This window comes from Solenopsis invicta, chromosome 2, assembly GCF_016802725.1.
Source record: "Solenopsis invicta isolate M01_SB chromosome 2, UNIL_Sinv_3.0, whole genome shotgun sequence".
NCBI classification, from domain to species: Eukaryota; Metazoa; Arthropoda; class Insecta; order Hymenoptera; family Formicidae; genus Solenopsis; species Solenopsis invicta.
The window spans coordinates 24,046,219-24,118,117 of NC_052665.1; the positions used below are offsets into that span (position 1 = coordinate 24,046,219).

A 71,899-nucleotide genomic window follows, 5' to 3' on the forward strand; every position below is an offset into this window, starting at 1 on the left:
TAAAATCTTCTTGGAAGAATTTATGATCTTAAACAGACATAATTTGCTTAGATAAAGAAAATTTTTCTCTTCGTGTAAGTGCTGTATTGCCGTGATGATATAATTTTAATTTATTATTAAAAATCATAATTCTATTAACATTATTTTTTAAACGGATATTCGTATCCAAATAAATTTCTTTATGCAATTAAAAATTAGAACAGCGCGCGACGAATCGCCGTATTCCGTATACCAGCCGTGTAGGCACAAGGGACAGCATTTATGTCAGTTTCTCGAGCGCCGCGATTCCGTGTCTTCTCTCTCGATCCAGCGTCGAGCGAGGAAGATGCGGTATCGAAACGCCCCCCACTACTTTCTGCCGGCACCTTGACCTCCGCCGCGCTGCCACAAAACACGTACGTGCGCGCCTTGCGTAGCTCGCGTGTGGGTGTGCGGCAGCCGAGCGTCAGCGCGGAGAGACACCATTTGTGCCAGTGCATGTACATGCGGGTGTTTCCGTGAGGCGTCTGCTGCACTCAGATGACACAACAGAACACGGACAACATTTTCACATTTAAACTTTTGCTTTCTCTCTTTCACTTTAATTATGCTCTATTTAATTTGTCTAATATCGATCTCTGTCATCCGGCCATCAAATACCAGGATGACCGTAAGATCTTCAAGTACACGCTCATAGGCGCCACATATATGCGCAACATTATTGCAAAATGAATGTACACCCAGCGTCATTAATTCTTTACATCGGAAAACTTTCCAAACAGAGGAGTTACCATCTTTTTACATACTCCTAGTTCATGATTAAGGTAACGACTAGAACTTATTAGTCGTTACGTTAATCATGAACTGTAAATGTGTTGAAAGATAACGACTACTCAGGTTGGAAAATTTTTGGAGGAACAGAATCAATCATACTGGGTGTACGCTCACAACTAATAAAATTTAATGCAAATAAGATTTGAAAAGGGATGGAAGGAGAGAGAGTGAGAGGGTGCTTTTGAACAAGTTTGTGCACGTTTACTTGCGCACATTCCGATAGCAAACATCGTGGTAGCAGGCGACTATGTGCGCTATCGGGAAAAAGACGTTTTAATTCTCGATAGCGCACATCTCGATAGCGCACATCTCGATAGTGCATATCCCGGTAGCATGCAACTATGTGCGCTATCGAGAAAAAGATGTTTAAATTCCCGATATCGCACATCCTGATAGCGCACATCCTGATAGCACGCGATTATATGCGCTATCGGAAAAAAGATGATTTTATTCCCGTTAGCATACATCCCGGTAGCACTTAACTAATTGTGCTATAGAGACAAAGACGCCTGTGTTTCTGTTACACATATAATACTGTGTTTCTGGTACACATATAATACTATGTGACGTGTACCATGTACAATGTGATTCATCATAATTTATTGGTCGGGAGAGTCCCGATAGCGCACAGAACCGATAGCAGACAACCACTCTAGCGTCAGATGCCTAATATTTTTTTCCGTAGATTGGGTTAGATAAGTCAAGATGATTGATTTGTGGGCTATCACACCGTGCGCTATTGGAATCCGTACGGAGATATAGTTCAAAGTCCTCGAAGTAATTTACAGATGAGTCTTTCGCTCTTGTATGGCACATTTCTTTAAAATATATAAATTTTTAACTTGAAAAAAATGTTAATAGGTTAAAGTATAAAAATAATTGGTTGCAGTTAAAAATGAAGGTAATTATTCACTTTAGAGGATCCAATCCCGATGACCTCGGTCTTGACATATGTTGTCATGAGCATGGCCCTTTTTTTTTTTTTTACATGGGGAAATCCTCATAGGATACCCCTCCCTTCCGGGGGGAAGGGAGGCGGTTATGCCGGACTCCTACCGGCTAAAACCCCATGGTGGCCCATCTTTACATGCGACGTGAGGGGCGCCCCGGGCTTGCGAAGGCATACTCCAACGGGCGCCCCCCGAGCCGCTTTCCCTCTCCCATTTGTTGGGAGAGGGACACCCTAACTGGAGACCGTTGCGGGACCACCACGCAACGGTCTCCCCTACAGGGGGAGCTGCGTGCAATGGGATAGGGTGCCCCCGCACCCGATCCCTGCAGCTCCCAGCAGCCCTGGGCTAGAGGGCCGGGCGCGCTCGCCCGTTCCTCCCTCCAGCCCATGGCTGTATCGGGAGATTTCAGTGGGCTCGCGCAAAGGCACGAGCCCTTCTCCCTGGTTTTCTCTTACGGCAGGGAGCGGCGTTCGGGGCCGACTCTACGTCTCTCGTCGCTCTCCTTCTGTGAGATAACCGACTCACAGAAGGAGAGCGCGGCCGCCCAGGTCTCCTCCCCTTCGAGCATGGCACGCACCATGCTCTCCAGGGAGAAGTCGGCCTGGTTGATGTCCAGGGCCCGAAGTAAGGCCCGGCGGTCAGCATCCCATGCCGGACATTCCAGCATGGTGAGATCCGTCGAGTCCACCTGGGCCCCACAGTGGTGGCACACACTGGTGGGTTCGCGTCCTATACGGTGCAGGTACTCACCGAAGCAACCATGCCCGGTGAGCACCTGCCCCAGCCTATAAGTGAGGGATCCGAAGCGTCGTCGGCCCACCCACTCCTTCAGGACGGGCCCGATGGCGCCGACGACGCGAGAGCCTGGCCCATCTAGGGACAGGCCCTCGCCCCAATCCTCGACAGCTTGCCTCCTTTTTTGGATGCGCCACACTTCCTGCTCTTTGTGTGTCCAGGGAGCCCCGAGGGCCCGACGACGCGCACGCTTCTCTTCGTACGCATGTGCGTACACGCGCGCCTCGAGCACCCACGGGAGCGCCCCGGCCACTAGCATCGCCGCCACAATGGCGATGGTCCGGTAGCCCCGTGCGGCCCGGACGACCAGCCCTCGCTGAGCGCTCTGTAAGAGCTCTCTCAAGCGAGGACTGGCCGCCACATCCGCGTATCACACGGGGGCGCCATACAGCGCCATTGACCGGACCACGCCAAGGTACAGGCGGCGAGCTCCTCCTCCAGGTCCCCCGAGATTGGGCATCAGCCCGCCAAGACTGGCAGACGCTACCCGCACTCGGGGAACCAACCGCAGGAAGTGCGGCACAAAACTCCATCTGCTGTCGAGGATGAGACCCAGATATTTCATCTGGGTCCCAATTGGGACTCGGACTCTCTCTACGGTAAGCTGGGCCCCGCGCGGTGGTCCTCTCACCCGAGGTCCGGCAAACCAGACGACCTCGGTCTTTTGGGTAGCCACGCGTAAGCCCAGCATCCGTATTCGACCCACTAGGTGCGCCACCCCAACCTCAGCGAGGCGAATGGTGCTCCTCCAATCTTTCCCCCAGGCCAGGAGTAGCGTGTCATCGGCGTAACACACCACCCCCAGTCCTCGAAGGAGGGCGCCCCGAAGGACCCAGTTATAGCCGAGGTCCCACAGGAGCGGTCCAAGGACCGATCCCTGCGGGACACCTCGCTGGATCCCCCGTTTATGGGCCACCCCATACCGCCCCAGGTAGCATATACCCCTGTCCCGGAGGTAATCCCCGATCACCTCCTGCATATACGTCGGCACCCGGTGAAACCGGAGCGCCTGACGTATACACTCCCACGGAAGGGTGTTGAAGGCGTTGGCTATGTCCAATGACACAGCCAGCACCACCCTTCCGCGGGAGACAGCTTCATCCGAGAGTGCACGGACCCGCCGAATAGCATCGACGGTAGATCAGCCCTCCCGGAATCCGAACTGGCAATCGGCCAGATCGGGGCCCTCGCGGGACAGGTGCTCTCGGAGGCGAGCCGCTAGAATACGTTCCAGCATTTTGCTCGCCTCGTCGAGCAGACAGATGGGGCGGTAAGCCGAGGGCGACCCCTCGGGCTTACCCTCCTTCCGGAGGAGCACCATCTTCGCCTCCTTCCACGCGGTGGGGAACCGCCCAGCCTCCAGGCACTTCCCGAACAAGTGCCGGAGGCCGTCCACCAAAATTCCTGACACCAAGGCCAGGGCCTTTATGGGGATGCCGTCCGGGCCCGGGGCTGTTTTCTTCGCCCTGAGCCGTTTGGCAATCCCCAACACCTCTTCACTCGAGACCTCGTGCGCATTCCTCCACCAGTCAGGTACTGGCGGAGGGGGGACGCCGAGATGGGCCACCTCCCCTGGCCCCGGAGGGAACAGGGTGGTGACCACGGTCTCGAGGAATTGCTGGTCGAGACTCTCTGTTAGGGGTACGCCCGCCGCCCTGAATTTGTTTCTTACAAGTTTATATGGGCGCCCCCACGGATCACGATCGACTGTCTCGACCAGCTTTTCCCAGGCCCTGGCCTTGGACTCGCCTATGGCTCGTTGAAGGGCACGCTTGGCATCTTGCCGTTGGTCCCTCAACGAGGCCATAATGTCGTTGTCCCGGACGCGCTTACGCGCGTAGTGGGTGCACCGGTGGATCGCCCGATTGCACTCACGTCTGAGCTGAGCAATCTCGGGCGTCCACCAGTACACCCCTTTCTTGCGGGGGCATGCGGGGCATAGCTGCGTCACAGATGTCTGTGAGCACGCCCCGCAGCCGCGCCGCTCCTTCGTCCACATTGGCCATCGGCCTTTTTTTTTTTTTTTTTGTTGACCGAGGGGAAATGCGTTACCGCATACCCCAGGCCCCGGGGGAGGCCTGGCGGTTACGTGGGGCTCTCCCCCGCCGTCGACGTGACGACGGGGGCATACCCACTAAAATCCCTCCGGGTGTCCGGCTCTGGTCCTTGACTGGGGGACTCCGGGAACGCGTGCAGCATGCTTCCGGAACCCCCCGGACCGGTCGGCCGAGGCCGACTCAGCACGCCGGGGGCACCCTGGTACAGGTCCGCCGGCAGGGCCATGAGGCCAAGCCGACCTCAGGTCGGGGGAGAGGGACACCAACCCTCCCCCGCCTCTTCCCCTTGAGGTGTTTACGGGGGTAAAGCCCGGGAGTCCGGCCCCCCGGCCGGATGTCCCGGGCCCCTACGCGCCGGACTAGTCCGGCGCGGCGGCTTCTCCTTCTCAGTGTTGGGGGGGAGGAGGTAGGAAAAAGTTCCTTCCACTCCCCCACCAGCACCCCGGCGAGGCGCTAGAGGGGGAGCGATGGCGCGTAGTAGCGCGCGCGATCGCTCCCCCGGACCGTTAGGTCAGATCTGCCTCGCCGGGCTTACTAGCGCGGGGAGCCCTCCTCCCGCGGCTGCGCGTCCCGAAAGCTGGGCCAGCAGCCGTAGGGGAGGAGGGTCGCTCCCTTTCTTCATTCCCGTGGCGGTCGCCGTCGTCCCTCTCCTCCACGATAGTGGGGAGGGAAGGGGCGACCGCCACGGCTCTTCTGCCCCTCCGCCTCCGTACAGCAGGGCAACTAGAGCCCGGAGGACGTGGGGCAGTTCTTCTTCGTCTGGGCGGCCGGGGCGGGAGCCAAGTTGGGTCATGGTCCTCGTCCCTGCCGTCTCTGCCACTATTTGCGTTGCCGGGGGGCATTCGTCCCCCCGGCCGCCTCTCTCTCACCTTCTCGGCCTCCTCCTTCTGCAGCATTACTTGTTCGCAGAAGGAGGAGACCGCTTTCCAGGCACTCTCCCTGCCGACCATTTGGCTAATGATGGCCGGCAGGGAGAGGTTATTACCTATTTCCGCCCTCAGGACTCCGCGCAGCTCTTCCCACGCTGGGCAGTCTACCAGCGTGTGCTGCGCGGAATCCCGGGCGGCACCACAGTGATGGCACCGTGTCGTTGGTTCCTTCTTAATCCTGCACAGGTACTCACTGAAGCAACCATGCCCGGTGAGCACCTGTGTCGTCTTGTAGGACAGGCCGCCAAACGGGCGGCCCACCCATTCGTCCAGGTGCGGTAGGACGGCCTCCAGGATCCGAGATCCGGCCGCCGGCGGGTTTTCGATGAGATTTCTCTTCCACGCTCTCATCACCCGCCGACGGGCCCTCTCGCTCAGCAACGCGGCGACCCTGGGGGTTACCACTCCCACCTTGAGGCGGACGGCCTTCGCCCTGGCATAACTCCATGCCTGGGTGTCGGCCGTGTACTCCGCCGGGTGGAGCCCCGCCAGGGCCATAATTGCCGCGTTGGGAGCGGTGCTAAACGCGCGCGTTATCCTACACGCCAGCCGCCGCTGCACATTGTGCAGAACCTTCTTGATGCGGCGGCTGGCTAGCGCCTAGCGGAACCATACCGGGGCTCCATACAGAACCCCGGACATGACCGCGAGGGCGTACGCGCGTCTAGCACCCACTTTCGGACCCCGGAGGTTGGGCATTAACCCGTTTAGGGCGTCAACCCTCCTGCCCAACCGCTGGGCCAGCTTGTCAAAGTGACTAGTAAAGGCCCAGCGACCGTCCAGGTGCAACCCTAGGTACTTAAGGGTTGCACCCACCTGAACGCGGGTGTTGTCCACCAGGACGAAGGCCTGGGGCGGTACCCCGGAGGAGCCATCGTGAAAGAAGATGGCTTCTGACTTCTCCGGGGCCACCCTCAGGCCTTTGATGGCACCAACGACACAGGCCACAGCCCGTGGCAACCGCTCTTCCCCAAGAGGTCCCCCCAGCCACTATGAACGTGTCGTCGGCATAGCCGACAACATGACAGCCGGGGGGGAGAGCCGCGCGGAGCACTTTGTCGTATGTGGCGTTCCACAGCAGGGGGCCCAACACGGACCCCTGCGGAACGCCACATGACAGATCCCTCCGCTGCTGGAGTCCGGATTTATCGCGGAACTCCAGCACCCTGTCCCGGAAATAGTCCCGAACGATGGCGGCGAGGTAGGGCGGCAGGCGAAAGTGTTCGCACTATTAAAGGCGTTGGCGATATCCAGGGATATCGCCAACGCCACCATCCCGTCCCCCGTTATAGATTCCGAGAGGGATCGGACCTGACGTATAGCGTCGATGGTCGACCGTGCCTCTCAGAACCCATATTGCTCGGGGGACAGTTCGGGACCGTTCCGGGCCATATGCTGGATGATGCGATTGGCAATGATACGCTCAAAGATCTTGCCCGCATCATCCAGCATACAGAGGGGCCTGTACGCGGAGGGACTCTCCGCGGGTTTGCCCTCCTTTCTAAGGAGGACAAGCCGGGCCCTCTTCCACCTCCTGGGAAAAGTTCCTTCACGGAGGCACTTCGTGTATGTAGCACGAAGCGCCTCCCCGACGTACGGTGACGCCCGGGCCCAGACCTTGGCATAAATGCCGTCCGGCCCGGGCGCCTTCGCCTTCCTACCCTGAATGCGGGCGAAGGCCGCGACCATTTTGTGCCTGGACACCTCCAGTTCCTCGGACCATCCTGGGGGAGGGCCGGACTTGTCCGGGATGTCCCTCCCCCGGGTGGGGAACAATGTGTTCACCACCCTACCGAGGAACTGGGGGTCCAGCGTCTCCGAGACTGGAGGCGCCCATGGGCGGAGCCTTTTCAGAACTATTCGGTAAGGCCTGCCCCATGGGTCGCGATCCAGCTCGGAGAGCATATCCTCCCAGGTCACGGCCTTCGCCCGGGCTATGGCAGTCCTCAGGGCCTTTCTGGCATCCCTGAGGACCGCCGTGGTGTTTGTCAGCTCCTCCTCCATGCCTCGCCGCTTGGCGCGCGTGTGCGCCCGCCTGGCGGCCACGGTAGCTCGCCTGAGTTCTGCGAGCTTCGCGGACCACCAGTAGGCGGCGCGGCGCGCCATCGGTCTGCTGCGGGGCATGGAGGCGTCGCAAGCTCGCGACATCACCTCGCATAAGCGCTCCGCCTCCTCCTCGGCCTCGAGGTCAGCTCCTCCTACTTCTGGCCAAGTGGATGCCAGGAGGCTGATCTCGAGGGCTTCGGGGTCGAGTTTTTTCAAGACCCATCGACGTCCATCACGTTTGCGGCGGCGTAACTCATGCACCTCCGCGGGGGGGGGGGAGACCAGCTCCATGGAGATAAGTCTGTGGTCCGACAGTTCTCCTAAGGAGCCAGTCTCCACTTGCCATCATTTAACCCTATTAAAGGCGTTGGGGGAAGCCCACGTTATATCAACAATGGACTCCCCCCGGCCCCCACGTAGGTGCTGACCCGGCCCCTGTTTAGGAGGACCAGGCCGAGCCCCGCCGCAAATTCTAGGGCGAGGCGGCCTCTAAGGTCTGTGCGAGGGGAGCCCCAAGCCACAGCGTGGGCATTGAGGTCTCCCCCCACGACGACCGGCCTAGGAGAGCGAGCTATGATCTCGCTCCCCATGGCATCTAGGGCCACCTCGTACTCCCCCCTCTTCAATCTAGGGGGGAAGTAACATCCCATGACGTCGATAGGTCCGTACTCGATCATGACGAAGTCCTCTCCAGCCGATATAGGGATCATCGGCGGAGCGCTCGGCACGTTATGGCTGGCCATCGCCACCCTCCCCGTGGGATCCCCAATCCAATTGGGGTTGTTCTCGGGGATCCTGTAGGGGTCGGCGACGATGGCCAGCCCGCCACCCCCCTCCACCAGGCACTGCGCAAGGATGTCTTGCGCAGCCCTGGCGTTGTTGAGGTTGGCCTGGAGGAGCCTAAGGGGCATTGTTAGGGCACCCTTGAGGCTCCTCCACCTCTATCTCGTCTGTGCGGTCTACCGCCGCACCCTCGCAATTTCTTACGCTCCTCTCCCTTTGTGGGAGAGGAGCTTCCGTCTCGACCGCTGCGGGGGCCGGAGCCGGGGGCGGAGTCGGGGTCGGGGGTATTAATGGTCCCGCCTCGTTTTGGCCCCCGGCACTCAGGGGTGCCTTTTGAGGCTTGTTAGCCAGGCACTCCTTTGCGCCGATCCGGTGTTCGGCGGGCCTGCCCGCGTCTTTGCACACGGGGCAGCCCGCCTTGGCCGTACAGGCCTTGGCCAAGTGGCCAATGCCCCCGCAGCGGTAGCAGCAGCCGGATCTATCGACCCGGCTGCTGCACTTAGCCTGGACGTGGCCTTGGGCCAGGCACTTGTGGCACTGCAACCCCCGGGGGGGAAGCAGCACCACTCGGCAGCTCGACCAGCCCACTCTGACACGGGGGGCGGCCAGAGCTGCCTTGCCGGCCAAGTGGCCAATGCCCCCGCAGCGGTAGCAGCAGCCGGATCTATCGACCCGGCTGCTGCACTTGGCCTGGACGTGGCCTTGGGCCAGGCACTTGTGGCACTGCAACCCCCGGGGGGGAAGCAGCACCACTCGGCAGCTCGACCAGCCCACTCTGACACGGGGGGCGGCCAGAGCTGCCTTGCCGGCCTTTGCTGGGATGCGAACCCAGCAAGTGCCTAGCCCGTTGGGAGCCGTTCAGATCTCTCCCACTTTGATGTCGTGGGGAGAGCATCCTCCTATGGCTCCCAAGGCCTCGGCCACCTCATTCGTGGTGACCGAGTCGTCCAGGCCGTTCAGGCGTAGCTCGACCGCTTTGCACGGTCGAGCTACCCTGACATCTTCCCTATCCCCGAGGGCTTCCCTGATCCCTTCGACCAGGGCGTCGGCCTTAGTGGCGTTGTCGGCGCCCTTGACCTCTAAGATCAGGGCCCCCGTTACGGCTCGTCTCGGGCGCAGATCCTCAATCCAGAGGGAGGTGAGATTGACTCTTTCCCTCGCAGTATTGAGGACCTGCGCGTAGGCTGCTGGGTCGGCGCAGGTCACCGTAACAGCCGCCGTGGTTGGCTGCCTAATTTTTGTGGCCCTTGCCGGCCCAGCATCATTTTTTTCCCCCGAGGCGTTTCCGGGGGTACTCCGCCCCCCCTTTCCCGCCCCTCTTCTTCTTCCTCCTCGACGACGTCGAGGAGGATTGGGGAGGGGGGTTTCTTGAGGAGGGGGCCGGGAGGACCCTTAGGGGCCTACCCTTTGTGGGGGCTGTCTTAGCCGCCTCGAGATTGGCGGTTTTGACGGTACCCTTCTTCTTCTTTTTTGAGGCCACCTCCGTCCATAACTGCAATATGGACGGGGTGGTCTCTTCTTGTGTCTAAGCGGGCTTCGCAGCCGCTACGACTGCGTTGCCCGCCCTTTTCTGAGGGGCAGCCACGGGCTGCTTGGCAGTCTTGCCCTGAGGGCGGGGAGAAGCCCCATCTCGGTGAGGACGGCCGGGAGGACTTTGGAAAGAGCCTCCCTAAGGCCGTCCTCAGTCAGGGCTTTCGCCCTCTTCTTCTCCTTCTTCCCCCCTCTCTCCCCCCCCAGCCTTGGTCCACCCCAGTTCGTCCAGAGGGCGCGTGGGGGGGGGGGAAAGGCGGGGTAGGAGGGACGGGAGGCAGGAGCCGCCACTCTGTCCGCCACTTTGGACAGGGGGTTCAGTTGTTTACTGACCCCCCTGAGCGGCGGACGGAAGTACTGCTCCCGTAGTTTTTGGATGCTGACCACCGCCGGCCTCTCTGGCCGGGTGGTGGCAGCATCACTAGACGCACCAGCGGGGGGCCCCCCCAACGTCGCGTCCGAGAAGGTCGGGCGCGGTGGGTCGGGGGCATCCCCCGTCAGCGCGTCGATCACCTCTAAGTCGAGGTCCAGATCCGTCTGGATCTTGGCGTCGGTATTGGCGCCCCCGCGAGTGGAGGCCTTCTCTTCCAATAGCGCAACCCTAATTCGCAGCCGGCCCAGCTCGGCCTCCATTTTCTCCTTTTCGGAGGCCCAGCGGGCTCTGGCCTTGTCCAGGGCCGCGCTATTCTCCCTGCGCTCTCTAGCCTCCACCCCCTCCTCCTGTCTGGAGAGGATGGTGGCGAGATCCGAGCAATGAGCTCGGTATACTCCAGCCAAAAGTCCTTACCGATCGGTCCCTGTAAATTATGGGACCTTTCCACGGACTTGGCCAGCATACCGAGCCCCTCAGTCATGACGGCAGCCACAGCTGCCGTCGGCTGCCGCTCTAGCTCCTCGGCGCGCTCGAGGGCCTCATTGTTTGCCCTCGTGGCGCGCTCCGAGGTGGCCTTGATCGCGGGATCCATAATAATTCTATGGTCCCGCCTGATCTTGGCAGCCCTCTTTAATTCGGCCTTCCGGGCCAGGGCCTCCGCCGTGAGCTTCCCCTCATGCGAGAGGTCCTTGGCGGATCTCCCACGCCCCTTCTTGGGGGGACCCTCCTCCGAGTCGGAGGACGACAAAATAGTAGTATTTTTCGTCGTCCTCCGCCTCGATCTCTTTCTGGAGTGCTTCCCACGGTCCCGCTCCCTCGGTCTCAACGTCCATGACGGCGTCATCGTCCGAGGATAGTGGGGTCACGGAGCCCGCTGAGAGTGGGGTGTTGCCCCTCTTTGCGCCGGAAGATCCGGCTTCAGCCCCTGGCCCGGTAAGGTCAACCGTCCCGGTGCTGCAGCTATCGGGCTTGTTGCCCTTGCTGCACGCCGGGCCCGGTTTTGTGCCGGGAGTACACTTTTTGCCCTTGATGGGCAAGAAATCCCCCAACGTAAGTGGGGGTTTGCCACTCTTTTGACCTTTGGCATGGGGATCCTGGGGGGAGTCGTTCGAACTAAATAGTTCGAGCCCCCCTGCTAGGTCCTCTCCTATAAACGGTGGCGTCTCTGCCCTCAGCGGGTGAGACACCCCCCTGGAGGTCCGGGAGGGATGAGGAATTCCTCAACCCTCCCGTCGTACTCCGCGAGCTGGCGCTCGCATCAACGTCACCCCTCGAAAGGGTGACTTTCAGCACTTTGTTATTTGTTATCTTGGACATTTTGAATTTATCCCACTTCCCGTGACGGCTGGACCGACCGGCGTATCTCCCACCCCACCGAAACATGACCGGTACGGGTGCCCCCGGTACTCCGGGGGGGTCGGCTTATGGCGCAGGCCCTGGGGATGTGACATCCAGGGAACGGGCCTCCAGCCCCCTACACACCCATGCGGAGGAGCCATCAAGGGCTCACCCCGCATGGGCTTTCAGGGGTCCCCCGCCTCCGACAGCGGGGGCACCGTCACGGGTGGCGCCATCCGGGCGGCCCCACGGACGGGTCGGGCAACGGAAGCGACGCCCCTTCCGCACCCTAGCCGCCGTGGCGACCAGCACGTCCACCCAGGGGGGTGACAACTCCCCTGGGGGGACAAGACTCCGGCCCGGCACCCGCTTCGGAAGGGACGCCGTCGCGGAATGCCGGGCCAGCCAACACCGCCCCGGAGCCCCGCCTCGGAATACTTCCGAGCGGCCCCGGAGCCGGTCCAGCCCGCGACCTCGGGGAGGGTTTCCCACGAGGAACGCGCTGGACCGTCCTCCACCGCTCTGACCCTGCACCGGAATAAGTCCGGGCGGCCCGGAGACGGCCCAGCCCGCTGGGTCCGGTAAACCGGGGTCCCAGCGGCCCGTCTCGTCCGATTGGGGGCGGCGAGGAGTTCCGTTCCGGGACAAGTCCCTTCACAGAGACCCCTCGCCGCTGTCCGCACGCGCCCTCGGCCCTGCCTCGGAAAAGTCCGAGCGGCCCGAGGGCCGCCCCGACCCGATGCATCGGGGAGAGTTTCCCACGAGCACGTGCCGGGACGTCCCCGCCGCTCCGGCCCTGCCCTGGAATACGTCCAGGCGGCCCGGAGACGGCCCAGCCCGATGGGATTGGCAGCGCCAAACCTGCCGGCCCGTCCTTCCCGGAGGGACTGGCTCTCCCCGTGCCAGGACGCGAGCCGTGAAAACGACACCGTCCCCAGACACAGGGATTGCCAGCCCCTCTTCTTCTCCTGCCCGCCGCGCCCGGAGGCGCCTTGGGCAAGGCATTTGCCTTCGGTCTGAAGACAAATGCCCTCCACGTGACCTCTTGGCCCCCATCCCCGAAGACATTCGGGGATGGAGTTCACCCTCTCACCACGATGAGGTGGGTCACATCAAGAGGGTAGCCATCGGCCTAGTCAATATTCCTGACCAGGCCACCGTCTCGGCCGCGGCCATCAGGAAGTCTACGTTGAGCTTCCTGACGGCCCAGCGGCACGGCATCTGGCCCCCCCTCTCGCCGCCGGCAGTCTGCTCGTACGCAAGCCGCTGACGGCCGCTGGAGGGATCGGAGACACGGAACCGAATATATCGGTGATCCGACATGTCTCCTCTCCCTCCAGCACTTTCCACCCGGACACCATGCGCGAGGCCCGGGGACATCCAAGGGTGAAATCCACTATGGAGCCCCCGTTGTGCCTCACGCAGGTGTCCGTGGACCCCCTGTTTAGGAAATTGAGCCCAAGTTCCAGGGCCCAATTCCCCAGGGAGTCCCCTCTTAAACACGTCGCCGGGGATCCGCACTCCTCCAGCTTGGCATTGAAATCCCCGGCGACGATCGTTGGTGAGGGGCGGGACCGGTCAACGACCAGCCCCACCCTCTCCAGCATTTCCTCGAAATGGGCGAGGCGGCGGCTCGGGGGGGCATACACCCCTATCACCACCGTCTCGCCACATCTAGCGGCCACGTAGCCCTCCCCCCTCTCAACGAGAGAGAGAGGGAGGGCTCGCGGACCTCCACCTCCGATTATCGCCACCGAGCCATCCTGATCACCGAGCCAATCGGCCCGATCGTGAACCAGGTATGGCTCGGAGGCCACCGCCAAGTCTATGGACCACTCCGCGAGGTGTTGGCACATGAGATCCTGTGCCCTCGCGGAGTGGTTCAAGTTCGCCTGGAGGAAGCGGAGGGCGGCGTCTGGCATTATTTAGCCGTCTCCATTGCCTCCTCCAGGCCACCTACCTCCATGGGAGAGGGTGCTGCTGTTCCCTCTCCCACAGCGGGGGAGGCAGTGCTGGTCGCCGCCCTCCCGCTGTCTTTCTCCGGCGCTGCAGCCACCGCTGTCGCGCCTTGTGTTGAGGCCGTAGGCTAGGCCTGGCCACCCCTCTTCTTAGGAGGGGGTGTGGCTACGCAGGCCTTTCCCCCCATCCGATGGTTGGAGGGGCGGCCGCGTGCCTCACACCTCGGGCACTTCGGTGGGGCCTGACATGCCCCGGCGAGGTGGCCCTCCTGGCCGCAGCGGTAGCACAAACCGCTTCGGTCCACCTCTGAGGGGCACTTGTTGCGCACATGCCCCACCTCTAGGCAGCGATGGCACTGCATAGGGCGGGCCTCGAGAAGCTCGACCCGGGCCATAGTCCACCCCACTCTCATTCTACCCGATTTGGCCGCCTTGAGAGCGGCGGCTTTCGGGACCCGGGCCCACGCACCGCGAAGCCCGCCCGCACCTGGCCTGAGCCCACTGACGAGGATGTTAGTGGCGGCGCATCCCCCCGCCACAGCGATAGCCGCAGCTACCTCCGCTGCGGTGATCGAGTCGTCCAAGCCGGACACCCGTACCTCAGCAGTGGGCACCGGCCTGGACATTCTAACGCCGCTTTCCCCAAGAGCGGCGACCAGCTTTTCAGCTAGTCTGTCCGCCTTGGGGGCATCATGAGCATGGCCCTGAATAACCTCCAATAAGTTTTAACCGTTGCTAAAACTCTTCGTTAAAAAAATTATAATCATTTAACTTAGGTAATTATTTACTATTTTTTTTAATTATTTCAGGAAATGTTTATTTTACAAAAAAAAATGTGTCAATCAAAAAATAAAGTTTGTAATAATCTCTATAAAGAAGGTCATATACATGTTTCCCTAAAAGTGAAAAATTACCAAATTTAATGCATTTAAATTTAAATTAAACATTATTACCGTCTTCGACGGCCGAGCCACCTTCACATCGTCCCTGTTGCCCAGGGCCCCCCTTATGCCCTCGGCAAGAGCATCCGCTTTGGTGCCGTTGTCGGCGCCCCTAACTTCGAAGATAAGGGCGCCGGTGACGGCCCTGCGGGGGCGCAGGTCCTCGATCCCGAGGGAAGAAAGGTTAACTCTTTCCCTCGCTGTCCTGAGGACCTGCGCATACGATCCCGGGTCGGCACAAGTTATAGTTACGGCCGCCGTGGTCGGCGGCCGGATCCTGGGTGTCTTGGCCGGCCCGCGAGCGTTGGCTCCCGCCGAGGGTGGGCCCCCAGATCCTCCCTGACCTCCCTTTTGCCCCCACCCCCTTTTTCTTCTTTTTCTTAGAAGAAGATGTCGTTGGGGGGGTTCTTAGGGGATGGGGGAGGGGGTCTCGCCGTGCTGTTATTGATTCCAGCCTGGGCGACCTTCTTCTTAGCCCTTCGTCCTATTACTTGGGTCCAGAGCTCCAGGACGGAGGGCGCAGTTGATCTAGCCGCGGGGGGACTGCTGTTGGTCCCGCCGCTGGTAGTCGCGCCGGTTCCGACCTGGGCTGTAGTTCCGATGCGGGGGGTGTTATTCCCCGCCGTGGTCTTCTTCTTTTTCTTCTTCTTCTTCTGTTTGGTATCCTGCCCTGCCACGTTACTGACAGGGAGGACACCCAGTTCGCGGAGGACGGCCGGGAGGACCCTGATTAGGGCCTCGCGTAGGCCGTCCTCCGTTACTGCCTTCTTCTTTTTCCTCCCTTCCTCCCCGTCCGTCCGTCCCACAGCCTTCACAGGGCGTGAGGGAGGGGGAAGGAATGGGAGAGAGGAGGGAGGGGTGGGGCCGACCCTCACGTCCGCCGCATTTGATAGGGGGTTCAACTGTTTGCGAACCCCCCTGAGCGGCGGACGATAATATGGCTCCTTTAGTTTTTTCACGCTGACAATCACCGGCTTATTTGTCCGGGTGATTGCAGCGTCGCTGGGCGCTCCGACGGGGGGCCTCTCCGTCATCGTGTCCGGAACTGTCGGACACGGCGGGTCGAAGATCTCCCCCGTCAGAGCATCCACCACCTCTGTGTCGAGGTCCAGATCTGTCTGGACCTCGACATCGGTGTTTCTGTCCCTTATTGTGGAGGCATTTTCCTCCAGCAGCGCGACCCTGACTCGTAGCTGCCCCAGCTCGGCCTCCAATTTTTGTTTCTCAGAGGCCCACCTAGCTCTAGCCTTGTCCAGGGCCGCGCTGTCTTCTCTGCGCTGTCGCGCCTCGGCTCCCTCCTCCTGCCTGGCCATAATTGTGGCCAGGCCGGCAGTCAGCTCGGTGTATGCCAGCCAGAGGTCTTTGCGGATCGGTCCCTGTATATTAGTGGACCTCTCCACAGACTTGGCCAACATACCCAACCCCTGTGTCATGACGGCCGCCACTGCTGCAGTCGGTTGCCGTTCTAACTCCTCGGCGCGCTCGAGGGCCTCATTGTTTGCCCTTGTGGCGCGCTCCGAGGTGGGCTTGGTCTCGGGATCCAAAATAGCCCTATGGTCCCGCTTGATCTTCCTTGCTTTCTCCGCCTCAGCTTTTTGGGCCAGGGCTTCCGCTGTAAATTTCCCCTCATGCGAGGGGTCTTTAGCGGGTCTCCCACGCCCATTCTTAGGGGGACCCTCTTCCGAGTCGGAGGAGGACAAAATGGTGTTTTTCGCCGTCCTCCGCCTCGAGCGCTTCCTAGTGTGCTCCCATGGCCCGGCTCCCTCGGCCTCGACGTCCATAAAGACGTCTTCATCCGAGGGGAGCGGGGTCACGGAGCCCGCCGACAGTAAGGCGTCACCCCTCCTCACTCTGGATGGTCTCGGTTCAGCCCCTGGCCCGGTGTTTATCGGGTCGGCACTGCAGCTATCGGGCTTCTTGCCCTTGCTGCAGGCCGGACCCGGTTTAGTGCTGGTGGTGGCCATCTCTCGCTCCTTTTTCACAAGGGGCGGAAACTCCCGTGTGTTGTACGGGGGGGGGGGTACCTGCTTCTTATTGTGCCCAGCACCCTGTGCATCGGTCGGGCTGAATAATTCCAGCCCTCCCGCACCGGTGCTGGGTCCACGTTTATACATTGAAGGGTCTCTCCCTTCTGCGGGTGAGACATCACCCTTTAGATCTGGGAGGGATGAAGAAGTTTTCATCCCTCCCAGGCCACCCCGCGAGCGAACGCTTGCCTCCACGTCACACCTGGAAAGGGTGACTGTCGGCACTTTAGATTGGTTGTTTGTGTTCATTATTATAAAAGATCCCACTCCCGTGACGGCTGCACCGACCGGCGTATCTCCCACTCCGCCCCAATACACGTATTGAGGAGGAGTGCCCCGGGTACTCCCGGGGGGTCGGCTTATGGCGCGGGCACCGGGAATGTAACATCCGGTGCACTGGCCTCCAGCCTCCTACACACCCATACGGAGGAGCCATCAAAGGCTCGCCCCGTATGGGCTTTCAGGGGTCCCCCGCCTCCGACAGCGGGGGCACCGTCACGGGTGGCGCTACCCGGGGGGCCCCACGGACGGGTCGGGTAACGGAAACGACGCCCTTTCCGCACCCTAACCGCCGTGGCGACCAGCACGTCCACCCAGGGGGGTAACAACTCCCCTGGGGGGACAAGACTCCGGCCCGGCACCCGCTTCGAAAGGGACGCCGTCGCGGAATGCTAGGCCAGCCAACACCGCCCCGGGCCCCGCCTCGGGATGTTTCCGAGCGGCCCCAGGGCCAGTCCAGCCCGTGACCTCGGGGAGGGTTTTCCACGAGGAACGCGCTGGACCGTCCTCCACCGCTCCGACTCTGCCCCGGAATAATTCCGGGCGGCCCGGAGACGGCCTAGCCTGCTGAGTCCGGTTGACACCGGGGTCCCAGCGGCCCGTCTCGTCCAATTGGGAGCGGCGAGGGGCTCCGTTCCGGGACAAGTCCCTTCACAGAAACTCCTCGCCGCTGTCCGCACACGCCCTCAGCCCTGCCTCGGAATAGTCTAAGCGGTCCGAGGGCCGCCCCGACCCGATGCATCGGGGAGAGTTTCCAACGATGCACGCGCCGGGACACCCCCGCCGCTCCAACCCTGCCCTGGAATACGTCCAGGCGGTCCGGAGACGGCCCAGCCCGGCGGGTTCGGTAACACCGAGGTCCCGCCGGCCCGTCCTACCCTTGAGGAGCCAGCTCTCCCCGTGCCAGGACGCGAGCCGTGAAAACGACACCGTCCCCAGACACGGGAATAACCAGCCTCTCCGCCTCTCGTGCCCGCCGCGCCAACAGCGCCTTGAGCAGCGCAACTGCCTTCTGGGGGAAGGCAGATGCCTTCCCTCTTAGACCCTCCCTCTCTCCTCGCCCGAAGGCGATTCGAGAAGAAGGGCAGCCCCCTCACCACGTCAAGGTGGGTCACCATCGAGGGAGGCTCAGCCCCTGCCGCCTCCTACGAAGCGGGTCAGCGAGGTCCTCCCCGCTCGAGCCTCCCCCACGGACGCGGATCGGCGTTCTGCCTTCGCCGTGGCGTCGGGTACGCCACCATTTCGAAGAATCGGGTCTTTGACGACCCGATCGCGTTGTCGTCCCGCCGGTCGGAGCCTGCCTTGCGGCAGTCGTCGACCAGCAGGATCGTGTCCTCCTCGACGGTCAGGGCAGAGGCCTCGTCCACCGGGGACGGCTCAACTCCACCCCTCCCGTCTAGGGAGGCACCCCCCCGTCACTCAAGGAGGAGGAAACCTCCTCCGCTGACTCTACGCCGACAAGGCTCCACGAGTTGAAGTCTGTGGAGCTACAATAGGGCGTCGACGCCCTAAGCAGTCGGCGACGCCATAAGTTGCGCTGGTAGGCTTCGGACCTTGAGTCTATCCAACGAATTGGAACAGACCTTCGGCCTATCCGCCTAGCGCAGGAACGAACACGAACATTAATTACCACACTAGCCCGATAGCTGGCGGAGCATGTAGTCACTCCGCCCGGCCGCCCGTTGAGCGATAACGACAAGGGGGCACTCGGGACACTAGTCCCCCCTTGCCGGCCCTGGGGTATCCGACCCCCCCGGCGCGGTAGCGTATCCCTATCATTATCCATAAATTCATGAATGGGGTATTGTTTTACGAGGAAAACCCCACCCTCGCCCCGAGGGATACTACAGGCCGGTGTCCGGGAACCACCGGCCCAAGGTGACTTTATTGGACAACACACACATCGCACGCGCCGACCAGGGAAGAACATAGAACAAAACCTAAGTGCACGCACATCCGGGATGACCAACAATCGACGCGCGCCAAACAATGGACTGCGGCAGGCAGTCGGGACCCCCGATCCCGACAGGCACCCAGAGCGATCCCTCGACTCGAGACCTCGGCAAGAGCTAAAACCCCCCACGGCGATGCCCCCGCGCTAACGAGGAACATCCCCGAGAAGAAGTGCCAGTCGCACCGGTATACGGGCTGATCCTGGGCCCGAGGGCCAGACGCCGATGCTCCCGGGCTAGCCGGAGTCATCGACAATCAGCGGGTTAACACGCGGGATTTAGTCATTGACCAGAAGATCGCCCCGGGATTCTGCAAGGAAAAGGCGACCCGATTCCCCGCCGCGACAAACACCGTACACTGAACAATAACACACCACCATGGCGTCTGAGGCGTGAAACGCGGCATCTCAGACGCCGCTTCCTTGATTTTTTATAGAGGTTGACTCCTCGCGACCCGGGCGGTGAAGCCAAAGTCCCCGGTCCATCCCGCACGTAATTTCAGCACGTGATGGATTACGGTATGTTAGCTCGGGCGCCAGGGTCGCTGAGATCCCTGATTCTACGGTCTACGAGAGACCGTAGACCCCTATCAAACTCGGGAAACCGCAGGAACGCCAATTCCTGTATCTGGAGTCGTTCCGCAGCCTCGGGAAGCCCCGAAACGACTCCAGACCCCTACGGGAATTTTACTTCACTTCATTTTGCTTTACTTGACTTTTGTTTATTTTATTTTTCTTTAAACGTCTAAAATAATATTTTGCAAAACATCAACGATATGCAACCAGCTTATACCCGCCAATTTCTAAACGAGAAAGACGGAAAACAGAAGAGTAAGTAAGAGAGAAGTGCAGATGTCGATGCCATATAAAGTGACCGAGCTTGTGTCTGCGCACTGTGATTTTAGCTTCACATATCGAAGAGAGTTGAGCTACTGTATACTGTGCCATGGGCTATTCTTGGTTCTGAGAAGGATTCGGCAGCTCAAGCTCAGAGTGGCCCTCCATAAAACGGAGGCCCATTGGCTCGGGGGACCCTGAGAAAAGAGGTTTCGATTGAGGCATCTAACGGTCGACGGCACGCGAGTTAAGATAAAGTCCCAGATGAAGTATCTGGGACTGATCCTGGACTCTCGATGGGCATTCAAACCATACTTTGAATTATTGGCCGCCAGATTAGGCTGCGCGGTGCAAAATTTCGACCGCATATTGCCCAACCTTGGCGGCACGTGTGAGGGAGTGTGCCGCCTCTACATGGGGGTGGTGCGCTTCATCGCATTGTACGGCGCGCCGGTGTGGTGCGGGCCTCTGGTGGCTAGCACGGGCAGCATTGAACTTATGCATAGGAAACAACGCAGGATGGCCATCAGGATGGCGAGAGCGTACCGCACCGTGTCGCGGGAGGTAGCTTGCATGCTCGTGGGTTTAGTTCCGTGGGTGTACATGGCACGCTTCCTGGAAGAGATCGACTGGAAGGAGGAGCGGGCCCGCGGGGGCAAACCGGCAACGCGCAAGTCGATGGAGGAGAGGAGGAACCGCGCAAAAAGGGACAATCTCCGGCACTGGCAGGAGAGGTTCCTTCATGCTAAAATTATAGAAGGAGGGTTCAGAGCGGAAATGTACAACGCCAAAGCAAGGCGGCCTGGTTCAAGAATGCGCTCACACAGATATGTGACGCGTCCATGCCTCGCTGTCAAGCGTTGTCTCGCGGAGACAAAAAAATGGTGTACTAGTGGACATCGGAGATTGCGGCCCTGAGACGGGAATGCAACTCCGCGCGTCGCCGGTACACGAGAAATTGCCAAAGAAAGAGCTTTAATGACGAGAAAAAGGTGGAACTGTACAAAGTCTACCAAAAAAGAAGGAAAAACCTACACAGAGGGCCATAGCGAGAGCCAAGGAGCGATCCTGGGCTAAACTCCAGAAAATCCTGGATGGGGATCTATAGGGACGGCCGTACCGCATTGTTAGAATAAATAAACCGCACTGTGGTTGGCAGCGCCTCCAACAACAACGGGGTGCGCACGATTGGACACCGCACGATTGGACACCACCACTCACAGCGGCCGATGCCTAGAGTTTTTCCGTTGGTTTGGTTAGATAAGTCAAGATGATTGGTTGGTGTCTAATCGTGCTGTGTCCAAAAGAGTGTCACCCAACAACAACCCTAGAGCCGGGGTTCCTCAAAATAATGGTGGATACATTGTTCCTTAATAACGCAGAAGACGTAGTAATCCTCAAAGAGGATCCACAGGCAATCCGGGGAAAAATCGAGTAGTCCAAGAAGTTTAGGGTCTTGACAGAGAAACTTGCGGTGAGGAGGATGAGGAGAAAACCCCCTCGGTGGTGACCCACCTTGACGTGGTGAAGGGGCTCCCTCTTCCTCGAGTCGCCTTCGGGCGAGGAGAGATGGAGAGTCTAAAAGGTCACCGGGAAGGCATCTGCCTTTCATCGGAAGGCAGTTGCGATGCCCAAGGCGCCTTCGGCGCGGCGGGCACGAGAGGCGGAGGGGCTGGTGATTCCCGTGTCTGGGGACGGTGTTGTTTTCACGGCTCGCGTCTTGGCACGGGGAGAGCTAGCTCCTCGAAGAGTAGAACGGGCCGGCGAGACCTTGGTGTCACCGAACCCGCCGGGCTGGCCGTCTCCGGGCCGCCTGGACGTATTCCAGGGCAGGATCGGAGCGGCAGGCGATGTCCCGGCGAGTGCATCGTGGGAAACTCTCCCCGGTGCATCGGGTCGGAACGGCCCTCGGGCCGTTCGGATTTTTCCGAGGCAGGGCCGAGAGCGCGTGCGGAATCGGCGAAGATTTCTGTAAAGGGACTTGTCCCGGAACGGAGCTCCTCGCCGCCCTCAACCGGACGAGCCGCTGGGACCCCGGTTTACCGGACCCAGCGAGCTGGGCCGTCTTCGGGCCGCCCGGAATTATTCTGGGGCAGGGTCGGAGCGGTGGAGTACGGTCCAGCGCGTTCCTCGCGGGAAACCCTCCCCGAGGTTACGGACTGGACTGGCCCTGGGGCCGCTCGGAAGTATTCCGAAGCGGGGCCCGGGGCGGTTTTGGCTGGCCTGGCATTCCGCGACGGCGTCCCTTCCGAAACGGGTGCTGGGCCGGAGTCTTGTCCCCCCAGGGGATTGTTTGACCCTGGACGGACGTGCTGGACGCCACGGCGATTAGGGTGCGGAAGGGGCGCCGCTTCCGATACCCGACCTGTCCGTGGGGCCCCCCCGGGTGGCACGACCCGTGACGATACCCCCGCTGTCGGAGGCGGGGGACCCCTGAAAGCCCATACGGGGTAAGCTCTTGATGGCTCTTCCGTATGGGTGTGTAGGGGGCTGGAGGCCAGTGCACCGGATGTTACATTCCCGATAAACGCGCCATAAGCCGACCCCCCGGGAGTACCCGGGGCACTCCTCCTCAATATGCATATTGGGGCGGAGTGGAAGATACGCCGGTCGGTGCAGCCGTCACGGGGAGTGGGATTCTTTTCACAATGTCTTACACTAATAAACAAAAAAATGCCGAAGGTCACCCTCTCCAGGTGTGACGTAGTGGCGAGCGCTCGCTCGCCGGGTAGCCCCGGAGGTATGAAGAATTCTTCATCCCTCCCGGACCTCAAAGGTGAATGTCTCACCCGCTGAGGGAAGAGACTCCACTAGGTACAGGAGAGGACCCAGCACTGGGACCGGGGGTCTCGAACTTTTTAGTTCAACTGACCCATAGGACATGGGCCATAAGAAAGAAAAGCCCCCGCTCACGCTGGGGGACTTCCTGCCCGTAAAAAAGGGCGGAAGGGCAAGTACTTCCGGCACTAAACCGGGCCCGGCCTGCAGCAAAGGCAAAAAACCCGAAAGCAGCACCGGGACGATGAACGCTGGGCCAGAAGCCGAACTCGGATCGTCCGGCCTGAGGAAGGACTCCTCAATATCAGTTGGCTCCGTAACCCCGCTGCCCTTAGACAAGGACGTCTTCATGGACGTTGAGTCTGGGGGAGCGGAAACTTGGGAGCAGGGTAGGAAGCGTTCTAGGCGGAAAACGAGGAGAAATCCCATCGAGTCTTCCTCGGACTCGGAGGAGGGTCCCCCAAAGAGGGGTGCGGAAGGCCCGCCAAAGACCCCTCACACGAGGGGCAATATACGGCGGAGGCCCCAGCGCGGAAAGCGGCGGAGAAAAAAGCACGTCAGCTTAAAAGGGACCATAGGGATATTTTGAACCCAGAAGTCCAACCCTCCTCCGAACGGGTTGCGAGGGCTAATAATGAGGCCCTCGAACGGGCAGAGGAGCTAAAGAACAAGCCAACTACGGCAGTCGCAGCGGTAATGACCCACAGTTTGTTGGCCGGGCATGTTGGCCAAGTCGGTCGAGAGGTCGATGAATATACAGGGCCCCATAAGAAAGAACATGTGGAAGGCGTACACCGACCTGACGGCCGGCTTGGCCACAATGGTGGCCAGGCAGGAGGAGGGCAATGAGGCGCGACAGCGCCGAAAAGACACCGCGGCCCTAGCAAAAGCGCGGGCCAAATGGACCGCAGAAAAAGCTAAAATGGAGGCTGAGCTCGGGCAGCTGCGCGTTTGCGTTGCGCTGCTCGAGCAGAACTCCTCCATTTGAGCGGAAATCGCTAAAGGAAACACCAACGTCGAGGTCCAGACGTATCTGGACCTCGACACCGAGGTGTTAGATGTTTTAACTGGTGGGACTCCTCATCAGCCAATCCTGGTGGGGGACTCAACGGAGGTGGATCCTCTTATTAAAAAACTCTCCTCACAGGGCGCTGAGTCTCGGCCAGGAAAGAAGGGAAGACCTGTAGTCATTAGTATGCAGACACTAAAGGAGCCGTACTTCCTTCCGCCGCTCAGGGGGGTGAGGAAACAACTCAACCTCCTATCAAAAGCGGCGGACGTGAAGGTGGCCTTCGCTCCTCCATCCTCCTTCCCTTCCCTTCCTCCTCTCTCACGTCCTTTGGAAAGGGCAGGACGGACGGGGGAGAGGAGAGGAGGAAAAAGAAGACAATAACGGAGGACGGCCTTTGGGAGATCCTAAATAGGGTCCTCCCGGCCGTCCTTCAGGAGATGGGGCTTCTCCCGGCCAGTAAGGCCGCGGAGAGGCCCAAAGCAGTCCCTACTGGGGGCAAGACTGCCATCCAAACCCGGGCTGCCTCTCAAAGTGGAGCGGGCAAAGTAGCCGCTATAACCGCAAAACCCGCTCCAGGGAAGGAGACCACCTCCTCCTTCATTTTACAATTGGACGGAGGTGGTCTCGGAGAAGAACAAGAGGAGAGCCGCCAACGAGGCGGGGGTTCCCCCCGCAAACAGGCCGCTAAGGGTCCTCCCGGTCCCCCCCCCCGAAAAATCCCCCTCAACAAGCTTCTTTGTCGAAGAAGAAAAAGAAGAGGGGGGGGGCAGGGGGGACCCGGGGGGGCAAACCCAAGACGGAGCCAACTCCCGAGGGTTGGCTAAGATGGCCAAGATCAGGCCGCCGATTACGGCGGCCGTTACGGTCACCTGCGCCGACCCGGGAGCATATGCGCAGGTCCTTAAGACCGCGAGAGAGAAAGTTGATCTTTCTACCCTCGGGATTGAGGACCTGCGCCCCCGCAGGGCCATAACAGGATACTGGAGGTCAGGGGCGTGGACGACGGCACTAAGGCCGACGCCCTGGCCGAGGGTATCAGGACAGCCCTCAATGACCGGGCTGACGTCAAGGTAGCTCGACCGTGCAAGACGGTCGAGCTACGCTTGACCGGCCTGGACGACTCGGTCACCTCCAGCGAGGTGGCCGAGGTCCTGGGAGCCATTGGAGGATGCTTTCCCCACGATCTTAAAGTGGGAGAGATCCGTATGGCTCCCAACGGGCTGGGCACTTGTTGGGTGCGCTGTCCCGCGAAGGCGGGCAAGATGGTCTTGGCCGCCCCCCGAATAAAGGTGGGCTGGTCAAGCTGTCGTGCGGCACTGCTCCCTTCGCGGGGACTGCAGTGCCATAAGTGCTTGGCCACTGGACACGTCCAGGCCAAGTGCAGCAGCCGGATCAACAGATCCGATGCGACGGCATAGGCCATTTGGCCAAAGATTGCCAAGGGAAGGCGGGCTGCCCGGACTGCAAAGACGCGAGCAAGCCCGCCAAACACCGAATCGGCGCAAAGGGGTGCTTTGCCAACAAAGTGCAAAGGGCACCCCCGAGCGCCGGGACCGAAAGGAGGGAGGGTCGACAACAACGTCGACCCCACCCCAGACCGCGGCTCCCGTAACAGAGGCAAAGGCGGAACCTCCTCTCCCGCAAAGGGAGAGGATAGAAAGAGAGACGACCGCAGTAAACTGCGTCGAGATGAGGGAGGTGGAGGAGCCTCGAGAGCAATCAAGTAATGCCTCGTAGGCTCTTCCAAACCAATCTTAACAACAAGACATGCTTGTGCAGTGCCTGGCGGTGGTGGGTGGCGGGCTGGCCATCCGTACAGGATCCCCGAGAACAACCCCAACTGGATCTATGACCCCTCGGAGAAGGTGGCGATGGTCAGCCAACATGTTAAAAGCGCTCCGCCGATGCTCCTGGTATCGGCCGGTGAAGGCTTCGTAATGGTCGAATACGGACCCATCGATGTCCTGGGCTGTTACTTCTCCCCTAGCATGAGTAGGGGGGAGTTCAAGGCGGGTCTGGATGGCATGGAGAGCGACATTCTCAGTCGCTCTCCCAGGCCAGTCGTTATGGGGGGAGACCTCAATGCACACGCTGTGGACTGGGGCTGCCCCCGCACCGACACCAAAGGCCGCCTGGCCCGGTACTTTGCGGCGGAGCTCGACCTGGTACTCCTAAACCGAGGTCGGGCCAGCACCTACGTGGGGGCCGGGGGGGGGAGTCCATTGTCAATGTAACGTGGGCCTCCCCCGGGGCCTTTAACAGGGTCAAAGGATGGACTGTGGAGGCCGGCTCCTTGGGAGAATTGTCTGACCACAGACTTATCTCAATGGAGCTGGTCTCCCCCCCAGCCCCGCGGAGGTGTGTGAGCAACGCCGCCGCAAACAAGCTAAAAAGCGATGGGTTCTAAAGAAACTCGACCCCGAAGCCCTCGAGATCAGTCTCCTCGCCTCCACTTGGCCGGAGAGAGGAGCTGACCCCGGAGCCGAGGAGGAGGCGGAGCGCCTAGGCGAGATGATGTCGCGTGCATGCGACGCCTCCATGCCCCGCAGCAAACCAATGACGCGTCGTGCCGCCTATTGGTGATCCGCAAAGCTTACCGAACTGAGGCGGGCTACCGTGGCCGCCAAGCGGGCACACACGCGCGCCAAGCGGCGAGGCACGGAAGATCCGCTAAACAGCTCCGCGGCAGTCCTCAGGGAAGCCAGGAAGGCCCTGAGGAGTGCCATTGCGCGGGCAAAAGCCGCGACCTGGGACGAGCTGCTCTCCGAGCTGGACCGTGACTCATGGGGGAGGCCTTATAAAATTGTGATGAAAAGGCTCCGCCCATGGGCGCCCCCAGTCTCGGAAAAGCTGGACCCCCAGTTCCTCGGAGAGGTGGTGAATAAGTTGTTTCCCACCAGGGAGAGGGACATACCGAGAAGACCGGCCCTCCCCCAGGATGGTCCGAGGAACTGGAGGTGTCCAGACACGAAATGGCCGCGGCTTTTGCCCGCATCCAAGGAAGAAAGGCCAAGGCGCCCGGGCCAGACGGAATACACGCCAAGGTCTGGGCCCGGGCGTCACCGTACATCGGGGAGGCACTTCGTGGCCTGTACAGGAAGTGCCTTCGAGAAGGAACATTCCCCAGGAGGTGGAAGAGGGCCCAGCTTGTCCTCCTTAAAAAGGAAGGCAAGCCAGCGGAGAGTCCCTCCGCGTATAGGCCCTTCTGTATGCTGGATGATTCGGGTAAGATATTTGAGCGTATTATCGTCAACCGCATCATCCGGCATATGTCCCGGATTAGTCCCGATTTGTCCCCCGGGCAATATGGATTCCGAGAGACGAGATCGACCGTCGACACAATACTACAGGTCCGATCCTTCTTGGAGTCTATCACGGGGGACGGGAAGGTGGCGTTGGCGATATCCCTGGATATCGCCAACGCCTTTAATAGTATCCCTTGGGGCGAGGTAGTGGCAGCGCTCAGCGAGCATTTTCACTTGCCGCCCTATCTCGTTGCCATCGTTCGGGACTACTTCCGGGACAGGGTGCTGGAGTTCCGAGACAAAACCGGACTCCAGCAGCAGAGGGACATGTCGTGTGGCGTTTTGCAGGGGTCAGTACTGGGCTCCCTGCTATGGAACGCCACATACGACAAGGTGCTCCGCGAGCCCCTCCCCCCCGGCTGCCACGTCGTCGGATACGCTGACGACACGTTCGTGGTGGCCAGGGGAGCCTCCTGGGTGATAGCGATTGTCATGGGCAATTGGGCGGTGAACTGTGTCATCAGCTCCATCAAGGGCCTGCGCCTGAGGGTGGCCCCGGAAAAGACGGAAGCCATCTTCTTCCATGATGGCTCTTTCCGGGTACCGCCCCGGGCCTTTGTCCGGGTGAACAACACCCGGGTCCGAGTGGAGGCAACCCTAAAATATTTGGGGTTGCTATTGGACGGTCGCTGGGCCTTTGTCGAGCATTTTGACAAACTGATCCAGCGATTGGGCAGGAGGACGGACGCCCTCCGGGGGTTGATGCCCAACCTCCGAGGTTCGAGAGTCGGTGCGAGGCGCGCGTACGCCTACGCGGCCATGGCTGGGGCTCTGTATGGAGCCCCAGTCTGGTTCCGCGAGGCGCTGGCCAGCCGCCGCATACGAGACGTGCTGCACGGAGTGCAGCGGCGGCTGGCGCAAAAGATTCTGCGCGCATACTGCACCGCCCCTGGCGCGGCAACCATGGTACTGGCGGGGCTCCCCCCGGCGGAATTCACGGCCGACGCTCTGGCATGGTCATACGCCAGAGCGAAGGCCGTCCGCCTGCAGGGGGGAGTGGTTACCCCCAAGGTCGCCGCGCTACTACGTGAGAGGGCACGCCGGCGGGCCATGAAAGCTTGGCGAGAGAGCCTTGCCAACGACCCGCCGGCGGCAGAATCGCGAATCTTGGAGGCTATTCCACTTGGACGGGGTGCGCACAATTGGACACCACACGATTGGACACCACCACTCATGGCGGCCAATGCCTAGAGTTTTTCCACTGGTCAAGCGCTGTGAGTAGTACTGTCCAATCGTGTTGTGTCCAAAAGGGTGTCACCCACTTGGACGAATGGGTGGGCCGCCCTTGGGGCGGTCTGTCCTACCGGACGACACAGGTGCTCACCGGGCATGGCTGCTTCGGTGAGTACCTGTGCAGGATACGCAAGGAGCCGACGACGCAGTGCCACCACTGCGAGGCGGACCGGGACTCCGCGCAGCATACGCTGGAACACTGTCCAGCGTGGAAGGAGCTGCGCGGAGACCTGCAAGAAAAAATCGGCAACGACCTCTCCCTGCGGGCCATCATTAGCCAGATGGTCAGCAGAGAGAGGGCATGGGTTGCGGCCTTCTCTTTCTGCGAGCAAGTAATGCGGCAGAAGGAGGAGGCCAAAACGAGAAGAGAGAGAAGGCCGCGGGAACGCATGCCCCCCGGCGAAGGTAACGATGGAAGGAGCGGCGGGGACGGGGGCCACGACCCACCTTGGCTCCCTTCCCGGCCGCCCCAAAGAAGAAGAAGGCCTGCCCCCCGCCCCCGGGCCCACGCGGCCCGTCTGCAAAAAGACGGCGGGGGGCCAGCAGATCAGCAGCTGTCGCTCCCTCCCTCCCCATAATTGAGGAGGAGGGGAGCGACAGCGCCAATGTGGAAAAGAGGAGACGATCCTCCTCCCCTGCGGTTACCGACCCCGCCTTTGGGACCCGCAGCCGCGGGAGAAAGGCTCCTCACACCGGTGAGCCCGGCAAAACAGATCTGATCTGACGGTCCGGGGGGAGCGATCCTGCGGCATAACGTGGAGCCGCTCCCCCCCGCTGCTTCGCCGCGATGGGGGGGGAGAGGGAAGGGTCCTCTCCCCCCCCAGGGCAGAAAGTAGGGCCGCGCCGCCGTCAGCGCGGCGCGAAGAGGTCCGGGAACCATTCGGCGGGAGCTGGACCCTCGGGCCTGTACCCCCAACTTCAACAGGAGAAGAGGCGGGACGGTGTCCCTCTCCCCCGACCTAGGGCAGACTAGGCCCTTAAGCCCTGCCAGGGGCACCTATCGCTAAGGCGCCCCTGGCGAGACGAGTTGGCCGCCAAAAGCCGACTGGGTCGGAGGGGGTGGGGGGCTTCGGAAGCATGCTGCACGCGTTTCCGAAGCTCCACAGTCATGGACCAGGGCAGGACACCCGGAGAGGTTTTAGTGGGTAGGCCCTCGCCGGCACGTCGCCGGCGAGGGAGAGCCCCACATAACGACCAGGCCTCCCCCGAGGCCTGAGATATGCGGTAACGCATTTCCTCTTCGTGAACAACAAAAACAGGATGAGGAGAAAAAGTACGGTGCCGGTCTTGGACCCTCGTAGTGGTCTGGAGTCGTTCCGGGGCCTCCCGAGGCTGCGGATCGACTCTAGATACAGGAATTGGCGTTCATGCGGTTCTCGAGCTCTCTAGGGGTCTGCGATCTCTAGATAGACCGCAGATTCAGGGATCTCAGCGACCCTAGCGCCCGAGCTGACACACCGTAATCCATCACGTGCTGAAATTACGTGCGGGATGGACCGGGGACCTTGGCTTCACCGCCCGGGTCGCGAGGAGTCAACCTCTATAAAAAATCAAGGAAGCGGCATCTGAGATGCCGCGTTTCACGCCTCAGACGCCATGGTGGTGAGTTTTTTCGTTTAGTGTACGGTGTTCCTCGCGGCGGGGGATTCGGGTCGCCTTCTCCTTGCAGAATCCTGGGGCGATCTTCTGGTCAATGACTAAAACCCGCGTGTTGACCCGCTGGTTGTCGATGTCTCCGGCTAGCCCGGGTGCATCGGCGCCGGGCCCTCGGGTTCAGCCCGTACACCGGTGCGGCTGGCACTTTCTCTCGGGGATGTTCCTCGTTAGCGCGGGGGCATCGTCGTGGAGGTTAGTAGTTCTTGCCGAGGCCTCGAGTCGGGGGATCGCTCCGGATGCCTGTCGGGATCGGAGGTCTCGGATGCCAGCCGCAATCCATTGTCTGGCTCGCGTCGATTGTGGGTTATCCCGGGTGTGCGCTTAACCGCGTGCACTTAGGTTTTGTTCTACCCTATGATCAGAAAGTACCGGGAATTTTTAAATAAAACAAAATAGAGTTAAATTTCAGGCAAATTTATTTTATCTCCTTCAAAATATGATCCATCTGAAGCAACACACATGTGCCAACGCTTGACCCAGTCCTCCATGCATCCCTGGTAGGCCGACGAAGGGATGGCCTTTAGTTCCCTCGTCGCATTCTCTTTGATCTCCTCGATCGACTGAAATCTCTTTCCACGAAGTGGCAACTTCAACTTGGGGAACAAAAAAAAGTCGCACGGGGCCATATCAGGTGAATACGGTGCTTGCTTGATGGTATTTACTTGATGTTTGGTCAAATAATTCAGTACAATTCGGGCTCGATGCGATGGTGCGTTATCATCATGCAAAATCCAAGAATTGTCGGCCCACATTTCCGGCCGTTTGCGACGTACAGCATCTCTCAAACGCTTCAAAACGGATAAATAATATTCTTTGTTGGCTGTCTGGCCCGGTGGAAGGTATTCATAGTGCACAACGCCTTGGCAATCGAAGTAAACAGTCAACATCACTTTCACTTTTGAGCGGCTTTGACGCGGTTTTTTCGGTTTCGGCTCGTCTTCGAAGCGCCACTCGGACGATTGTTGCTTTGTTTCCATGTCAAATTCATAGACCCATGTCTCGTCGCCCGTAATTATCCGTTTCATGAAGGTTGGATCACTTTGGGCTTCAGAAATCATCTCTTCAGCAACTGTCTTTCGGTGGTGTTTTTGCAAGAAATTCAGATCCTTCGGAACGAGCCTGGCTGCCACGCGTCTCATATCCAAAACATCAACCACAATATGCTGTGCCGTTCCATATGCAATGCCAAGTTCACTAGACATCTCTCTTAAGCTGGTATGACAATTTTCAAGCACCATTTCTTTCACTTTCTTCACATTTTCATCGGTGTTCGACGTCGATGGACGTCCGGAACGAGGGAAATCTTCCACCACTGTACGACCACTTTTAAAGTCTTTATACCACTCGTATGCTCTTGTTTTTGATAGAGCAGATTCGCAAAATGCTTTTTGCAACATTTTCAGTGCATCGGCACACGAAATTTTGTTCGCAACACAAAATTTCAAACAAACTCTTTGTTCAACAAAATTATTCATGGTAAAATGCGGCAAAATGAAAAAAGTTGACTGATGTAAACAAACGCCAGGCAGACACTAATGATCGGATGCCACTAAAACCTGACAGATGTGCGTCTTAAGGTCGTACCAACATAAGAAAAAAAAATAAACCGGTTCCCGCATGCGCGGTACTTTTAAATAAAAAATTTCCGGTACTTTCTGATCATATGTTCTTCCTTGGTGGGCGCGTGCGATGTGTGTGTCGTCCAATAAAGCCCTGGTCCCCGGACACCGGCCTGTAGTATCCCCTCGGGGCAAGGGTGGGGTTCCCCTTGAAAAACAATACCCCATTTATGAATTTATGGTCAATGACAGGGATACGTTACCGCGCAGGGGGGTCGGATACCCCAGGGCCGGCAAAGGGGGACTAGTGTCCCGGGTGCACCCTTGTCGTTATCTCTCAACGGGCGGCCGCGCGAAGTACCCACACGCTCCGCCGGCTATCGGGTTAGTGTGGGAATAAATGTACGTGTTCGTCCCAGCGCGTCCAAAGATTACAAACCCTAATCACCAGGGGCTTCCGCTAAGTGCCACCATTCTCCAGAGGTAAGGAACACGGCGCAACACACTCTGGAGTTGGTGTATGGGATAGACGTATGAGGGTGAAAGGAGAGAAAGAAATTAAAAAGAGTACAAGAAAAGTTTTTGAGGTCGGTATTAGGGGATTGGTAAACGTCGGGATATATAATAAAGGAGAAGTTACAGCGAAAAAAATTAAGAACGAGGACGGGTAAAAAAGCATGAGGTTTTGAAGAGAGGCTAGCGAAAGGGAAGAGAAGCGAATAGGCGAGGAGATGTTGGGAAGAGATAAAAGAGAGAGTTAAGAGTTGAGATAAGTTTTTGGAGAGGAAAAGGAAGAAATTTTTTGAAGAGAGAGAAGTGGGAATTAAAGAAATAGAAGAGAAAAAGGATAAGGAAAGTTTTGTGTTTTGGGAAATAGAAGAGAAGAATAAAGAGGAGCAGAGGAGAGAGAGATGGGATAAAATTACCGGTTCGAGATACAATAAATGGTAGAAGGATAAAGAGAGAGAGGATCCCGAGGTACTTAAAAAAGGGGTGGATGAAAAAAAGATGGGGAAGGATAACAAGGTATTGGTTAGGGGAGAGAGTAAGGTTCAGTCTTAACCAGCAGCAAGCGTAGCGCAATGCAATACTTTAAAGGCCATAGCTTCTCCCTGCTGAAGATCGTGGTGCGGGATGAAGAATCCCACCCTTCTCGAGGTGCCTCTGTCTTGCAAAACACCACCTAGACCAGTAAAAGTCGAAAAACTATCCCCCACTCCAAGCCGTCGTGTTGTGGCTAATAAGTATTGCACCGGGGTAAACGGCGTCGGACAGTGTGATTTCCTCTGGCAGGATCACGCCCGTCATACCTCCCGCTGTTGTCTGCGGTTATGTTTTGCGAGCAGAAGGGGGAGGGGTCTTAGCTTCAACGCTCGGACTAGAGGAGGACTGAGAGGAGACTATCTCTCTAAAAAACCCCAAGCCAGTGGTGGAACAGCGTGTGCCGATGGCTGCGTGACCGAGGGGGTGCTCGGCCGCTAGCATGCGGACTCTGGAGACAAGGAAACCTCCAGTTTCAATACCTTTATTGCGGCATGCGGGCTCTGCCGTGGCGGACAATCCCTTCCTAGTTTCTCGTGGGATCAAGAATAGATTTACAAAACAAACCTAAAAAAGGGGATGCCACTCCGAGCGCATCAACACACATGAAGACGGTGATGGAAACGGCAATAAACTGCCCCCACTGTCGGCTTCCACAACAGCTATGGCTTGGAGGACGCCGCGCAGCAGCGTCAACTGTGGAGAAGCTTGAACTGCACGACATACGCCTCAGCAGAGTCGCAAGGAAGAGACTCAGGTGGCTCCTGAAGCAGTGGACTCCTGAAGACCTAGCGAGACTACAAACCATGCAGCCAATAAACACCGAGAGCAAGGGCTTTAAACGGACCCGGTCTGACGGCTAGACACCTGAAACGCTGGCGAAGAAAAAGCCGAAACCTACGAGCTCTAAGAAACCCCAGGATACCTCATCGACGAAGAAGGTCACACCGTCAGCTTCAAACAAACTGTGGAGACAAAGAAAGTGGAGATCCTCCATCATGGATATCAGGAAAAAAGCGTCTCAAATGAGGATATCCAATAAAGGCTATCCAAGAGGCAATTCTCCAAAAGATTGTGGACCTGGAAAAAGGATTCGTGAAGCCCAAATTTTTAGGGTCAACCTTCAAGGTCGGCTGGCTGGTCCTCAACTGCGCCAATGAGGCCACCATGCAGTGTCTGCTGAAAACCGTGGGCTTTCTGGCACCATGGGAGGGAGCCAAGCTGTAGGCCGTTGAGGAAAAAGATCTACCCAAGGCTCTCATAGTCAACGCTTTCTTCTTAGTCAGTGCAGAAGACAAAAATGATAGGATCCTCAAGCTTGTTAAAAGCCAAAATGATGGCCTTAATACTAACGATTGGAGGGTCCTAAAGAAAACGCAGGAGGGAGCTACCGTGCATCTAACGTTGTCGGTAGACGAACTCTTTCACGAGGATCTCAAAAAAATGTGGCTACAAAGTCAGCTACAAGTTTGACCAGGTGGGCATTAGACCGAAGAGTGCTGCAAAGCCTCCGACCGAAGAGTGCTGCAAACCCATCGACCACCAGCAACAAGTCAAAGGATGACTCCACCCTCACTACCACCGGCCAAATCAAAGGAAAGAAGCTGCCTTGAGACCGCCCGCAGCCAAAAGAGACGTCGGCAGCCGGGTAGGTAGGAGTGAAACTGCGACGGCTAAAATACCGCCCCGGGTCACCTTACCCGGTCAGGTCTCCAAATAAAGACCACAAGGATAAAGGTCCTGCAAATTAACCTGCAGCACAACAAAACGGCCTCCAATGTGCTGAGCAGGACGTTTAACAAACGTGTAAACATTGCTCTTATTTAGGAGCCCTATGTCTACGGAGGCCTAGTCCGCCAACTAGCAACAACTGCAGATAAGCTGATCTATGGGAAAAGACTAAAGAGGCCAAGGACTGTGATCCTCAAAAGTCACATCAAATTCCTTCCATTACCCCAGTTCACTTGTAGAAACCTTACAGCAGTACAGGTGATGCTGCCAACAAAAAGGGGATGGCAAGAGGCGATAATAGCCTTGGTCTATTTCCTAGCGGACGCCTCTGACAACCCACCACCGGAGGTCAAAAACCTCATCCAATTCTGCCGGGAGAGGAACAGAAAACTCATTCTCGGCTGCGATGCCAACGCACACCACACGGTTTGGGGCAGTTCGGACATCAACGTTAGAGGTGAGTGCCTTTTCGAATATTTGTGTCAAACTAGCATCGTAATTGTTAACAAAGGTAGAGAACCCACGTTTGTTACCAAAGCTAAAGAGGAGGTGCTGGACTTAACTCTGGCGACTCCTGTACTCAGCTCAAAAATTGCCAACTGGCACGTCTCCAGAAAGACCTCGCTCTCGGATCACATTGTCTTTAACCTAAGGACAAAAAGCCTAGTAGGAGTAGAAAAGAGTTCCTAAGCGCACGGACTGGCCGCTCTATTAGGAGTTGCTCAGAGGTGAATTAAAAGAATAAAAAAAAATTATTACAGGTATAAAAAAACTGGAAAGGGCTTCAACCAATTTACATAACGCAATTCACAGGGCTTATGAAGGTAGTTGCCCGCTAAAACAAATTAAGTCGACAGTCTCAACCTTTTGGTGGAGCCAAAGCCTAGAGGAGCTACGCTCCTTGGGCAGAAGACTCTTCAACAAGACTAAGAATACCAAATGTCAGGAACTTTGGGACCGGTATAGAGAAGCCCTCACCAATTACAAAGAATTGAGAAGGTCCAAGAGAAAATCCTGAAGGAGCTTTTGCGAAAGCATCAGTGACTTCCCGGTTACGGCCCGTCTACAAAAAGTAATGACAAAGGACCACTTCAACCAACTAGGCTATCTGATAAAAGCCAATGGCAAGTATACGGATGACGCTGGGGAAGTGCTAAAGCTTCTATTAAGCACCCACTTTCCCGATACCCGGATCATCACTGATGAACATACAAGGAAGAAAGGGACCTCGGTGCCCCACTACCCTCACTACCATCATAGGGTTAAAGGCTTGGCTAACCGCATCTTTGCGCCAAGCAGAATAAGGTGGGCCATCTTTCCTTTCAAACCCTACAAATCACCTGAGGGTGATGGGATCTTCTCAGCCCTACTACAGCGGGGCTTGGACTACCTGCTACCTCACATTACAGATCTGTTCAAACATAGTTTTGTGTTAGGATATATCCTCAAACTGTGGAGGCAGGCAAATGTGGTCTTTATACCAAAAGAAGGGGGGGGGGCGGTCCAGTACCTAACCCAAATCGTTTAGAACGATTAGCCTGACCTCGTTTATGCTGTGTAACGGTACGCGGTTTCGATGAGTGACGGTGCGGCACGGGAATATCGGGATCGGTCCGGATAAGGCTCGTCGATTGGTCAAGTGTCCGTAATGATCATACCCAGAGTTTAGAGTAGAACAGAAAATAATTTATTATTATTAAAAATAAATGGTAGTCGTTGACAAGATAATAAGCGTGATATAAGAGAGTTTGGTAGGTTAACAGAAAAAGAGAAAACGGTTTGCAAGTATCCAAACAATGATTACTAATCCCATCGCAAGCGGAGTACTACGCAACGGAGTTACTTAGAGATAACGCGCAAACGGAAACTAAAGACGCGTGCACAATCGGCAACAATACTTCGCATATAAAATTAAACAGAAGAAACTTACTCAAATGCTTAGGCTGGAATAATTCGCGATGAAATACTGATCGGTAGATTACGCGGACTACTCGCCCGTACGGTCGGGGAGTCGTGGGGCAAGAGGGGATTGGCTAGCGCGGTTGTGTGAGCGCGTACGTGTGGGGCACCGCGAGTGCGGGCTGTTGCCGGCGCGTTCGCCTTCGCGATTCACCCGAGCGCGCCCCGTGCAAATGGGCGCTCGATCGACAAGACGCTGATGTTCTGCCAATGTCTAGGTTACGAAATTTGACTCGGTGTTCGCGTGGCGATTAAGGTACTCGAGTACGGTGGTAATTGGTCAAAAATGCTCGGCCGGTGATAGTGACGAGAATGCTCGTCGAGGATCTCAGACGTGATTGGTCGAGAATGCTCGGCCGGTGATAGTGACAAGAATGCTCGTCGAGGATATCGGAGTCGACTGGTCGAGAATACTCGGCCGAGGATAACGACGGAAATGCCCGTCGAGGAACAGGAGATCGACGAGTATGCTCGTCTTCGGGAGTGATCGAGGATGCTCGGTCGCCTAGACAGGTTGGAGAGTCGGACGGATCTGAGTTCTGTGTTTCCACTGCCTGTTTATATATCCGAACGCGCGGTTGGGCTAGCCAATCCGCGCGCTCGGTCGGCCAAACCAGAGTGGGAGCGTTATGGAACGCCACGGTCGGTGCGTGTGTCGAGGAGATAGCCCTATGCGCCTTTATGGACATAGAAGAAGCTTTTGATAACACATCGTACGACTCTATTGAGGAAGCAGCCAATGGAAAAGATTTCCACCCTGCAATCATCACATGGATCAAAGCCATGCTGAGTGAAAGGAGGGTCAAAGCAACGATAGCAGAGGAATCTGCAACCATCACCACTGTAAAGGGGTGCCCCCAAGGAGAGGTATTATCACCGCTTCTCTGGTCGGTGGTTGTGGACAATCTCCTGGATACACTGACAACAAATGGAGCACGAGGTGCAGGGCTATGCCGACGACATAGTCATTACCATCAGAGGACAAATGGACGCCATCGTTTCACATAGAATGCAAAAGGTCCTGAACATCACGCAACAGTGGTGTAGAAGGAAAGGTCTACGCATCAACCCAAAAAAGACCACCCTGGTGCCGTTCACCAACAGAAGGAAGCTGCATCTCACAGCACCCGTGGTGGACGGCACTAGAGTCGGCTACACAACAGAGGTGAAATACCTCGGAGTAATCCTTGATCAGAAACTGACATGGAACTCACATCTGAAAAAGATCCAGTCAAAAACTGCTTTGGCACTTTCACACCTGTAGCAAGCTTTTTGGCAGGATCTGGGATTTAAGGCCAAATATGATCCACTGGTCATACACTGCCATAATCAGACCCATGGTCACCTACGCTGCCGTGGTATAGTAGCCCAAAACTGAACAAAGGGCGGCGCAGCAACAGCTGCAAAAGATTCAGAGGCTTGCCTGCCTCAGTATTACGGGAGCAATGAAAACCTGCCTGACAGCAGCCATGGAAGCCCTACTAGACCTGCTGCCCCTTTATCTACAGGTTCGGAAAGAAGCCATCAGCTCGACAATCCGAATCTATAATTATCACAAACCCAGGTCACTCAATCAAATCGGTCATATGAGTAACCTCATGACGGACGATCTGAGCGACATGGCTCAACTCCCTATGGACTCGATGAAAACTAGATTCAACCTCGAACACAACTATGAAGCTGTCTATACAGACAGAAAGACGTGGGCACTGGAAAGGCCCCCCTTCAAAAAGGGCGCGCTACAGTGATATACCGACGGATCTAAAGCAGCTACAGGAATTGTGGGAGTCGGTATCAGCGGGCCTAATTGCCGTATATCGATCTCCTTGGGCAAGGCGCCTTCTGTCTTTCAAGCAGAAATGTACGCTATCAACTCCTGCGTCTCTATCAACCTGAACAAAGGTTTGAAGGGCGCGACCATAGATATCCTAACAGATAGCCGAACAGCGCTAAGGGCTCTCACAGCCCACACGTGCGACTCTACTCTGGTTTGAGAATGTGTTACTAATTTCATGCACTTAGCCGGAGACAATCAAGTCACACTGTGGTGGTTCCCTGATCATAAAGGCATCAAAGGTAATGTAGAGGCAGACGAACTCGCTAAGAAAGAGGCGAGCACGCCCCCTATAGGGCCGAAGCCCTCGTGCGGAGTGACTACCAGCTACATCAAGAAACTAATATGAAATTGGGAAGAGAGGCAAAAGTCCTTTTACTGGAGCGGTACGACAGGGCTTACTCAAGCCAAGAAATTTATTTCACACACGCCGGAAAAAACCAAGGACGCATTGTCTTTAACCAAAGGGGATCTAGCTATCCTCGTAGGCCTGCTCTCAGGACACTGCCAACTCAGATACCTCAGCATAATCGGCAAGGCTAAGGACGATGGATGCCAATTTTGTATGGAGTCGGCCGAGACGGCTGCATATATAATATGCAGCTGTCTGGCCGTCAGCCACCGCAGACAAAAATTCTTAGGGGAAGCACTTGTAACCTCTGATCATATTAGGGACTTAGAACCTAGGCGGGTCGTGGCTTTCTACAAGAGCCTAGACCTGGCCCAAACCTGAGTAAGGGCATAGTCACAATAGATCTTAAAGGTCGCAGTGACGGCGGCATACGCTCTGGCCCTCTTGTCACTTATTATTATTATTTATTATTAAGGGAGGGGGTTTACTGGAGAAAAGAAGAGGACAGAGTATGTAGGATGTGTGGAGGAAAAGAGATATGAAGACATGTTTGCAAGGAGTGCGGAAGTTTGGGAGCAAAGGAGGTATGTGAGAAGCAGGTGGAGGTGGTGCTGGGAAAGGAGGGAAAGGGAGAAGAATGGTTAAAAAAATTAGAGAATTTTAGAGAGGGGAAAAAATGGAGGGGGACAGCCTAGAAACAGGACGGTAGGGGGAGGTGTGAGAAAATCAAGAGGGAATGAATGGTGAGAAAGAAAGAGGGGAAATGAATGGGAGAAACAAAAAGGAAAAAAGAGAGAGAAAGAGAAAGTGAGAAAAAAAATGAAGAGAGGAGAAATGGAGGATGACTAAATAAGGGAAATGATAGAAAAAGAATAAGAGCGTTGCCTTAAGAGGAGATTATAGGTAAATAAGTGGAATCGTAGATAAAAGAGAATTTTAAAAATAAATGGGAAGAAGCGGAAAAAGAATAAGAAAACTTGCTCTGAAAGCGGGAGTCCCCGCGTGTGCGTGTGCGTAGGTGGAGCGATAGATGATAAGAAGTGGAATAAGATAGAATAAGGGAAGTTAAGTATAGTGATAAAATTAGATTAAGGAACATGTATATAAAAAGATTTGCAACTTTAAGGGGATCAAATAAAGCATTACCATACATACATATTCAAGCAAATAAGAGATATATAGGAGAAGAAAACAACAAAGTTGTTGTAATGAGTGCGAAAAAAAGATATTGAGTGCAAGTAACGTGAATAAACCGATGTATATTTACTTTAATCTATACTAATCATATGACAAATCCGCCATGCACCCGTTTCTCGGTACACCGGTTACAGCGTTGACTATAGTCGTGCATGCGCGTAAAACCAAGCCCGTCTAACAACATTGCATCCAGCATGCAAACATGACCATAGCGCATGATCAGTTCGTAACATTACGTAGAGATAACAGGTCTTTTAACCTGTATAATCGTCAACTTTAACAATTGATATCTCGGTTACAGAGCAGTCCGACATTTTTTGCCGGATTTGTTCATTTTAAGTGAAAATGAGTCGAATGAGCCTAATTTCGTCAAAATCGGAGATGAGGTCCGGTATTCTGAACAAATACCAAAAGTTGTTATAAAAGTATCATTAAAACTTTTTTCATTATAACCTTTGTTTCCGAGTAAATCTGAGTTAATTAAACGGAAAAAATGAGTAAAGCGAAAATTTAAGATAAAGCTACTGCGGTAGCGCTTTGACAATGCCAGTGCCGTAGTGACAAATTTTGACAAACTTTTTTTTTAGACCTGGCGTAGCGATGCAACCGCATCGCTTGATAAACCATTTTACATTTGTTTTTCACCAATTGGGTATAATCATTTCGAACACTTGAACAACCGACGAGCCTTATGCGGACCAATCCCGAATTTCCGCACCGTTACTCCGAGACCGCAAACCGTTACAATTTTAATTATATAAAATATTCATATTATAAGTAGACGTAAAGAGGATATTATGAAGAGGAGATAGGGATGAAAAGGCTAATGAAGGCACTGGAGAGTTATATAGAACGGAAGGGATTAGAGATCAATTTGAAGAAGACAAAGGTAATAAGATATAGAAGGGGGGGCGAGAGACAGAAAAAGGTGTGGAAATGGAAAGGAAGAGAGATAGAAGAAGTGAGAAAATAAAAATATCTAGAGTATGTAATGATGGCAAATGGGGGTCAGAAAGAACATATAGAGAAGAGAGTTAACAAGGGAGCGGTGGTGATGAGAGAAGTGCGGGAGATAGACAAGAAGAAGTTTAAAAAGGATTGGTCGAGAAGGATATGGTTGTTTGATAGATTGGTTTAGACGGTAATGGGATATGGAGTGGAGATATGGAGCTGAAAAGAAAGAGAGAGGGTAAGGAAGATACAGGACAGATTCTTGAAATGAGTTTTTGGGGTTGGGAGGTACACGCCGGAATACATGGTAAGGGAGGAAATGCAGAGGAAAAAGTTGAGGGGTAGAGCAGGGTTGAGGGCATGGAGTTATGAAAAAAAACTGGGAGAGGGAGGGGGAGGAGAGCTGGCAAGGTTGTGTTTGGAGGAAATGAGAGACAAGGCAAAGGTAGGGAAAGTGATGGGTAAATGGGAAGAAGAAAAGAGAGATTTTTATGAGAAGAGCTGGAGCTTAATTGAGATAGAAAAGATGAGAGAGAAGGGAGAGTTGAGGGAGGAAAAGATAGTGGCAAGAGAGAGTAGGTGGCAGGAGGAGGAAAGATGGGAAAAAATTAGGGGCTCTAGATTTAACATATGGTATGGTAGGGTAAAAGGTAGGGTTGCCAGAGTACCTAAAGAAGGGATGGAAAAAGCAAAGATGGCAAAGAGTGGCGAAGTATAGGCTGGGAGACGGAATGATGGGGAGTAGATATTGGGAAGGGGATGAGGAAAGGAAGTGTAGGATATGTAAAGGAAGAATGGAAACTTGGGAGCATGTATGGGAGAAATGCACGAATTGGGGGATAGAAAAGGGATGGCAGGAGATAGTAGATAAGGTCTTGGCAGGGGGCGGGGTGGGAGAGATTTGGATGAGGAGATTAGAGGAGATGAGGGAGGGAGGAGAGTGGTTGGGTATGAATGAGAGTGTGGAAGGAAGAGAGGAAAATGCGGCGAAAACGGAGGTCCGGAAAATGAGTGTGGATGTATGGATGGATGAGTGATATCTCTGTCTCTCTCTCTCTCTCTCTCTCTCTCTCTCTCTCTCTCTCTCTCGTGCGTTGTAAAGAATGCGAGGAATAAAATGTTTAAATTTTATAAACGGAACGGCGGTCCGCAGTGTACTCTGCAAGGAATAAAGTACCTTGTATATACGAGGGTATTATGACTACTGTCAACAATATGGCTACCCCTATTATTTCCGTTATTAGGTGACGTATTCTAATAATTGCTTATGGAGTTATTCGTTTAATAGTCCGCCGTTTTTTTAGTGATGTTAATATGTCTATACATAATAACTGACAATTATTATAAAGCATTTTTACTTTTGAGCACTTGTAAATTTTTTGAAGGTACACTTTTAATCTTTAATTACTTACATTTCCTCATTATTCTTAAATTTTAGTGTATTATCACACGAAGGTACATACACTCAATGGTATTTTTTTGTTGTTTAACTTTTTATTCAACCGTATACATTTTGAATTATACAAAGTTAAAACAATAACATAGAATTAAATTAATATGGTTTTTTACGCAATATTTATATACCGAAATATTTCTTCGATAAATCGATTGTCATTCTAAAGAGCGGTGTTTAGAAACATTAGAAACATCATTTTATGCTTGTTGTTTAATATTAAACAGGGATAAAATGATATTTTTTATGAAATTTCTAATGGTATTTCTAAAGCCTTTGAACGCAGGAAAATTCTAAATCAGGAAAATTCCAAACAATGGAAAATCAAAAATAAATCATTTTGTAACAAGGTACTGTTTTTTTTTAAACTAAACTAATTTTTTTTAATTATTTTTATAGATAGCCATATTACAACAACTTTTTTTCTTCCACCGATTATGCAGTGCATTAGATTTTTATAATCACATCCTAAATAATAAATATTTCATTACTTTCAGAATTTGTCCAACAACCCTCTAACAAATGTAATCGTTCGAGTTTTAATAGAAAATATTAATTATAAACAAAATTATTCAATAAAATAAAAATGGGTGCCATATTACCCTCTTCTCCTCTGTTGTGCCCGGTGGTGGTCCAGGCATGTCGCTAGGTATTTCAGGATTCGCTTTTCCCCGAAGAGTTAGAACTCACGAGACAGCTGAGACGGGTTGCCAATCAAGAAACACCTTTCTTGTCGCAATATAATGTAGATTTATTCTTGATACTTCTTCTTATACAATGGTTGCTTACACTTAGATGCCCTGTTACGACGGGCTGCGGTGCGTGTTATCTTCCTATCCCTTCACGGCTCGACGTATGAGTTACGCACAGCCGTGATATTGCTTTGGCGGTTGTTCAAATTATTCTCCGCCGTTTCCCGATTCGGAAGCCCTTTATATCCTCCAATATTGTTGACGCTAAAGTGCAGGTCGGCTACATGCTGAAGCGGCGGCGGTGCGACATCCGGCAAAAGACTATCTTGTCTTCCGTCGTTGTCGCGTTTTCTGCACGTCTTTCGAGAGGAAGTCTCGAAAGATGATCCACGTTTTCGGTAGCTCTCGCGTTTTCTGCACGTCTTTCGAGAGGAAGTTTCGAGAGACAATCCGTTGCTTTTGCGTTTAACGAATATATGTATAGCAACAAAATCGCTTTTTGTTGCTATGCACTGGTGTTAGCTTAGGCTACAACACTCTTCCCCCGTTGTGAAAGAAAAACGAAGGAAAGGAGTTTTTCTGTATACAATACCCTTCCCCTGTTAGAAAAAAAACGGAGTTTTCTAAAAAGGCAAAATTATTAAGTTAGAAACGTGCACTTCTGTTGCGTTTAAAAATTGATTTTTGTTCTTGTGAGTCGTCGTTTTCTTTCAATTCTATTGTCACATGTTTCTCGGAGTTCCTCCGTTTCTTTTTCTTTATAATGTATATTATTATGCCTATAATAATTATTGTGACTACTATCATAGTAGAGCCACTAGTTGCCATTGGATAAATAAAATGTTTTGATTGAAAATACGTATTATTATTTTTATTCATGTCATCATTCAATTCTTGTAATTCTGTCTGTAAATTTTTTAATTCTTAATGTTTTTTATTGATTTTCTGTATTTGTATTGCTTGAGATATATTTACATTTACATTTAAATTATCTCTTGGTAGTGAGATGTTGTATTCTGATAAATATGATTCTATTCATTACTTTTGGTAATTTTACTATTATTTCACGACTTATAATTTCACAATTATTTCTTTAGTTTTATTTTACCAGTATTTTCAATCTCTTGATTTATTTTTTTATTATTTATCCGTGGTCTTTACAATTTATATTAATATATTATTTTGTTGGCGATGAGTATAATCATGCAAGTGAATTTTTTAGAGGAATCCACATGATGTTATTTGTTATGATCTGCTTTATGTCGCAATTTGCCTTTTGAATTTTATTTTTTATATATATGTTTACCTCGCAAATTAGGTTATTATTTATTCTTTGTATTTGGAAATTTTGTTCGCATAAGTAATCAGTGTTAGTAAACTTACATGCTTGCAGATCATTCTGCGAAAGTATTATGTATGCACATTGCTCGGAGCTTATCGCTATTGGGGTTACATGGGTCTTGTAAGCAAAAAAAGCAGTTTTTCTCCATTTTTTCATAAATCGACAACACGACTAATATAATTGTTAAATGTTGCATGTATTTGTATACATTATAAACAACATGTCAAAAAATTTTGGTCCAAAAATATTCAAAATTCAGCCGTTGACAGCAGCTTTACCATCTGCACCTCAGAAATAGTAACTTCGCGGTAGTTGCGATATTTCTAGCAAATTTTATCTGAAAGCAAAAAACCAAAGTTTTTCTTTTAGTACGTGAGTATAGCTAGTGATTGAACGAAGGAATTTAAAAAATCTTGAAAATTTTTGGTAGCGTTTGTCGCACAAGATGTGTTTTTTAGCACTAAATTTGGCCATGTATTGGCCTATAAACTGAGTTGTAAATGACGAAAAAAAAAATCCTTCGTTCAATCACTAGTCAAACATATCTAAAAGACGTGTGCAAAATTTCAAGTAGATCGGTTCATGAGTTTTCGAGAAATTTCAACTACCGACTTCAAAAAAGTAGTTTTGAGAAAACGCGTCTTAAAGTTTCTGAAAGGAATAAAACTGAGAAAAAAACATTTTTTTTAACTTACATGGAATCGTCGATTCCAGGGCCATAAAGGCAATCCTCAGAAGCAGCTGCGTTGTCTAAGGCATTTTTTTCTTCCTGTCGCAGACAAATTCTTGCCTCTTTTGTGACAGCCTGCGCTCTTTTCTCCGCAATGGCGACCCGATGCATGTATTCATTTTACGCATACGCGTGGCTATTCAGTCTATGTTTTACATCCATCGCGTCAAGGAATGTTAAAATTGCTGCTGTGCCTTGGTTAAATGTACAAAAAGAGATATAGGCGGCCATTTGAACGATTTTTGAACCAGCTGAAACTGTTTTTGGCGTGATTTTCTATATGAGCTGGTGCAAACTTTTGTTGTTGTTTTGAGTGAAGCCGCCTAGACATATTTCTAACAGCGCATCTTTACTGAGGTCTTCGTACGTTGGCTTGATTGCTGATAAAACGTCACTCGGTATTGGCTTGTCGCGTTTGAATGGTCGAGCTCACGGTCGAGTCGAGCCGAGCGCAACTTGAAATGCCCGTTGGTAAGGCTAGATAACTATTGATTAATAATTCATTTAATTTTGTCTGTTTTATATTGCATAATTTGTTCAGGTATAAAATTTAATTTGCGCGTACGCGACCTCGCCGCGTTGAATAGAGACTGCGCGCCCTCTCTTAGATCGCTTACGCGACTCTTACACAAGCAACCGTTCATACACACTTACTTACACTCTAAGTCTCGATGTACCACGTTTTCACTCGTGCCTCGAAATAAATAATTTTGGTAAAAACAAATACTCGCAATTCACTGAGGGCTAACAAGTACGCTCTCCTAATCATTTTTCTGGCGCCCAACGTGGGGCGCGAGTGGAATCACTGGAATTCGTAAAAGCATTGGAGGATTCGCAAGCAGAATCGTAGCAACCGCTACATAACCTCGCATCGTAGAATTGCATAACGGCAAGATGGCAGAGTTGGGACAGAGATGAGTAGGTTGAAGGCCACACACGCTCAACTGAAAGGCCAGGTAACTCGAGTCAATTAATTCCTGACAGGAAATCAAGAAATAACTTGTGAGCAAGCACAAGCGCGATTGGACAAGCTGCAAGAGCTGTGGCACGCGTTCAATGAGAATCAGACGCAGATCGAAATCCTCAAGGCAGGAGAGGATGGAGATGTGGAAGCAATAGCACAACAAGAACTCGCAGAACAAGAGATTTTCGAGTGGGCATATTACAGAGCAGTGGATGAGGCTCGCGCGATAATAGCGGCGACCCAGGCGGCTGCGCAACCAGCAGCACTGCTATTGCAAGACGCACGACAGGGCGTACAGTAAGACATTGAATCGCAAGGTAATATTAATATTAAATTACCTACATTGAAGTTGCCTATCTTTGCAGGCGAATACGATCAGTGGATGTTATTCAAGGACGCGTTTCAATCCTTGATTCATGATAATCGCAAGCTGTCGGATGTACAGAAGTTTCAGTACCTTCGAAGCACATTGAAGGACGAGGCGTTGCAAGTCATTAGTGGACTGAATACGTCAACGGAAAATTACCTTGTTGCATGGGACTTACTGAAGAGTCATTACGAGAACAAAAAACTAATCATAAATAGTCATTTATCGAAGTTATTAGAGTTCCCTGCGGTAACAAAAGATAAGCATGTATCCCTCAAGCAGTTTATTATGCATCTTCGCATGCATCTAAAGGCCTTACAAGTTTTAGGCCAGCCAACGGACCAATGGGATACGATCATCATATTCTTAGCAAGTTAGATTATTCGTCTCAACGAGCCTGGGAAGAAGAGATTGGACAACAAGAGCAGGATCACATGCCTACAATTGACGAATTCCTCAAATTTCTCAACGAGAGGTGTCGTACTTTGGAAATGTTAGATACTAATAGCAACCGGCGTGAGTCAGTTCCAAAATTTAATGTAAACAAAAAGATAGACAAAAGAGTAGCACTGGCAACAATGTCACATGCATGTTCAATGTGTAAAGAATCTCATAGTTTGTTTAATTGTTCGGAGTTTCTAAAATTATCGGTTCAAAATCGGCTCGCGGCTGTTAAGGGAAAACAGTTATGCATAAATTGCTTTAAATCTGGTCATTACGCAAGAGAATGTAGAGCATCAAAATGTCGTAAGTGCTCAAAGCCCCACAACTCGTTATTGCACTTCGAACACGAAGATTCTTCATCAAAAGAACCTCCGAATAAACCTGCGGAAAAGAAGGAAGCGGTTGTTATGCACTGTGTGCAAAGGGGCAAGCAAGATTCAAAAACGCAAACAAGATCGAAGCGCTCAAAGGAAAACAGCTCAGGGTGTTTTGGCTACAGCGCAAGTGTATATTTGGGACGGACAAGGTAAAAGGCAGACTTGTCGCGCACTGTTGGATCCAGGATCACAATCCCACTTCATAACGGAAGATTTGGTAAGGAGATTGCAATTGCTTTGCAAGGCAACATCGTTTTGTATTACTAGCCTCGAGCGCAATACAACGAAAATAGAGCAGACCGCTCAAATCCAGATAGAATCGCAGAATACTGCGTTCAAGGCCGCATTGAAATGTTTGGTGGTCCAGAAAATAGCGGAGAGAATACCTCTGTTCAAGATTGACAAGAAACTCGTCGGCATTCCAGAAAACCTCAAATTGGTGGATCCTTCATTTGATCAACCAAGGCCGGTAGACATTCTAATAGGTTGCGGTCTGTTCTGGTCTTTATTAAGCGTTGGTCAAATTACAAACGGCAGAAGGCATCCTGTCTGGCAAAAGACTCAGCTCGGTTGGGTCTTCAGTGGAGAATTTGTCGGGGAGCAAACAGCTTCGACAGGTTCAGTACCATGTTTGGTAACAAATCAAAACTTAAATGAAAGTCTTGAGAGATTTTGAACTCAAGAGGAGGTACCGGAGAGCAGACAGCTTAGTGGTCCGGAAGCTTATTGTGAAGATTATTTCAAAAGCACTACGACAAGAGATATTACAGGCAGATTTGTTGTGCGACTACCAAAAAAAGAAGGAGTCGTGCTAGGGGAGTCAAGGCAGCAAGCAGTTAGAAGATTTCGTGCGTTAGAACGTCGTTTTCGAAGACAGCCTTCCCTTAAGAGAGAATATACAAAATTCATGGACGAATATTTGCAGAAAGGCCACATGGAGTTAGTGCCATTAAACACAATAGAAGAGAAAAATGCATGCTTTATTCCACATCAACCAGTGTTGAGACCTGACAACATTACGACAAAACTCAGAGTTGTATTCGATGCCTCCGCGAGGACGGACAACAACAACTCATTAAACGATTTGCTAATGGCTGGACCTAATTTACAGGCTGAGTTGTTACATATTCTCTTAAGATTTTGTATTTACAATTTTGTCATTACAGGTGACATCGCTATGATGTTTCGTCAGATAACTGTTGCGAAAGCGGATCGTAGTCTGCAGCTTATCCTTTGGAGAAAGGAAGAAGAAGGGTCATTGGAAGCATTTTCGTTGAGCACCGTAACATACGGAACCAAGTGCGTTCCATTTTTGGTGATGCGCTGCTTGAAGCAGTTGGCAGAAGAGAACGGCGATCAATTCCCATTGGCTCAAAGGGCGTTAGTATCGGACTTCTACATGGATGATGTCCTAACTGGTAGCGACAAATTGGAAGAGGCCATCAGCTTACAAGGACAGCTTACTGATCTGCTGGCAAAGGGTCAGTTTCCCTTAAACAAATGGCGATCCAACGATAATCGAATTTTAAAGCATTTGGCGCAAGAAGGCCTAACCGAAAAGTTGCTAGTAATACACAAGGATGCGCCGTTGAAAACATTAGGAGTTTTATGGAACCATCGAGAGGATGTTCTACAATACAACGCGAGAGAGACGACATCAAGTCGTATAACGAAACGCAGCGTACTTTCTGAAATCTCACAAACATACGATCCATTAGGATTACTTGGGCCTGTCATGATCGTTGCAAAAATCATGATGCAACAATTGTGGACGCTCAACTTGCAATGGGATGAAAGCCTGCCGCAAGAACTTCATAGTAAATGAAAAAATTATCAAGCATCGTGGGGTCAGCTCCGCGATTTGAAGATACCTCGTCAGAGTAAAGACAGGGGTACCACATCAAGAATCATCAAACATGGCTTCAGTGATGCATTGGAGCGTGCGTACGGAGCATGTCTGTATGCAGTGACTCGCACTTTAGATGGTAAACTTCAATCGCAGCTGCTCTGCGCCAAGTCGAGAGTAGCCCCGTTGAAGATCATAACAATCGCTAAGTTAGAATTGTGTGCCGCATTGTTGCTAGCTAAGCTGTACAAGACAGTGCAGGAAGCTCTTGGAAATAAAATAGCAGACGTACGATTTTGGAGCGGCTCAACCATTGTGTTAGGTTGGATTCGCACGTGCCCTAGCACCTTAAAAACATTTGTAGCGAACAGGGTTTCGCAAATACAAATTCTTGGATCGCAATACGTTTGGCATCATGTGCCGTCAGCAGAAAATCCTGCGGATATTTTATCCAAGGGAACAACGATTGAAGAACTACAGACTAATCGATTATGGTGGCATGGCCCGTGGTGGCTGCAAGAAGAGAATTCATGGCCTGAGCAACCAAGCAGCGTGAGGGAGTTACCAGAGAAGAAAACTGTAGTCAGTTTCGTGACAACGATCCAAGCCTCAGAAGTGTTACCTTCAGTCTCAACATTCAAGCGGCTGTTTCGAATTGTTGCATATTGTTATCGATTTGGAGCTCGACATAACTCAAAGGTCGAAACCGGAGCATTGACAGTAGCAGAGCTTACAAAAGCAGAAACAGCAGTTGTGAAAGTAGTTCAGAGGGAAGCCTTCGCTCAAGAATACAGAGATTTACAAAAAGGTCAACCAGTCAAAGATAACAGTCAACTAGCAGCATTGGATCCTTTCTTAGACAGCAGAGATCTCATATGTGTTGGAGATCGGTTGCAGCATTCAAGGCTAACGGAGGAAGCGAAGCATCCGATCGTGTTGCCATCGAAGCATCACGTTACCAGATTAATTTTCAAAGATGAACACGTGCGTTTACATCACTGTGGAGCAGAGCAGTTGTTGGCATCAGTTCGACAGAAATACTGGGTTCTTTCGGGAAGAAAGGTGGCTCGGAAGATAACCCGCTCTTGTGTACATTGTTTTCGATGGCGACCAAGTAGCCTGCAGGTCAAAATGGGCAATTTGCCTGAGGCAAGAGTCGCTAATTACGTTCGTCCCTTTGCCATAACCGGAGTGGATTATGCCGGCCATATCAAGATCAAGGAGAGTAGGCGTCGTGGGAGAGTGCATAGTTCCAAGGCCTACATAGCATTGTTCATCTGCTTCCACACTAAAGCAGTGCACCTTGAATTAGTGACAGATCTAACGACTGAATCATTTTTGGCTGCTTTGCCTCGGTTCACAGGGCGCAGAGGTATTTGTTCGCAATTACATTCAGACAATGCGACAAACTTTGTCGGAGCAGAAAGGGAGCTTCGTGAGATCTACGATTTCTTGCGAGGGCAGAATGAAGTAATACAGGCGGAGCTCGCCAATCAAAGGATCGAGTGGTACTTTATACCACCGACAGTACCCAATTTCGGAGGACTCTGGGAGTCAAACATAAAGAGCATGAAGAAACATTTCTACGTCGTGACCAAAGGACTCACATTGACATTTGAAGAGTGCTACACTTTACTGGTAGGAATTGAAGCTGTTTTGAATTCGAGGTCGCTTACTCCTATATCCAGCGACGTTAAAGACTTGTCAGTCCTAACTCCATCGCATTTCTTGATTGGAGAACGTTTATCACAACCAGTGGAAAGAGACCATTTACAAGAGCCAGATAACAGACTAAAGATTTGGCAACATTTACAAAAGGTTCGTCAAGATTTTTAGCGACGTTGGCAAAGAGAGTACCTAGTGGAGTAGTAACGCAGGAACAAGTGGATAAATGGCAGAGAGAATTTGTAACCAGGGGTCCTAGTCTTGTTGAAGGAAGATAATGTGCCGCCTTTGCAGTGGGCTCTGGGAAGAGTTACTGAGGTCCATCCAGCTAGCGACAACGTCGTTCGTGTCGTTACGGTACAAACGGCCAGTGGGAAATTCAAGAGAGCAGCAAGGAATTTATGCCCTCTACCTTATGAAGACTGTATAGGTTGACACATAAATTCACACAACATAACACATACCCAACACGCGATAAGGTTTGAAAGGGAGCCTTTCAAGGCGGGAGGGATTGGTAAGGCTAGATAACTATTGATTAATAATTTATTTAATTTTGTCTGTTTTATATTGCATAATTTGTTCAGGTATAAAATTTAATTTGCGCGTACGCGACCTCGCCACGTTGAATAGAGACTGCGCGCCCTCTCTTAGATCGCTTACGCGACTCTTACACAAGCAACCGTTCACACACACACTTACTTACACTCTAAGTCTCGATGTACCACGTTTTCGTGCCTTGAAATAAATAATTTTGGTAAAAACAAATACTCGCAATTCACTGAGGGCTAACAAGTACGCTCTCCTAACCACCCGTATCTCCGGCAGTTTGCTCGGAATAACTTGAAATTTTCAGACAATATTTCTAATGAGTTATACAATAAAAAAAAAAATAAAAAAATCCTCCTTATCTCGATGATCGTAGATATATTTTTGTTTTCCGGTACAGGTAACGTAATTATATTTAATATTCTATATTTTAGATGTGATATTAACCGAAATTCTAATATTGTTCGCGACTGCACGTTGCCAAGAGAGAACGTGCGCGAACTTGAGTTTGCCGGGCGAGCTCGAGTGAGCGCGAGTGAGACGCGTAATTTAAGTAATGCGCAGCTTGCCGTTGTCCTGCCGCTGAGCGCGACAGCGGTCGAGTGAGCCGAGAGGCGCGACGAGGATCGACCGCGATCAGCTGCTCCGCGAGCGTGCGAAATTTAAAGGCGCGAGGATTGAGATTGAAAGAAAGACTCAATAGGTCCGCTGCCCAAAATTCACGAAAGACCTTTATTTGTCAAATTGTCTCACTATGCAAGCCACCACTGGCGTTAACAAATTTGTCTTTGGCTTTCACACACAAGTTCCGACCAGCGTCGGTCAGTAGTCTATCAATTGTCAATCTCACGGATCGTTGCGGCGCGATTTTAACTGCGATCGTTCTCGGTCGAATCACTCTGAGAGTCTGGTGGAGCGGCGAGATCTTCGGCAGAGCGACCGATCGACGGGAACAATTCGGGGGAAAGATCTTTCCGCAGGAAATCGTCTAATTGGCTGACTGGTCTAACAAGATGACCGTGGCCAGCGTCTTAGGAGAAGAATATCAATATTTTGTCACGATCTTCCCGCCGAGTTGTCCTCGCTGTTAGCGCGTGATAGAGAACGGAGCGACCGAACACTCGACTCCGTATACACAAGCAAATAATAGCACTGAAGCTGGTCGAGATAATCGATTGTACACACAAGAAATAATGAAAGTAACAGCTTGAATTTTGAAACTTAAATCTACAGGACGCAATAAAAATATACAAGTGTGTTAACGTTGGTTTGATCGCGAACAAATATCGAGGATATATTTTTAGTGTCGCAATACGCGCTTATATTCATTACTTTTTCTATCTCGGACCATTTATTTTTATTAATGCGGAATGGGAAGTAGAGTCCTTCCGGCAATTGTAAGCTTGCTTCTTTTAGATTTTCGGTTATATTTTTTATTGGTGTTAATCTAGGATGTAGGATTCCTTGTTTTATTATGGTTAAATAATCTAGTGTATCTTTTATGTCGCGGTTTAAATCTGTTACGATCGCGTTGATTGTGATAAAATGTTCGTGAATATTACTTTGACGTTCATTGACTATTAATTGTTCCCTTAAATTTTTTGTTGCGTTTGCGAGAAGATTTTCGTTTCTTTGTATTATTTCTTATTGTCAATATGAGCTATTGTTTGTTGCAGTATTTTGATTTGATTTTTTACTGCACGTTGTGCCTTTTGTTGTTCGTCGTGTAATGCGGTTAATTGTTCGTTAATCATTTTTTCGTCGTTTGAATCCATTATGCCAAATAAAGACTTGGCTATCATGCCTATTCCGTCAACTAGGCCTCTTTTTCTTATTTCTGACGATTCGCACATGGAATTTATTTTGATTAGTTCTTTATTTATTTCTTTATATTCATCTTTTGTAATCTTGTATAGATTTTGACATGTATCTTTATTCACGACTGCAAAAAAGTGGCACATACTTTTTGTTTTTTGTAAATATTGTCTTAGTTGTTCCAATCGATTTGTTAACAATGTGGTATCTATCGGATCACTATTTTTCAAGTTGATTCTAATTTGTGAAGATTTCCTATTATTTTAAAATATATTCCTAGTGGACGAATCTTTCTATCTCTTACGGTTGATTTTCTGCTCCTTCGGTTGGTGCGGTCTTTAGTTTTGTTCTCACGACGTTGTTCCACGCAATACAACACCTGTAAGCATCAGGGTTTTTATTTCATGTTATCATCTCTTTTGATAATTATATTTTATTCGGCAAAATTTTATTCTCAGCTTTGACTATGTCGGTTTTGATTTTTTATTCGGCCGACAGTCTTTTTTCGACTGTCGGTATAATTAAGTGTTCAATTATGTATTTTTATTCGCCGATTTTCCCATTTTGGGAGCATGAGGGCATTTATCCTCTCCTAAGAATGATTTCGATTTCGAGGATCTCGGTCCGGTCCTCGTAATGGATTTTATTGATGACGTTGATTTTGAGCATCGATTTCGTGCATTTTTTGGGGAAGATGATGAGCTTTCTTTCGTTTTGCTATATTTTATTTTTCCCTTTCCTTCTCTTTGTATCTTCCGATGTCAGGTTTCTACACTTGATGTCTTTTGACTTTGCTAACTCTTGCTGCCTTTTGCTTGTTAATTTTTTCTCAGTCTTTATTTGGTCGTCAGACTGTTCGCGTAAAAAAAAATGTATTTCTTAGTGCCGCCTGCTCTTGAAGAGATGGATGAGTCGCCGGCCACCGGCGATTTCGAGGGCATTTATGAGATTGATCCGGAGCTTTTAGAGCTCCATTTTGGCGCCAAAATTCCGGAGGAAGGGGTCAAGATTCCGGAAGAAATTGAACTGGAGGGACCGGCTGTGGATAAGGAGATCGTCGCATTGGGCGAGATCCTTGATGAGGCCTTGGACGACCTCGTTGACTCCCGAGCCTTTAATGAATTTGATTTATTTATTCTCTCCGATGACGAGTGGGAGAATATCGCTGCCCTCGATCCCTTTTTTGGTAATCTGGAGTTTGCTGCGGAGCTTTCTGAGGAAGGGGAGCAGTAACATTTTTGTGTGTTCCTTTTTTGTATAGAAGTCTTCGTATTTTTAGTGTTAATGTAGTTAAGTGACTTTTGACTTTTACCTTAATTCGGAATTTATTTGGAGTCATTGGATTATTTTCGTATTGGTGAGTTTTTATTTATTTTCTTTATTTTACTCTTATTTATGTTATTCTATTATTATTTATTTCTCTCCTTCTATTATTTGAATATTTATATTTTTATTTGTTATTGTTTTTCATTATTATTTTATTACTTTCTTACTATTCGTTTGTGCTTATGTCTTGTATATTTTATATTCTTTGCGTATATATAAATATATTTATTTTTTCATTTCTTGCGTTTGTTAATTTTCGATGAATAATTTCAGTCTGTTCGCGTGTACGCGTAATTCTTTTCGGTCCTTCTTTATCGTATAGTTTACGTCACTGTGTCTCTTGATCACAGTGTACGGCCCTGTCCATTGAGAGTCGAGTTTCCTCGATCTTCCTCTTCGTAATATTTTGTCAAATAATAATACTTGGTCTCCTACTCAAAAATTTTCTTCATTGGTTTTCTTGTCGAATTGGAGCTTTGCTTTTTGTTTTTCTTCTTTTAATTTCTCTCTTGCCACTTGATTTGTGGCTCTTATTTGTTCTCGTACTTCTTGTGCATAATCGTCGTATGTATATCCTTGTTTCGGCAGTTGAGTTTTGTTAACGCCATAGGCATGGTTGCCCGATATCTATATAATAATTTAAATGGCGTGAAACCTGTAGCTGTGTGGGGTGTGGTATTGTATGTGAACATCGCGTACGGTAAACACTCATCCCAATTTGTTTGATCTTCATTAATTTAATGCCTTAGGTATTCTGCTAACATTCTGTGCAATCGCTCTAATGCTCCATTTGTTTTTGGGTGATAAGCGGTCGTCTGAATTTTTTCAATTTTTAAGAGTTTACACGTGTTCTTAAAAATTTCACTTGTAAAATTCGTACCCTGGTCTGTTAAAATTTTTTCGGGTATTCTGTGCTCAAGCATGATTTTTGTTACAAATTCTTTTGCTATGGTATTTGCCTCTTGGTTTACTAATGCAATTGCCTTGCTGAATTTCGTTAAGTTGTTTTGAAATATTAGTGCGTATTTATGTCCGGATGTAGTGACTGTTAATGGTCCCACTATATCCAACGCACATTTCTCGAATGGCTTCTTGGCCGTATCCTTTATTACTAACGACATTTCAGTTTTCTGCCTTAATTTATTTTTTTGACAATATTTGCATTTTGCGATATATGTGTTTATATATTTTTTCATTTCGTGCCATTGATGTTTTAATTTAAGTCGCTTGAGAGTTCTTTTTACTCCCTGATGTCCTCCAAGAGGGCATTGTGGTATTCATATAGTATTTTCTTCTTTTCGTCTTCGGAGTAATCTTTTAGTTCTTCTCCATCTTCTTCGTCTCCTTCTTCTTCTTCGTCGTCGTCTTTTATCGTGTTTATCTGCTCGTCTGCTTGGATCGGATTTCGACTCAAGGCATCGGCGTTCTTATTTCTTTTACCAGCTTTGAGAATTATTTCGTAATCATATTCTTCTAATTTAAGTCCCTACGTACGAGATACACAACTTCTGTATTAAACTAATGTTAACCTTAGGTGACGGCTATAAGTAAATTTTTAATAATTTATTAAATTTTTGTTCGACTTTCTTATAAAATCGATGTGAGCACTTCTACTTTTTACGCGTATTTCATTTCTAAAAAAAGTTTTTGAGATCCTGCAACGCCAATTTAAAGATACTTTATGTAAATGTCGGTAATAAGCGGTATATACACTCAACAGCAAAATTAAGGGATCACCTATTCTGACTCCAAAAAATAGGTGTAATTCAAAAGAGAGTAACTTTGTTAAAAGTGATCGTAAAAAAATTTTAAAAAAAGCATTTTAAAGCTTGAAATCTCTAGTTTTGAGATTGATAAGTAGTTGAATGATTTACAGATTGTTTAGGAAGTTACGCGGGTTCAAATGGGAATGCAGCAAATCTCAAAATTTTTTACAAACTTTGCAAAGCTCCACGACGCAAAATAAAAATTGCAAGCAAATGCGGTTTACAGCATTCAAAAGCATAAATTTTTCTCTTTAATTTACGTTTTTGTTGAGTATTGTGCAATTTTGTTTTATTGAGTTACGCAACATTGAAGCACAAATAGCTTTTTTTGCTTCAATGTTGAATAATTTAGTGAATGAAAATCGTACAACGCTCAACAAAAAGGCAAATTAAAAGTAAAGATTCACGCTTTTGAATGCTATAAACTGCAATTTTTTAGAATTTTTATTTCACGCCGTGAAGCTTTGCAAAGTTTGTAAACAAAATCCGACAAATGTCAAAATCTTATAAAAATTTTACCAAGTTGTACAGCGCAAAAAAAAATCGCACACAAATACAATTTACAATATTTAAAAGCGTGAACTTTTATTTTTAATTTGAGTTTTTGTTGAGCTTTGTACAATTCTTTTTCACGAAGTTATTCAGCAGTGAAGCAAAATGGTTCCTTTTTTCGATGTTGAATAAATATCGGTGAATAAAAATCGTACAACGATTAACAAGTACGCAAATTAAAGATAAAGATTCACGCTTTCGAACGCTGTAAATTGCATTTGTGTGTAATTTTTAATTCACGTCAAATAAACTCGCAAAATTTGTAATAAATTTTGCCGCATCTTTATTTTTATCCGTATAGCTTTGTAAAAATCAGTATGTGTTTTCAAAGTCAATATTAAAAGTGTATGTAAAAATGTTAAAGTATAAAATGAGTTTTGAAACATTTAATTTATCATGATACACTTTTTTTTGGAGAGTAACTGTAGGTGATCTTTTAATTTTGCTGTTCTACGCTCACTCAATTTTTACTGAAGTTCAAATAAACTTCGTGAAAAAGAATAGTGAAACCATCTTTCTGGGCTCATTTCAAAGGGTGACGCCTTTTGATTACCCGAGTTCATTTTTTTCAAAAATTTTTTTACATTAGGAAATGAAGTAGGAAATTCAAAAAAGATCTTAAGAAATCAAAAATTTTATAAATTAAGACAAATTTACGGAGTTACAAATTTTTTGTCAGTCAAATTAACATGAAGTTGAAAATTAAAGAAACCGTTTAAAATGATTTATTAAGTAAAAAATTATCTACGATATTTTTAATGTTTCATTGCTTTGTGAAAAATTTTTTATAAAAATATCGAATATGCCGCCGGCAGTGTTATTGTGCAACAGTGGCAATGCACACAACTTCTCGATGTACAAGCCAGCAAATGGGACGCTATATTGCCATTTTGCAACTGGCTTACGTACACAATTCATTATTATAAAATCGTGTTAAAATTGTTTGGTCAGTTTTATTATCGAGCAGACACGTGTAGTGAAAAAATTTTCCGATGCCTCAAAGACCGATTAGAGAAATACAAGCCGCGCAAATTGTTATTCTTCTCCAGGAAGGTAACAATCAGCGGTATGTAGAGAGATTCCTGGGTATAACCCAATCTAGCGTAAATCGCACATGGACTCGAACCAGGAGACACAACATTTTCGTAGACGACAAAGAAAAGGCGCGTAGGCGAGTAACATCGAGGACGGAAGATAGAATAATTGAGCAGTTTACATTGCATAATTCGAGAGTAATTGCTCGACAAGTACGTGATGATGTGGGTGATATTCTTGAGAGTGATGTAAGTATCGACATAATCCACCGAAGAATTCACGAATCCGGTCTCCAGTCAAGAAGTCGTGCAAGAGTTCCAGCGTTAACATTGAATCATTATCGCGTTTAATTTACGCATAGACGCACGTAAACTGGACCAAAAAACAATGGAGTTGCGTGTTATTCACGGACGAATCACGATTTTACCTCTACGAAAATGATCGTCGTCATCAAATTTGGCATCGTCGCAATACTCGATACCATTAATAATGTAGCTCGAGTAAGAGCTTTCCATGGTGGCTCAGTAATGATATAGACAAGAATATCATTTTTCCACCATACTAAATTAGTAGTAATACCGCCGCCAGGATTAAATTCCAAACAATACATTGTAGAAGTCTTATGTCCGCAATTGTTCCCAATAAATGATAGAATTGTAAGAAGGTTTTTGTTGATGTAGGACAATGCTTGTCTTCATACGCCATTTTCTCGGGTCAAATAACATCTCGACCCTTGACCATCCACCAATGAGTCCAGATTTTAATCCCATCGAAAATCTGTGGGATATTTTTGGATAACAATTGCAAAATTTGGAAAGACCACCTGTAACATTAGCAACATTGACACATGAACTTCGATAATTATGGATACAATATCCTCCAAGAATTGATGCGTCAATGTATCAATATGCAAGATCGATGCAAAGAAGTTATAAAGCAACAAGGAGGCAATATACGTTTTTAAACACATATACAAATACACGTGCGCACACACACACACACACACACACACACACACACACACACACACACACACACACACACACACGGACGCGTGCGCGAGCGCGCAAGGTACAAATCCGACCGTGTAACCTCCTTGTGTACCTTAGGTTACGCTAATCCCGGCGGCATATTCAATTTTATGAAAAATTTTTCACAATGCAATGAAACATTAAAAATATCATAAATAATTGTATATTTAATAAATTATTTTAAACGGTTTCTTTAATTTTCAATTTCATATTAATTTGAATAGCAAAAAATTTGTACTTCCATAAATTTGTTTTAATTTATAAAATTTTTGATTCCTTAAAATTTTTTTTGAAGTTCCTACTTCATTTCCTAATGTAAACAAATTTAAAAAAAAAAATTAACTTGGGTAATCAAAAAGCTTCATCCTTTAAAAAGAGCCCAAAAAGATCGTTTCACTATTCTTTTTCACGAAGTTCATTTAAATTTCAGTAAAAATTGAGTGAGCGTGGAACAGCAAAATTAAAGGATCACTTACAGTTACTCTCCAAAAAAGAGTGTAACATGATAAATCAACAGAAATGATAAATCAAATATTTCAAAACTCATTTAATACCTTAACGTTTCTACATACACTTTTAATATTGACTTTGAAAACATATACTAATTTTTTACGGAGCTATACGGATAAAAATAAAGATGCGGCAAAATTTACTACAAATTTTGCGAGTTTATTTAACGAGAATTGAAAATCACACACAAATGCAGTTAACAATATTTGAAAGTGTGAATCGTTATCTTTAATTTGCGTACTTGTTGATCTTTGTACAATTTTTATTCACCAATTTATTCAACATTAAGAAAAGGAACTATTGTTTCTTCAATGCTAAATAACTCAGTAAAAAAAATTGTACAAAGCTCAACAAAAACTCAAATTAAAAGTAAAAATTTACGCTTTCAAATATTGTAACTGCATTTGTGTGCGCTTTTTATTTCGTGCTGTACAACTTGGTAAAATTTTTATAAGATTTTGACATTTATCGGATATTTTTTACGAACTTTGCAAAGCTCCACGGCGTGAAAAAAAAATTCTACAAAATTGCCGTTTACAGCGTTCGAAAGCGTGAATCTTTACCTTTAATTTGTGTTTTTGTTGAGCGTTATATGATTTTTATTCATTGAATTATTCAACATTGAAGCAAACAAGGCCATTTTTTCTTCAGTGTTGCGTAATTCTGTAAAAAAAAAATCATACAACGCTCAACAATAACGCAAATTTAAAGTAAAGATTTACGCTTTTGAATGCTGTAAATGTGTAAACCACATTTGCGTGCAATTTTTAATTCGCGTCGTGAAGCTTTGCAAAATTTGTAAAAAATCTTGAGATTTGACGCATCCCTTTTTTTACATAGGAAAATTTTCATGAATACCCTTCTCTCCCGGGGGAGAGGAAAACGGTTATCCCGCATTCTTACCGGCTGAAACCTATGGTGGTCCACTTTCACGTGAGACGTGGAGGGCGCTCCGGGGTTGCAAGGCATTCTTCAACGGGTCGCCCCCCGAGCCCCTCTCCTCCTCCCAAAAAGTGGGAGGAAGCCGTCGTATCTGGAGACCGTTGCGGGACCACCACGCAACGGTCTCTCCTGCAATGAAACTGCGTGCAATGGGATTGAGCGCCCCCACGCCCGATCCCTGCAGCTCTCAGCAGTCTCGAGCTGAAGGGCCAGGCACATCTCGCCCGTTCGTCCCTCCAGCCCGTGACTTGGCGGGGTTACGAGACCCGGGCATATACCCGGGCTCTTCTCCCCGGTCGCTTCTTTTTTGAGAGAGCGGCGTTCGGAACCGACTCCCTCCTTCTCTCGTCGCTCTCCTTCTGTGAGATAATAAACTCACAAATGGAGGGCGCGGCTCCCCATTTCTCCTCCCCTTCGAGCATGGCACTCACCATGCTCTCCAGGGAGAAGTCCGCCTCATTAATTCCCAGGGCCCGGAGTAAGACCTGACGGTCAACCTCCCATGCTGGACACTCCAGCAAGGTGTGATCCGCTGAGTCTACCCGAACCTTGCAATAGTGGCACATCCTGGTGGGTTCTCTACCTATTCGATGCAGGTACTCATCAAAGCAACCATGCCCGGTGAGCATCTGCACCAGCCTGAACGTGAGGGGTCCAAAGCGCCATTGGCCCACCCATTCCTTCAAAACTGGCCCGACGGCACGAGAGCCCGGCCCATCTAGGGAGAGACTCTCGCTCCAATCCTCGACAGCACGTCGCCTCGCGTTGAGGCGCCACGATTCCTGTTCTTTTGGTGTCCAGGGCACCGCCGCAGGTCCCAACGGCGCACGCATTTTTCTGGGTACGCATCTGCGTACACACGCACCTCAAGCATCCACGGGAGCACCCCGGCCACTAGCATTGCCGCCATAGTGAAGATGGTCCGGTATCCCCGTGCGGCCCGGACAATCAGCCCCCGCTGGGCGCTCTTTAAAGCGTTCTTAAGCGACGGCTAGCCGCCATATTGGGGTACCACACAGGGGCGCCATACAGCGCAATCGACCGGACCACCCCAAGATAGAGGCGGCGAGCTTCCCCTCCGGGTCCCCAGAGATTGAGCATGAACCTGCCAAGGCTAGCAGACACCACCCGCACTCGAAGAACTAGCCGCAGGAAGTGCGGCACAAACGTCCATTTGCTATTGAGGACGAGACCCAGATATCTCATCTGGGTTCCGAGTGAGACTCGAACCCCCTCCATGGTCAGCTGGGCCCCACGTGGTGGCCCCCTCACCCGAGGTCCGGCGAACCAGACGACCTCGGTCTTTTGAAAGGCCACGCGCAAACCCAGCGACCGTATACGATCCACCAGATGTGCCACACTCAAGAGCACCTGAAGCGAGCAACTAGAATGCGTCCTAGCATCTTGCTCGCCTCGTCGAGCAGGCAAATGGGGCGGTAAGCCGAGAGTGACTCTTCAGGCTTACCCTTCTTACGAAGGAGCACCATCCTCGCCTCCTTCCATGCGGTGGGAAACCGCCCGGCCTCCAGTTACTTCCCGAACAAGTGCCGGAGGCCGTCCACAACTGACAACAAGGCCAGGGCCTTTATGGGGATGCCGTTCAGGCCCGGAACTGTTTTTTTCGCCCGGAGCCGTTTGGCAATCCCCAACACCTCGTCCCTCAAGACTTAGTGCAAATCCCCCAAATGATCAGGCACCGGCTGAGGGGGCACGCCGAGATAAATCACCTTCCCCGCCTCCGGAGGGAATAGGGTGGTGACCACAGTCTCGAGGAACTGCTGGTCGAGACTCTTCGTTAGGCGCGCCCGCCGCCCTGAATTTGTTTCATACAATGTGATAGGGGCGCCCCCACGGATCACGATCGACCGTCTCAACCAGCTCTTCCCAGGCCCTAGCCTTGGCGTCACCTATGGTCCGCTGAAAAGACCGCTTGGCATCTTGCCATCGGTCCCTCAACGAGGCCAACACTGCTACGTCCTTGATGGGCTTGCGCGCGTAGTGAATGCACCGATGGAGCACCTGATTGTGCATTCACGACTCAATTGTGCAATCTCGGTCGTCCACCAGTACACCCCTTTCTTACGGGGGGAGGCCCTTCAAATGCGGGGTATCGCTGCATCGCAGATGTCCGTCAGGACATCCCGCAGCCGCGCCGCTCCTTCATCCACGTCGGCCATCGGCCTGGACAGAATACCCGTCCAGGCCGCGGCTTTGGCCGCGACCATCAGGAGATTGACATCCAATCTCCTGATGGCCCAGCAGCGCGACACCTGCCCCTCCCCCCCTGTTGTCACCAGCGGCTTGCTCACGCAATTGCCACCGGCGGTCACTGGAGGGGTCGGAGACCTCGAACCGGATGTACACCCAAGGACTTTGATTCTGTCCATGGGAAAATTTTCCAAACTAAGAAGTCACCACTTTCTACATACTCGCAGTTCATGATTAATGAAACAACTAGAGCTTATTGGTTGTTACGTTAATGATGAACTGTAAGTAGAAAGATAGCGACTTTTCAGTTTGAAAAATTTCCCCATGGACAGAATCAAAGTCCTTGGGTGTACCGGTGATCCGAAAGAGTCTCCTCACCCTCCAGCATTCTCCATCCGGACACCATGCGTGTCGCACGGAGGCATCCTAGGGTAAAATCCACAATGGAACCCCCGTTGTACCTCACACAGGTGTCCAACGGACCTCCTGTTTAAGAAATTGAGCCCCATTTCCAGGGCCCAATTTCCTAGGGAGTCTCCTCTTAAACGATTTGACGCATCCCCATTCAAATCCGCGTAACTTCATAAGCAATCTGTAAATCGTTTAACTACTTATCAATCTCAAAACTAAAGATTTTAAACTTTAAAACGTTTTTTTAAAAATTTTTTTACGATCATTTTTGACAAAGTTACACTCTCTTAAATTACACCTATTTTTTGGAGTCAGAATAGGTGATCCCTTAATTTTGCTGTCGAGTGTACTTTAGCATCCTCTTAAGTCGTACATCTTGTCTTAAGGTTATAAGTCAATCATTTTACTCAGGCTACAGTCCGTCTTTTTGGGCTTGAGCAGAATGGCTATGGCTGACTTTTAATCTTAAGACAAGTTTTATGACTTAATAGTGTTTTCGACTGCAGTTGGTCGTAACTATGAGCTAGCATCAGTGTTGAGACAAATGCAATCTCCCTTTATCGGTGTAATAATTTCTCACTTTGACAATAAAATTCCCTCTGAGCAGTAAATTTAAAGTTATTATGTATTTCAATAATTTTTTATCATTAAAGTAGTAATTCTTTGTTGTCACTATTGAAATTTATTATATTATTAGGTTTATTTGCGTTACTTTTACACTTAAGATCTTTAGTTCCTGTTTCTTCAACATCCAAATATATATTTGTCTCACTTTAGCTGCAAAAATGAACAGACCTAATGAGTTTCTGTAAAAAAAAAAAATTAAAACGCAAAATGATAACAAAAAATTACTGTTTTAGTGATAAAAAATGCTGTACAACGGCAATACATAGAGATAAGTTACATCTAAGAAAACATAAAGCACAATAAAACGTTTTTACAATTTTATTTAGTAGAAAAAGTATATACATACTTCTAAAACAAAAAACTTGGTAGGTATACAAAATCCCACATAGCACGTAATATTGCAGTGATATCACAGCAATATCACTTTTACAGTGCAATATTACAAATGAAATATTGCAGAAATATCACGAAATATTACTGTGATATCACAGTAATATCAAAATGTCCGCAAAAACGCATCACTGTAATATTACTGTGATATTTCATAGTAATATTACTGTCATATTTCAAAATATTTTTGTGATGTTTATGTGATATTTAAATAATATTGCAAGAAATTAAATAAATAAATTATTTTATTTTATTTTATTTTTATTGTTATTCTTAATATTATTTTCATATTGTTATATGTAATATATATTAGACATAGAAGAAAATAATTATATTTATTAAAACAATACAATAATGTAAACATAATAAATGTTTAACTTACAAAAAAATCTCTTGTATCCTTTTTTATTTTTGTTAAAAAAGATTCAATTTGAATTATAATTTTAATTTATGTTCAAGATTAAATAACAATACAAAATATTATTTACATGTAAAAATATAAAATTTTATGTGGAACAGCGTTCCACACGTACCCCTTGAAAAAAAAGTTGATAAACTTGTTTCAATAAACTGATTACTGATCAGTAACTGATGATGTTTTATCAGTTAACTGACAAAATATAATCCGTTACTGATCAGAAATCAGTACATTAAAACAAGTTTATCAACTTTTTTTTCAAGGGACGTCACATTGGGAAAAAAATTAGAACGAGTATTCGTTTCCAAATTACAACAAGCAACGATTTTCTTTATAATTTCACTGAAGTGTGAGCTAGTGAGTCGTGGTGAGTCGGCTCGCCGTGGCGTCTAGATATAACACCTGTGGCTGCACTTGACTCATGAGAAGGTCTGTAGCGACTTAATGTATAAATCACTAGTTTTATTCAAGATTGAAAGATATTTATTATAAACGTGTTCATTCCTTGACAGACAATATATTAATAAAGAACTAAATGTTTTTAACAAAAGATGTTTAGTGTGTTGCTAAGTAACAAGTGTAGAAAGTGTAAGTGTAAGAATAAACAGTGTAAGTGAAAGAGTGTAAGAACGCCACAGTACTCCCCCCTAAGCGACGACTACGTTGCGAAATGAACTTTCTTCTTAGCCGGGTAAGTTCTTAAAGGTCTTGAAACAGGAACAGAAATAGAAGCGGGAACATCCAAACTGGTTACAGGTTCCGTAGAAGAAGAGCAAGGTAAGGAAGTAGAAACTGCAGACAAATCTTCTCTAGGAAGAAAAGCTGGTTTAAGCCGTTCCGTAGAAACATTAACAATATTACCTGAAACGTTTATAGAGAACAAATAATCAGAAATACGTTTGACAACAAGAAAAGGCCCAGAATAAGGAGGTTGAAGAGATTTCTTGACAGCATCATCACGAATCCAAACGTGAGTACAATCACAAAGATTTTTATGTACAAAAGGAGATTTCTTGATGTGATGACTGGTTGGTGAAGATCTAACATTCCTCATATGAATTCTGTGTTTTTCTAAAAAGATTTCAGGATCCGCAGGAAAATCCTCTTCAATAAAAAATTCTCCAGGAATCCGAAGAGTGGTTCCATAGAGTAGTTCCGCAGGTGAAGCTTTTAAATCTTCTTTAAAACATGAACGAAGACCCAGAAGAACTAAAGGAAGAGACTCTAGCCAATTCTTCGTCTGATGACACATAATGGCAGTCTTGACAGTCCTATGCCACCTTTCCAAAATGCCATTTGAAGCAGGATGATAAGCCAAAGTTCTTTTCCTGTCACAACCAATCAAATTGGTTAAAGCCTTGAAAAGAGATGCTTCAAACTGCGATCCTTGATCCGTGGTGATGGTTAAGGGAGAACCGTATCTAGCTACCCAATGAGTATAAAAAGCTGTAGAAACAGTCAGCAGAGATTTCCTTAAGAGGGATAGCTTCAGGCCAACGTGAAAAACGATCAATAATCGTGAGGCAATAACGAAAATCTTGACAAGATGGAAGAGGACCAATCAAGTCTAAGTGGACATGTTGAAAACGTTGATCCGGAATCGCGATTCTAACAGGAACATTCTTCGTGTGTCTTGAAATCTTGGAACGTTGGCAAGGTAGACACGTACGAGTCCATTCTTTAACATCCTTTTTCAAAGATGGCCAAATAAATTTATGCAAAAGTTGTTTAGCTGTTGATCTACCACTGGGATGAGCAAGACCATGAACAACATCGAAAATCCTCTTGCGAAGAGATTTAGGCACATAAGGACGAATTAGTTCAGAGGAACAATCACAATAAATAGGAGAAGTTGAACCAGAAAGAATAAGTTTCCTTAACTGAAGAGAAGAGTTCGAAGAAAGTAAGTCTTGAAGTTCTTCATCATCTTTTTGATAATCAGCTAACTCATCAAGAGAAACTATAATTGGCATTGAAACTGATTCAATTCTTGAAAGAGCATCGGCTACAGAATTTAACTTGCCTGAAATATAAACAATATCAGAAGAAAATTGGGCTATAAAATCCAATTGTTTGATCTGTCTAGGAGATGCTTTATCAAGTTTCTGCCGAAAAGCATAAATCAAAGGCTTGTGATCTGTTCTAATAATCAGTTGACGTCCTTCAAGTAAATATTTAAAGTGCTTAATAGCTAAATAAATACTAAGTAGTTCTCGATCATAGGTGCTATAATTCTTCTGAGTTTGATCAAGTTTTTTAGAAAAGAATGCAATAGGTTTACTAACATTATCAATGGTTTGTTCTAGAGACGCTCCAACAGCAAAATTAGAAGCATCACAAGTTAAAATCAAAGGAACATGTGGAGCAGGATGAGAAAGAGTAGTAACTCGGAGAAGTTCTTCTTTACAATTTTGAAAGGCTGTTTCAGTTTCATTATTCCAAGGGATAACTCTTCTATCTCTCTTGCGACTATCCTTTAAAAATTCAGTAAGTAAAGCTTGATGTTCGGCTGCATTTTTAAGACAGCGACGATAATAATTGATAATGCCAATAAATCTGCGCATATCATGAATTGTCTTAGGTTTAGGAAAATCAATAATAGATTTTATTTTTTCTGTTGTAGGTTTAATACCTTGATCTGAAACTAGGTATCCAAGGAAAGAAAGTTCTTTTTGTCCAAAAAGACATTTGGATACATTAATTGACATTCCGGTTGTAATAAACGATTAAAAATAATGCGCAAATGGGCAATATGTTCTTGTTCATTTTTGGAAGCTATAAGAATGTCGTCAAGATAGCAAAAAACAAAATCTAAATCACTGAGCAGTGAGTTCATTAATCTTTGAAAAGTTTGAGCTGCGTTACGAAGACCAAAAGGCATGACTAAAAATTCAAAAAGTCCAAAAGGTGTGGTAACGGCGGTCTTGTGAATATCCTCTTTGGCGACGGGTACTTGATAGTACGCTTTTACTAAGTCAATCTTGGAGAAGATATTCTTACCATAAAGCCCAGAAGTAAAATCTTGAATATGAGGCAGTGGGTAACGATCAGGAATGGTAGCCGAATTTAATGCACGATAATCACCACAAAGTCTCCAAACATTTTCCGATTTGGGAACCATATGTAAAGGGGCTGCCGAGTACTACTCGAAGGTCTACAAATTCCTTGTTCCATCATAAACTTGAATTCCTCCTTGGCAAACTTGAGTTTTTCCGGAGAAAGTCTTCTGGGAACTGAAAATTTAGGAGATCCTTCCGTGATGATACGATGTTCAATTCCATAAGACTTCACCGAAGAAAGAGGAGCAAATCGAGTAAGTCCAGGAAATTCCGCTAAAATCCTGTGATAAGGAGAGTCAGGAGACATGGTACATATGGATAATTGTGAAACTTCTTGGATCTTTCCAAAATGTTTAAGGCCAGTAACAGAGTCGACCAAGCGTTTGTTTTTAATGTCAACTAAGAGATTAAAATATCCAAGGAAATCTGCACCTAAAATGGGACGTTGAATATCCGCGATGCAAAATTTCCAACGGAAATTTCTCCTGAGGCCAAGATCCAAAGAAAGAGTTTTAGAACCATAAGTATGAATTTGAGTACCATTGGCAGCAAAAAGTTTAAAATTAGCTGGTAATGGTTTAAACAAAACTCTCTTAGGTATTAAGGAAATATCCGCGCCAGTATCAACAAGAAAATGTAAATTAGTTGATTTGTCAAAAATTACGAGGCGATGGCAAGGTAAACCGTTGTAAGCAGCCTCAATCTTCAACGGCGCTTCTAGTTTTCCTGAGAGTCGGTAAGAGTTTTTGACATCAAGTAAGGAATGGTACATCTCTTTGCCTTATTACCAAATTTTTTGTGATAAAAACAAATTGACTGATCTTTAGAATTAGATCTTTTATTTCGTGAATTTGATCTGAATTTTGATCTGCTTCTAGATCGGCTAAAAGATCTGCCACGACGATGAGATACTTCAAGCGCAGCGATTCTTTGTTCCAAATCAGCAAAATCAGATTGTTTAGAGGTAGATTGCGTATTAACTTCCGCGACTTGAAAACCAGCATCACGTTCAACTATTTTATCCGCGAGTTCCGAGAGCTTGACTAAAGGTACGTTTTCAACCACTGCAAGAGTCGCTTGAACTTTATATGGTAAACGTTGTAGCCAAATCGAATGTAAAATGTTATCTGCTAAAGAATCACCGGATAATTGACGGATTTCACGTAAAAGTTCTGAAGGCTTCTTGTCATTTAACTCAATACCAGCTAATAATTGTCTCAAACGTTTTTCTTCAGAATCCGTGAAACGATGAATGAGTGCTTTCTTTAACTGATTATATTTATCAATTTCAGGCGGATTTTCAACAATCTCCGAAATCGCGACTAACGCTTGTTCATCAAGATGACGAATAACTGAACTATATTTAATATCCTCAGAACGGATACGGTATACAGTAAATTCACTCTCAATCTGAGCAAACCACAGCTTAGGTTGTTTATGCCAAAAGGTTGGAAGTTTCAAAAGGCGAAATTCATTTGAATGGATCTGAGTGGACTCACCCGATGACTGATGTTCAAAACCAGAAGATAAATTTAAAATCTCTGTTCCGACCTGTTGTTGTAGGCTCACGGTTGACGCTGAAGTAGTAGAAGTTGACGGAGTTGACTCAAATTTAACAGGAGTTCTGTCCACAGGCATTTTATTAAACTGATGCTTCCAGAGAAGAACCAAGACGATCCAGAAATCAAAATTCGAAGATTCTTGTAGACACCAAATGGCACTTCGGAAATCAAACTTCCCGCGTCAAGAGATATTTCAACTCACACCGTGATCACGTCGGGGTCACCAAAAATGTGGCGACTTAATGTATAAATCACTAGTTTTATTCGAGATTGAAAGATATTTATTATAAACGTGTTCATTCCTTGACAGACAATATATTAATAAAGAAGTAAATGTTTTTAACAAAAGATGTTTAGTGTGTTGCTAAGTAACAAGTGTAGAAAGTGTAAGTGTAAGAATAAACAGTGTAAGTGAAAGAGTGTAAGAACGTCACAGGTCTCCAGCGGCGCGGCCACCTAGCGGTGGTGCCAGCACTCACTTGTTTGCGTGGAGTCTTATACACACGGCGGGACCGCATAGCGGCTGTGCACGCGCTCACTTGTTTCGTCGTATGTTGTGACGGTCGGTGACCGAGCCGCAACATTATATACATACATATAATTAATGAACATTGTAAAATACCTAATTAATGATAGAATATATATAATCATATTTTTTAATAGAGTTGAAAAAAAAATGAAATCTAAAGAAAAATTTGTTGGAAATTTAATATTTTAAAAAACTTGAAAAACCTTTTACTGTGGTGTTTAATAGTCTAATCAATATTAATGAATAAACTATTTCACAAAATAATGTACCGAGCAGTAAATATTAAACGACGTAAAAATGTATATTTTTTTCAAAAACTTCTAAATATACTTTAAAATATTTATTGCCAAGTGAATATTAAATGTGTATTAACAAAACTTTTTGTAAATATTTTTTTTTTAAATACCTTATGATAAAAATTTTTTAAAATTAAAATCGATTTTTGTGCTCCTGTAAAAATTATAAATGGTAATAAGACAAATACAAACGTTTTTCTGTAATTTTTTAATAAAATCATTATTGATCGAGTTGTAAAGCAATAATTAAATTGATAGATTACATAGAAGAGCGTACATTATAGTTTATACATATATACAGTTTAAGAGATAAACTAAGTAAATATCTAAACTAATAATAAAGTTAATTAACTTTTTTCCTTAACTTTCACTTTTATTCCACGAAAGGGCAAAGACATAATTATTTTATTTGTAAGTTGATTTCTTCTATAGGATACCGAAATTACCAAGAATATTAAGGATACTAAAAATATCGAAATTAATCAAAGAGATAGTGACGTTGCATTAATAAGACATAATAAAAACGTCATTTGACATTACCTTGTTCTTTGGAATTAAATATTGCAACAATATATTGCAATGATATCATTGGAATATTTTAATGTTATTATCATTGTGTAATATCACAGTAATATTTCTGTGATATTTCTGTGATATCAGTGGAATATTTCAATGTCATTATCACTGTGTAATATCACAGTAATATTTCTGTGATATTTCACAGTAATATGTAATATTTCTGTGATATTGCAATGATTCTGTGATATCACAGAAATATTACGTGCTATGTGGGATATGTATGTACAAAACAAAAGTCTCACTTATAGGATAGGTACAAACTCATTTACAGGATAAGTACACCCAACGTGTTTAATTCTGTCCTTATGGAAATTTTCCAAACTGACAAGCAAACCTACTCAACTGTTACACACCGATTTTGATGAACTTTGAATATGTTGTAGTCTAGGTCAAAATAAGAGACACGTATTTTTTTATAAAGGCCCATACGCACTTTTAGAGGATGAAACACCCCTTTGAAAAAAAAGACTTTTTTTCGAAGCGTATATCGTCGAAACTATAAGAGATAGAAAAAAATGTTTTAATTAAAAGTTAAATGGGATAAAAAGTACTTTATAACAGTAATAAAAATTTTTTTTTAATTTTTTTTATACTTTTCCTCATTACTAATTTTTTCAAAATTTTTATTTCTTTTTATAAGCGGAATAAAGCTTATTTTATTATGAATCCAACGATGTATAACAAAGTTATATTCCGACATTCCCATTTGCCAAAAATAATTAAAAACCTCTTTATACTTATGGTACGCGCACCCGTCCGTGTGCTACGGAAGTGTCCCTTTTCAATTTTGACGAGCCTCTAATATGTTGTAGTACAAATAAAAATATGGGACACGCATTTTTTATACGGGCCTAGAGTCCTATATAAAGAGAGAAGCAATATCGAACCCCCACCACAACCTCAGTATCCAATTGAGTCCTCCACCACCATTTTGGGACCGCTCTAACGTCATCAAACACCATTCGTATCATTCTACAAACAGCTGTGGTCACAATATAGCTGCTCGCTTAGCCAATTAAGTATCAATCAGATTACCAATCAGAGCTTCGGACATCAATGTCGCTTCTCTCTTTATATAGGACTCTATACGGGCCCATATGACTGTTAAGGAGGTGAAACACGCTGTTGAAAAAAATCGATTTTTTAATTTCTGAGGTAATACTGTCGAAACGATAAAAAATATAAAAAAAAGTTTCAAATAAAAGTTTTATGGCTTTCTATGTACTTTATAACCGTTTGCTCAGGTTTTCTGAAAATGTCATTTTTCTCGAAATTTCCTTCCCTTCTCTTCTAAATTTTTGAAAAATTTAAAATTTATCTTATATCAAAACTTATAGCCTATTTAACAACAAATTTAGACATGTATGATAAAGTTGTAGCTTAAAGACACATTTTTCAGAAATAAACTAAAAATACACATCGCTATACGTACGCTCATCCATATCCGCTTCATGGCGTCTATTGTTAGTATTTTTATTTTATTTTATTGACTATAAGACGTTTTTTATATCATTATATTTTTATAAATTGTTTTAGATATTTTAGATTTAAATTTATTGATTTTTTTTGGTGTTTTTTTTTTACTGCTGGAAATCTATACAATAATGAGGACGCCCAGAATTTGTGATGTCAAAGAAATGCCGTATACACTTTAATTTTGCACCAAGCACATTTAAGAACTGTTATATCGTGACAGGAGTCACAAATAGGATCGCAATTTTTAAAACAAAAATTTACAGGTGTCTTGCATTTAGGAGGTTTCTCTTCAATGTAACCACTCTTGTACCACGCATATTTAAAAAGATTTACAAATTTGGGAGATGAACATTGATTATGAATAAGAGATTAAATTTTTAAAATGGTATTTCTGATATGCAAATTAATATCATAATTATATAATATAATTATATCTAAAAAATATTTTAAAAAGTTCTTCCACGGCCTAAATGTATAAACATCCAATGGCTGAATTATACCAGTCGTTCCGGCAGGAATCGTCAAAATATTTATCTCTTTTCCACGTTTATCAATGGTTAAATTTATTTTCGTTTTGTCCCGTCTATGAGTCTAAACACAATACAGATTTTTCACGAGTGTTAGGTAAATAAATTTGTTCAAACCATTTAATTGCGAGCTCCGATGTCAATTTTCCGAAAGTAGAAGCTAAAACGAGGATATTATCTGCTTTATATAAATCTT

At 48.7% G+C, this 71,899-nt stretch overlaps 2 protein-coding genes across 2 annotated transcripts; both read left to right on the plus strand.

The window, feature by feature from the left end:
* Nucleotides 1-19,874: 19,874 nt before the first annotated feature.
* LOC105198159 lies at nucleotides 19,875-20,528 on the plus strand. The gene has a single exon (XM_011164813.1). The coding sequence runs from the start codon at nucleotides 19,875-19,877 to the stop codon at nucleotides 20,526-20,528; it is 654 nt and encodes a 217-aa protein (XP_011163115.1).
* A 19,553-nt stretch (nucleotides 20,529-40,081) lies between these two features.
* LOC105200633 lies at nucleotides 40,082-51,636 on the plus strand. The gene is made up of 9 exons (XM_039446189.1): nucleotides 40,082-40,156; nucleotides 40,396-40,525; nucleotides 45,420-45,691; nucleotides 45,749-46,047; nucleotides 46,095-46,282; nucleotides 46,491-47,204; nucleotides 47,271-48,404; nucleotides 48,555-50,251; nucleotides 51,406-51,636. Exons 1-9 carry the CDS (start codon nucleotides 40,082-40,084, stop codon nucleotides 51,634-51,636), a joined length of 4,740 nt encoding a protein of 1,579 aa, XP_039302123.1.
* Nucleotides 51,637-71,899: the final 20,263 nt, after the last annotated feature.

Bases quoted from the DNA above. Each gene is read 5' to 3' on its own strand.
- LOC105198159 (XM_011164813.1), top strand. From the start codon at position 19,875: ATGAAGTATCTGGGACTGATCCTGGACTCTCGATGGGCATTCAAACCA.
- LOC105200633 (XM_039446189.1), top strand. From the start codon at position 40,082: ATGAAAAGGCTAATGAAGGCACTGGAGAGTTATATAGAACGGAAGGGA. The intron at 45,692-45,748 runs GTACAGTAAGAC...CCTACATTGAAG, and splicing joins TGCAAGACGCACGACAGGGC to TTGCCTATCTTTGCAGGCGA. The intron at 48,405-48,554 runs GTAAATGAAAAA...GTCTGTATGCAG, and splicing joins CCTGCCGCAAGAACTTCATA to TGACTCGCACTTTAGATGGT.